This window comes from Rana temporaria, chromosome 5 (assembly GCF_905171775.1).
Source record: "Rana temporaria chromosome 5, aRanTem1.1, whole genome shotgun sequence".
NCBI classification, from domain to species: domain Eukaryota; kingdom Metazoa; phylum Chordata; class Amphibia; order Anura; family Ranidae; genus Rana; species Rana temporaria.
The window spans coordinates 144,342,250-144,414,338 of NC_053493.1; the positions used below are offsets into that span (position 1 = coordinate 144,342,250).

At 40.7% G+C, this 72,089-nt stretch overlaps 2 gene segments (V, D, J or C); both read left to right on the forward strand.

Annotated features, from left to right (window-relative positions):
- Positions 1 to 20,035: 20,035 nt before the first annotated feature.
- Positions 20,036 to 22,787, forward strand: LOC120941124. The segment is given in 2 exon segments: positions 20,036 to 20,078; positions 22,468 to 22,787. Coding segments are annotated over 2 exon segments (363 nt in total).
- On the forward strand, positions 22,472 to 49,993 carry LOC120940383. The segment is given in 4 exon segments: positions 22,472 to 22,820; positions 41,932 to 42,261; positions 46,498 to 46,539; positions 49,757 to 49,993. Coding segments are annotated over 3 exon segments (414 nt in total).
- Positions 49,994 to 72,089: the final 22,096 nt, after the last annotated feature.

Consider the following 72,089-nt stretch of genomic DNA (forward strand, 5'->3'; position numbering starts at 1 on the left):
ACGCATCCACCCCCGAAACATGTAATGTCGAGTACATCAGATGCCTGTGTATCACATGTCTTTTACTATACATGTTCCAATTGTCTACTTGTTTGTATGTTGTTTTATAATTCACCACTGTTGATGATGTCTATGCTTTCATTGCATTACTTTTATCTGAATAAACGCATCTACTTTATACTGCTACTATGTTTATTGGCCAAATGGTGTCCACCTCATTTGAAGTCCCAAAGGGCGAATCTCTTTTCTTGCTAAGATACTCACCTTCAATCCAATTATGCCCTGCACAACTTTCCTGTAAATGCTGCAGGCAAAATCCATATATGCAACTTTTGACCTTAGTTAAATATGGTAGCTGTCATGTACATCCCTTTGTGCTTGCAGTGGTATATTTTGTTAATTTTTTATGGTGTGGTGGTGGGACTCTGTCCTACCTGAAAGATGGCTGGTTTACGTCATATTTTGGAGAGAAAGACACACTAATTGCACAGCTGTGTGTTCAACTATTTAGTTCTGACCTGACATGGTTCAGGGCCCCACCCAACAGACAGGAAGTCTGTTCCTGGGAGTCAGGTGGCCTCCTATCTCTCTGAGAGGAGTCAAAGACGCTACATGGGTTCAGCTAGAGTATGCATGTCTGCAGGAGGCAGATGTAATTGCTGATTAAGCAGCAAGGCGCTGGCCAGGAGAAAGCAAGGAGTGAGCTTAACTCTAGGAAACTCTGTTTGTTCTGAGGAACAGAACTTAGGCCTAGGGTACAGACTTGAAACAGCCGGATGGCAAGAGTGAAAGTCAGGAGGCTAAAATGTTGAGTATGCAAGATACAGTAATGGTGGAAACCCCTGCGAGGGCTACTGATGTATTTGTAAACTTGTTGTGCTTTTAAATAAAAGTGGGCTACCAGGTCCTTAAAAACTCAGTTCTAGACTGGCGTACTCACTGAAAAACGCACCTACTGCTGGAGTCTGATTACCCCAATCTTAAAATGGCAACACAAAGAATAATACATACACACCTACCTATGTACCTTAACTATATGGAAATATTACACCTTAAACACACTGTTAACATAAGATTTAAAAAAAATCATCAAAACTTAACACAGTTAATTGTTCTAGTTACTTTTAAATGTAAGTTCCCGTGTGACTTTAACTGCTATAAAGGTTGTGGCTTTCAAATATTTATATGTCAGGTGTTCTGCCGAATGCCGTGTGGTTATTATTTGTGGTTTTGCTGCGTATGAAACACTTTGCAGTTCATTAGAAACACACAACTGCAAACAAGGGCTAGAGCAGTCGTTCATGCTAACAAAGAGCAACACAAATCCAGTCATTGAATTGGGTCATATATTGAAGAAGGTGTCCAACATGCTGGTTTATACCATACTTCTTTGTTTTGTCTGTATAGGTAAGTACACCAACTCTATAATAATGAATAATGGGCCAGATTCACATACATTTGCGGCGGCGTAACGTATGTCCTTTACGTTACTCCGCCACAAGTTTTCAGCGTAAGTGCTTGATTCACAAAGCACTTGCCTGTAAACTTGCGGCGGCGTAGCGTAAAGCCGTCCGGCGCAAGCCCGCCTAATTCAAATGGGGCGTGTACCATTTAAATTAGGCGCGTTCCCATGCCGAACGTACTGCGCATGCTCCGTTTTGAAATTTCCCGCCGTGCTTTGCGCGAAATGACGTCGCCCCGATGTAATGTTTTGAACGTCGACGTGCGTTACGTCCTTTCGTATTCCCGGACGACTTGCGCAAAAAAAATTGAAATTCGACGCGGGAACGACGGCCATACTTTAACATGGGCTGTCTATTTTTACACCACTTAAATAGCAGCCGTAACTTTGCGACGGGAAAAGCCGACTAGCGACGACGTAAGAGAATGGGGCGAACGCGCGTACCTTCGTGGATCACTGTAAACAGCTAATTAGCATACCCGACGCGGAAAACAACGCAAACTCCACCCAGCAGGCACCGAAGTATTGCATCCTAAGATCCGAAGGCGTATGAAGCCGTACGCCTGTCGGATCTTAGCCAAATGCCGTTGTATCTTTGTTTGAGAATTCCAAATTAAGATACGACGCGGCAAATTTGAAAGTACGCCGGAGTATCAGCAGATACTCCGGCGTACTTTTTCTGTGAATCTGGCCCAATGTTTTTTGTTACAATAAGTTATTAAATTGTGTATGTTCAGTTTCTTGCCAGGATTTGAGGTCTCTTATACGGCAATCAGGAAGGACAGCAAAGTTCAAATGTGGAGTTGATGGGGTTTATATAATAAATCAAGGTATCCACTGGTATCTTCAGGACAACAGCAAGAATATAAAATGGTTGCTGTTCTACAAGCCTGGGAAGACCGAAGCATTGGATGACTATAAGACACGACTATCCTTGGAAATAGTCTCAGACAGCTCTTGCATCTTTAGCATCACAAATATAAAGCCTTCAGATGACGGAACATACTTCTGTGCAGCATGGCACAGCAGCACTTTCCTTCAACTACATAGAGAATTCATACAATATCCTCCTAGCAAGTTTCTCTAATTTCCATTTTAAGATTATTACACCAGAATGTCTTTTTAATCAATAAAATACTTGTAAATAGTTGTTCTGTAAATTAATAGAGGTGTCTTATGAGAGCACAGCTTTTTGGGTCTCACATTGTCAATAGCTTTCCTCCTAGATTAGCTAAATGTACGGTATACATTTTTACAGCTCTTGGTTTTATTGAATGTGCATTGTAAATAGGCATTATGCATTATATACTATAATAGTATATGTAATAAAAAATCTCATAGTCAATGCATATGTAAGTATATGCTTCCACAGAGAAATGGTGTGGTGGAAAACATATAAACGAAGAGGCACAAGCCTGATCATGTGCCTGTAGCAGTCTATGGCATTGAAATTCTCAGTTGAAAGTCACGCATAAACTGGAAATATCTGAATGATATGGTTAAAAAAGTGGTTTGGCACAACACCCCCAGTAGTAACCCACCTTAATCTCTTCTACCATGAATAAAGATTACCTTGCTCCAATGCCCTGTTACTAGGGTTGTCCCGATACCGATACTAGTATCGGTATCGGGACCGATACTAAGCATTTGCGTGAGTACTTGTACTCGCGCGTAACGCTCCCGATGCTTCAGTGCCCATCAGTGTAACATATTAGTGTTGCCTATCAGTGCCACCTATCAGTGCCCACAGTGTGGCATAATAGTGCCTCTTCATAAGTGCCACCTCATCAATGCTCATCAGTGCAGCCTATCAGTGCCCATCCATGCTGCCTCATCAGTGCACATCAGTGAAGGAGAAAAATGTAATACTTTTTTTTTTCCCCAAAATGTACCGTCTTTTTTTTTTTTTTATTAAAAACCCAGCAGTGATTAAATACTACCAAAATAAAACTCTATTTGTGTGAAGAAAATGATTGATTTGTGCATGTGCAAGAAAAGAAAATTCCCAGAGAGACAAGAATATTCCCGGCCACGAAAATTATTTTCTGTAGCAACATGAAGGCTTGGTCGGCATCATCGGATCACAAAAAAAAATAAGAGAATTTGTTCGAAATTCGGCTGTGTATGGCCTGCTTAAGTGGAACCTCTCTCAGAGTGCCAGCTTCAGCCCGCCTCCATGGTAAACTTGAAACAAAAAAGAAACAAAGAAAAAGACGGCTGCACATCCAGAGGTACCGATTGTCCTTTTATTGAGTACAGGATGAATGTGTGAAAGCCATCTATGTGACTCTATGTTGGTGTCCTTGGCGTTATTATCGTGATAAATAAAAGGGCAATCGGTACCTCTGGATGTGCAGACGTTTTTTTCTCTGTTTTTTAAAGTTTACCTCTCCTGCTGCCCAACACTACCTCATTCATTTGAAAGCATTCTCTGAAGTCTGTAGGGATGGAAATCATTGTCTAGGGTGTTGATCTCCCTGGTTCCTTGCAGCTCTCACTGGTTCCACCTCTTGACCATCCCTCACTACAGTATTATATATAGACATGGGGGCAGATTCACATACAATTGCATGGGCGCCGCGTATGTGAGATACGCTACGCCGCTGTAACTTACTTTTAATAGCTTTGAATCCAGAAAGACGGCGCATAATTCAAATCGGCGAGTAGGGGACGTGTTTCATTTAAATGAAGCGTGTCCCCGCGCCGAACGAACTGCGCATGCGCCGTCCCTAAATTTCCCGCTGTGCATTACGTCCAGCCCCATTCACGGACGACTTTCGCAAACAAAAAAAAATATTTTCAAATTCGACGTGGGAACGACGGCCATACTTAACATTGCGTACGCCACCAAATAGCAGCTTTAGCTATATGCCGAAAAAAGCCGAACGGAAACAACGTAAAAGAATGAGACGGCCGCTCGTACTTTCATGGATCGTCGGAAATAGCTAATTTGCATACTCGACGCGGAATATGACGGGAACGCCACCCAGCGGACGCCGAAGAATTGCATCTAGGATCCGAAGGCGTACGAAGACGTACGCCTGTCGGATCGAACCCAGATGCCGTTGTATCTTGTTTTGAGGATTCAAAACAAAGATACGACGCAGGAAATTTGAAAGTACGCCGGCGTATCAGTAGATACGCTGGCGTACTCTCTTTGTGGATCTGCCCCATGGTGCTCAGCAGAAGGAGCCAATGAGGGATGCAGGGGACCTAGTAGATCAACACTCTCAAAAGCAGTGTTGAGTGATTCAGGCAGCAGAGGAGGTAAGTATATCATGTCTTTTTATGAGGTATTTCCTGGTTGAATACGTTTAGTACAACAACAGAGTCACTTCAAAGTTGCTCCTTGCACTGCCTTAGACTGGCAGACTGGATCGCATGCTGCTTCTCCTCCTACATTCTCAGCTCTGCTATACAGTGGACTGAAAGATTCTGATACCAAGCCAAGTTTAGGTTCACTTGCACTGCTTGTAGTAAAAAAAAGTGAGAGAGCTTCATTGGAAACATTATTAACCACTTTCCACCTGCTCACAGTAGCTTTAATGCAGGCAGGTTACAGCTACAAGTCAGACGACATACCTAAACATCACCCGGAAACCTGCACACTGGCTCGCTGCTCTCACAACTGCTGTGTCCACCACACTGCGGGTTGTGGCTCCCAATACTTGCCTCCTTTGAACGGCCAGGGTATCATGTGAAAATATGCAGAAAGTAGAAAAAAAACATTTTGTTGTTTAAATGTTTTGTTTTTTATATAGGCAAAAAACAAACAAACAGTGGTGATCAAATACTACAAAAAGAAAGCTCTATTCATGTGAAAAAAATGATATAAATTTTGTTCGCGTACAATTTTGCATGACCGGGCAATTGCCAGTCAACCGCTTAAGGACTGTCGCACAACGATATACGTTGGCAGAGTGGCACGGCTGGGCATAAGCACGTACAGGCACGTTGCCTTTAATAGCCCAGCCGTGGGTCGCGCGCGCCGCCGGCGGCACACTCGTGACCCGGTCCTGAGCTCCGTGACCGCGCCTGCGGGACACGCAGACTCATTCGCCGCCGGTGTTCCGTAATCGGGTCACAAAGCTGAAGAATGGGGAGAGGTGAGTGTAAACAAACCTTTTGCCATTCTTCCTAGTGGCAGTTTCAGTGATCGTCTGTTCCCTGTCATAGGGAACGATGATCAGTGATGTGTAATGCAAGGCCACGCCCCCTACAGTAAGAATTACACACTAGGGTACACTTAACCCCTACAGCGCCACCTAGTGGTAAACCCCTTCACTGCCAGTGTAATTTTCACAGTAATCAGTGATTATAGCTTATAGTTTATAGCACTGATCGCTGTTAAAATGACAATGGTCCCAAAAATGTGTCAAAAGTGTCCGATGTGTCCGCCATAATGTCACAGTCACAATAAAAATCGCTGATCGCCGTCATTACTAGTAAAAAAAAAATATTAATAAAAATGCCATAAAACTATCTCCTATTTTGTAGACGCTATAACTTCTGAGCAAACTGATCAATAAACGCGTATTGCAATTTTTATATATTTTTTGGGGATATTTATTATAGCAAAAAGTAAAAAATATAGAATTTTTTTCAAAATTGTCGCTTTATTTTTGTTTATAGCGCAAAAAATTAAAACCGCAGAAGTAATCAAATACCACCAAAAGAAAGCTCTATTTGTGGGAAAAAAAGGACGTCAATTTTGTTTAGGAGCCACGTCGTACGACAACGCAATTGTCAGTTAAAGCGACACAGTGCCGAATCACAAAAAGTGGCCTGGTCCTTTAGCTACAAAATGGTCCGGGCTTAAGTGGTTAAGCTAGCACAGTGCTGAATAAGAAAAAATGGAAAATTGTATCAAATACTCACCGTCATTTTCCTTTCCTGATGCCAAGACATGGCAGCATACATATGATATAGCTCCGCCCCTATATCCACCCACAGGACTCGTTTAACTCTCTATAAAAGCCTGACTGAGAGCAATCTCCTCCATTCTCCGTATAAAGCAAAAAGATCAGAGGGAGGGTTTATAGTCTGCCATGTTTTGGCATCAGGAAAGGAAATTTACGGTAAGTATTTGATACAATTTTCAATTTTCCTGATGCCAGACATGGCATTGGCAGCATGCATATGATAAATGATGAGCTTTTGAGAGGGAGGGTTTAATGCTGTAAACTTAATCTTTATTCAACAAAAAGACATAGAAGCTTGGATAGACTTCTTCCCAAACTCTACTGTAGTAAGAGCTGCTGGATCCACCCTGTAGTGTTTTAAGAACATATAATGTGATGACCAGCTAGCCTCTTTGTGGACTGTCTCCAGAGACGGGTTGCCTGTGCTGTCCAAGAAGATGACATCAACATGGTTGAGTGATGAGCTCTAACCACCTCTGAAGGATCCTTCCCGGCTCTACAAGCCCCGTGAATATTTTTACTATTCAGGCCGAGATGGTTCTGGCCGAAGCCCCTTACTCTTTAAATCTTCATGATTCTGAATGTAGAAGTAGCCTGGAGATAGGCTTTGAGGACTTTTAAAATGTCCAACTTGTGCAGATCAGCATCTGATTCTGCTGGGAAGGCTGGAAGCACCCATTCACTGGAAGGATTAATGCCACTCTTTGGAACAAAATGATCCAATGGTCTCAGCCCAACCACGTCTGGGAAAAACATTGAACAAGGTTCTGCCGCCCCAAACTTTTGAAGTCGACACACTTTTCCCTGAAATCATGGCTAATAGAAAATCCGATTTTAAGGAGATCTCCCATAAAGAACAGTCTTCTGTCAGAGTGAGGGTTTGCTAGAAAATTGAGGACTACTGCCAGGTCCCATTGAGGGAACCTATTTCTCTTGGGAGGGCATAGTCCAAGTACCTCTCTCATGAAGTGATTCTTCAGCAGGTTTGCTGCTCATTTCTTTTGGGTAAAAGCCAAGATGGCTGAAATTTGCACCTTAAGCAAACTGAATGGGGGAGGTTGCTCTCAGTCAGACTTTTATAGAGAGTTAACCGCTTCCATACAGGGCTTTTATACACACATCCATACCAGGCCTATTCTGGCACTTCTCTCCTACATGTACAAATCATAATTTTTTTGCTAGAAAATTACACAGAACCCCCAAACATTATATATGTTTTTTTAGCAGACACCCTAGGGAATAAAACGACGGTCATTGAAACGTTTTATCTTGCACGGTATTTGCGCAATAATTTTTCAAACGCCTTTTTTTTGGAAAAAATGTGTTTCATGAATTAAAAAAATAACAAAACAGTAAAGTTAGCCCAATTTTTTTGTAAAATATTAAAGATGATTTTACCCTGAGTAAATAGATACCTAACATGTCACGCTTTAAAATTGCGCACACTCATGGAATGGCGCCAAACTTTGGTACTTAAAAATCTCCATAGGCAACGCTTTGACATTTTTTACAGGTTACCAGTTTAGATTTACAGAGGAGATCTAGTGCTAGAATTGTTGCTGGCACTCTAACGCACGCGGCGATACCTCACATATGTGGTTTAAACTGCGTTTACATATGTCAGCGGGACTTGCGTGTGCGTTCGCTTCTGCGCGCGAGCTATTGGGGACAGGGGCGTTACATTTTTTTTTTTTTACATATTTATTTATTTTTTTACACTTTTTTTTTATTATCACTTTTATTCCTATTACAAGGAATGTATACATCCTATTACAAGGAATGTGTGTGACAGGTACTCTTTATGGAGAGATGCGGGGTCAATAAGACCCCACATCTCTCCTCCAGGCTGGAAAGCATGAAATCGGTGAAAAAAAATTCACCGATCTCATGATCAGTGTTGCTTAGCAGCCGCAATTGCGGCTTTGTTTACTTACAGGGACCCGGGCGTGACGTCATCACATCGCGCCCGGGTCCTCCGACGGTCATAGAGATGACTGGTGACCATCTGGTCACCAGTCATCTCTATGCTTCCTGCCAGCCCCGGACGATTCGTTCTCCGGGCCCCCGATGGCATGGGAGAGCCCGGAGAAGCACCTGATGGTGGCAGGAGGGGGGGATGTCCCCTCCTGCCGCCTGTAAGAACGATCTAGTGGCGGAACCACCGCTATGAGAATCGCCGGCAGAAGAGAAGGATATCTGAATGATGCCTCTAGCTGCAGGCATCATTCAGATATCCCCCCACAAAGCCCAGGACGTCATATGACGTCCACCCGGATCATTAGAGATCCTTTGTGGATGTCATTTTACAATGGGCTGGTATGGATGTGGTTAAACGAGTCCTGTGGGTGGATATAGGGGCGGAGCTATATCATATGTATGCTGCCATGTCTGGCATCAGGAACATGGTCTGATCATGAAGAGGGTAAAACCTTCCAGAGGTCAAGTGATAAAGTAATCTTTATTTTAATAAGTATACAGTATTTCCAGCTCAGGGCAATTTCATTAGTAACTTCCGTCTAGGTTTTTCTTTTTTCCTTTTTTTTATCATCAACACATAATAATAATAAAAAAAAAAATTGTATTATATATATTTTTCTCATATTTGTAGAAATACTTTGAAGTTGATTTACTAAATGTGTAAAGAATTTTCACTTTGCAAAGTGAATTATTACTTAATGAATTTGATGAAACTAAATGAAAGCTTTGCAAAAAATACCCAATCATGCACAAGGAAAAACAAAACAAAAAAAAAGGATTTTCCCTTACACGTGATTGCTTGATTGAGGTCAGCATAGCTTCACCTCATTCAATTAAATAAGTGGACTTTCACTTTGCAAAGTGAACATGATCTATTCCGTTAGGAAATCAAACTATGTTCTTAAACTGGTTACTACTGTATCATTTAAGATAAAGAGTTAATTGGCAATACATTCCACTAGGTGCAGTCCTCCTTCACTTACCTCATCCTTCGATTTTGCTTTTAAATGTCCTTATTTCTTCTGAGAAATGCTCACTTCCTGTTCCTCTGTCTGTAACTACACACCATAATGCAAGGCTTTCTCCCTGATGTGGAGAAAGCCTCTTGAGGGGGGAGGGGGCGAGCAGGAGGGTCAGGGCGCTCTCTACTTTGCAGATAGAAAAAGGAGTTGTGTGTTAGTGAGCGTCCTGACTATCCTGCTCGACCCCTCCCCCCTCAAGAGGCTTTCTCCACACCAGGGAGAAAGCCTCGCATTACTGTGTGTAGTTACAGACAGAAGAACAGGAAGTGAGGATTTCTCAGAAGAAATAAGGACATTTACAGTAAAAGCAAAATTGAAGAATGGGGTAAGTGAAGGAGGACTGCACTAAGGTAAAGGAAGCTATTTAGGGGAAAAAAAATACCTTTACAACCCCTTTAATTTAAGCTGGACAGATCACTGATCCAGATCTAATATTCCACTATTGGCCTATACCAATGCGATTCGCAATTTGGGCAAACAAGCTACGTGCTGACCTCTGTTTACAGGATCTGATGGGTACGTCAAATAATGGCTACTGTACTATAATATATTACACAATCATAAAACTTCTCTGAGTATTTAATTGACTGTTACATTTACACAACAAGTGTATCAAAACCCAGAAATAAAAATTTAAATTATTTCAAATTACTCGTCCTTAAATAAAGTAGCTGCATTCTTTTTTTGATCCTGCAAATAACTCATTTCCCATCCTGTCGTGTCTACACTCATTTCTCCATTGAATCTATGGAGATAGCCATGGTTGTCACACAGGCTCTATTTAAAACATGTCTGCCTTTGTTCATCTCCATTGCATGGTAAATTGATGGGAATAGTAGTTTGCACAATAAAAATAAGGTTCTTTGTGCCTCCTTTAGAGCTCACAAGAAGTGGCAAGGACACTGCATTTCTGGTAGAGTCAGCAGGTATTTTCTGTACTTGGCACAAATATTCTTAGCCTGAAAAGTGAAAATGAATGCAGCCACCATATCTACAAGTAAAGGATGGTAAGCAGCAATATATTATACTTATGTTTTAGGGTTACAGTGCATCACTAGTCAAATAAATATAATTGTACTTACGCTTACCTCTGTTTAAAAAGTGACACCTAATAAATTTAGTGTTGAAAAAAAGAGAAAAAGAGGAAAACTTCTCCTCAAGAGGAGGAATTGTCAGTTCAAATCTGTACACACGGTACGATTGTTGGCGAACCGAGCGTCTGATTTTTGTCAAAAGGGTGTCTGACAGGATCTTGTCTTGGATACTAACGGTACACAATTGTCGTGCCACAAACACGAACACAGTGACGTACTATGAGAAATTTCAGCTCTTGAGCGCCACCCTTTGTGCCCCTTCTGCTAATTTCATGTTTGGTGAGCACTGATTCCAAGCATGCGCGTTTGTACTTTCAGCTTTTGTGTGACAGGTTTGTGTACTGACCATACGAAAATCTCTCGTCAAACCATTGTCCCGGTCGAAAATTTACCAACCTTTCATCCAATATTTGTTGGCCGAAAGTTGGACAACAATTGTCAAAAGGAGCTAAAATCAAACTAACGGTAAGATTTTAACACAACAGTCTGTCAACAGACAATGCCCTGCCAACAATCGAACCATGTGTATGAGGCTTTATTCATTCCTTTTATCTTTCTAAAGATACAAAGGCAGTTCTGACAATTTTTCTAAACCTAGATATGCGCAATCAGATATTAGGTATAAATTCAAAATCCGCTTGCTGGAACTAAAATAAAGACTATCTAAATAATGATAATAACAATATAAAAGTGTTCAAAGAAATAATAAAACCATATATTCATGTTAGGAGTAAACACTGATTTCTGTAAGTATATATATGTTCCACTTCAAATAAAACCTGCACAGCATCAATCAATTGATGTGGAGGGTGAAGGGAGTGAAATATTAATAATAAAGGACTGTTAGGTAGACAAACGTGCCACCATGAGCACAGTGCTACATGGAATATATACTATAAATAGTCATACATGGATATGACCATTACAGAAAAAAATATTTTTGTAGCAATGACCATGGAATAAATAATTATACTGTTGTGAATAAACAATTGCTGAATAGTGCTACATCAATTTAAAGTGCAATGTGCAAAAAGTATTAATAATATATAATAAGTGAATAAATAATGAAATCCAGTGAGCACAGTCTAAAACAAATAAATCCGATTCAAATCATGCATCAGTGAAACAAATCCAATCCAAAAAAGAATCTGCAGTGAAAAAAGTGTCCCATACGATAAATCCCCCAAGGGATCAAAACACAATGGAGTGACAAAAAATTAAAACATGCCAAAGTGACAGGTGCACTGTTGTGCAAATTATAGCAAGTCCAAAGTTCAAAATGATATAAAAAAATATTTCTTTAAACTTCAATCGCTGATTTCCAGAGTGTTTTATGTGCTCCACCAATAATCCACAAAATGATGATTCAGTGCATCAAAATGAACATGCACACATGCTTGTAAATAAAAGAAGAGATGCCAGTCGTCTCACAGTGCAAATGTGTAATAAGCGTTTCCACCAGCCCCTTACCTTAATGAGGCTTAGTAAGAGCCTAATGTAGTGCTGTTTAGGCTGGGATATAACTCACACAGCCAGCCTACTGCTCCAATCCCGCACCTGAACGCTCACAGATCCCAGCGAAGCGAAGATGAGTCATCAGCATGTGTAGTACAAGAATGTCTCCGCTCTGCGGCAGCGAGCGGATGACGTCACCAACAGCTCTCCGGATTCCTTAAATCCGCCAATAAATACAGTATATATATATATATATATATATATATATATATATATATATATATATATATATAACATTCTTGGTTTAATACCGCATTTAAATAGAACAGGTGATTCTCCCCACTGTTAATACAGACAGCAATAAATCTATACAGGGATTTTAACACTTCTTAACTTATTTCTCTACCCACCCACATACACACACACTATGCTAGTCTGCCTTGGGAAAAACCCTATGGGAACCTATTGTACAGGCTTAAAGTGGATGTAAACCCTCTCCTATACCCAGTGAAGTGTGCAGCCCCAGGTGATACACAGAGATGAAAAAAATCTCCCTACATAAGTTTTACATGTACATCTGCTCTCTGCATCTTTATATACAGTACTGTTTAGAAAGTGCACATCATGTTAGAATCTTCTCTTCCTGTTCCAGCAGGGGGAGGGGAGTCTTGCAATACATTGCGAGACAGCTGATTGGAGGAAAGGCACACATCCCCTCTCCTCATAGGCAGAGACTTGCAGAGCTGTGCTGTGAATGGACCAGTTCTTTGCTAATCTATTTATAGCACCCACCCTGACACAAATTTCAGGCTGGTTTTATCAAAGTTGATAGAGAATTTGTCAGAAGTTATCATGCTGATAACAGAATAAAGGAGCAGGAGAAAGCAACAGAACTTAGTGCTTTAAAGAGAGATAAGAAAACACTGCAGATATATGTGCCCAGCTCAAATTTCATTAATCAGGTTTACATCCACTTTACATCCATGTCAGTCAGTTTCACCAGTATACAGTGAGTATACAGCAGAACAGGTGTAAAATAGTGTTACATTATAAGACTAATGCCGCGTACACACGATCATTTTTCGGCATTAAAAAAACGACGTTTTTAAAAACGTAATTTAAAATTATCGTGTGTGGGCTACACATAATTTTTGGGCTTCTAAAAAATGAAAAATAAAAAATTCGAACATGCTGCATTTGTTAACGTCGTTTTAAAAAATGTCGTTTTTCGGGTTGTAAAAAATGACCGTGTGTGGGCTAAAACGACGTTTTAAACCACCGCATGCTTAGAAGCGAGTTATGAGATGGTAAAACTACCGTTCATAATGGAGTAAGCACATTCATCATGCTGTAACAGACAGAAAAGCGCAAATCGTCTTTTACTAACACGGAACCAGCTAAAGCAGCCCAAAGGCGAATAGAACTTTCCCTTTAGAGTGCCGTCGTACGTGTTGTACGTCACTTTTTTTTTTTAAATGATGGTGTGTGGGCGTGAGGGAGTGAGTATTACCGCGCTACCAAGAAGTGGGGGAAGTGGGGGAAGGGGAAAAAGGAAGGGGGTACGGCTGCGGCACTGAAAGGTGTATCAGACCATAACAGATATAAAGAAAAGGGTAGTGCTGCGCTGTAAATAGGGAATGGGGTACAAGTGTAGAGGAAGTGTAGCAAATCCTTATATGTAAAAAGATACAGTCTGACTAATGATCAAAATGACAATGTGAAAAAATATTGACATCAAAATTAACGTGCTACAATGCAGCTAATCCAGGTGGCAAAAGTAGGATAATAAAACGTGACAGTGCTAGTCAGGGCTTTTTTTCAGGGGGAACTTGGGGGAACTCAGTTCCACCACCTTTGGCTCAGACCCTTTGGTGCCTACTCACCACAATCACTTGTAAACACAGATGTCTGGTTTCTGTGTTTACAAGTGACAGCTCTGCACTCTGTGTGTAACCCCCCTGAACTCTGCACTCTGTATGTAATACAATCCTGGTATTTAATGCCCCTGTGAGACCTTTCTACTGTTTGTGAAATCTGAACGGGGTCGTGGTTGAGTTCCTGTACCTATTTTCTGGAAAAAAAAGCTCTGGTGCTAGTATCATACAGTGTAATACAATAACCAATGGGGTGTACAGCGTGCATAACACAACACACAACAGTGACTGAAATAGGTGTCTCTACAGCAAAAAGTTTTTTTTGTCTAAGTTTTTTGCCATCCGTGCCCTTTTTCCCCCTTTTCTTCTTTGCCTTGCACTTATCATCACCAAGACAGAAAGAAATGGCAAATTTAAAATGTTACTGTTGTTGCTAAACAAAAGGTGAGTGGAGTACTTTAAATTGTGACGCATGTTACATTGACAACTATCTGAAGCATCATAATTCAGGGAAAAAATCATCTGATGGGTTTTAATCATTCCTTAATGTAAAATTAAAAATAAAGTGCTATAGCCACACATTGAGGTAGACGATTGGTGGGCAGAGTCACTCACTGCTGGGGGAGTGCGTGTCCAGTTTGACATTTTCCTACCATAGATTCTTGCTTTAGTTCCCCTTACCTTGAAATTGTGACTGTATCTTCACACATTGGGGTGTCAAATACCGAAATTTCAAACCACAATCCAGTAAAGAGAGTTGAACTTATTTTTATGGTTTGTGGCAGGTGTGATCTGATCCTCCACTAAGTCACAGCAATAGACAAACACAATGGGCTAGATTCACGTAGATCGGCGCATCTTTAGAGCGGCGTATCTCATCTCATATGCGCTAGGCCGACTTAACATAGAGAGGCAAGAACAGTATTCACAAAGCACTTGCTCCCTTTGTTGCGCCGGCGTAACGTAAATTGCGCGGCGTAAGCCCGCCTAATTCAAAGTAAGAAGGAAGTGGGCGTGATCTATTAAAATGAAGCGTGACCCCATGCAAATGAAGGGCCGAATGAACGGCGCATGCGCGCGCATGCTCAGAATCACGTCGCATATACTCCCTAAGATACGACGGCTCAATGCCTACGACGTGAACGTAACCTACGCCCAGCCCCATTCACGTACGACTTACGTAAACGACGTAAAATATGACGGCTGTTCTGTCGTCCATACCTTTGCATGGCTTATGCCTCCTATATGGTGGAATAACTTTACGCCGGATGTACGCCTTACGTAAATGGCGTAGATTAATGCGATGGGGGTAAGTACGTTTGGGAATCGGCGTATCTCACTCATTTACATATTTGACGCGTAAAACAATGGAAGCGCCCCTTGCGGCACCGCTATAGTTCAGAAGGCAGGCTCTGTGAAATGTGTAACACAGCAGTGTCTATCAACAAGGCATAGTGAATATGTGTCACAGAATTCCAGTAAATGTAAGTTTACAAACTTCAATATCATTTAGATTACTAGTAGTAGTCTTAAAATAATTGAAATATAATGTGGAATTTAAATTAATGCTTTAAAATTGTAACTATAAATACTCTTTAACCGCTTGCCGCCCGACACATGCAGATATACGTCTGAAGAATGGTACGGGAAGGCAGAAGGACGTATATATACGTCCTATTTAAGAAGCGGTTGTTGTGGATGTGGGCGATCTCCGTGAGCCCGACCGTGGGTCCTGCGGACTCGATCGCCCCGGGCATACCCGCGATCCTCCCACGGAGAGATAGAACGGGGAGATGTTAGTGTAAACACAACATCTCCCAGTTCTGCCAAGTGACACTGTCACTGATCATGTTCCCTGTCATCGGGTCACAGCAAGCCACATCCCCTGACAGTAAGAATCACTCCCTAGGAAACACAGTGCCACCTAGTGATTAACACCTTCACTGCCAGTGTCATTTTCACAGTAAACAGTGTATTTTTATAGCACTGATCGCTGTAAACAGGACAATAGTCTCAAAAATGTGTCAAACGTGTCCAATGTGTCCACCATAATGTCGCAGTCACAATAAAAATCGCTGATCTCTGCCATTACTAGAAAAAAATAAAATATTAATAAAAATGCTATAAGACTATCCCCTATTTTGTAGATGCTATAACTTTTGCACAAACCAATCAATAAACGCTTATTGCGATTTTTTTTACCAAAAATATGTAGAAATATACGTATCAGCCTAAACTGAGGAAAAGGCATGTTTTTTATATATTTTTGGGAATATTTATTATAGCAAAAAGTAAAAAATATTGAATTTTTTTCTAATTTTTTTTCAAAATTGTTGCTCTATTTTTGTTTATATCGCAAAAAATAAAAACCGCAGAGGTGATCAAATCCCACCAAAAGAAAGCTCTATTTGTGGGAAAAAAATTATGTACATTTTGTTTGGGAGCCACGTCGCACGGCCGCGCAATTGTCAGTTAAGTCGACGCAGTGCCGAATCGCAAAAAGTGGCCCGGTCATTTAGCAACAAAATGGTCCAGGGCATAAGTGGTTAACCAGTTGCCAACCAGCCACCGTCACTGTACTGTGGCAGGTCGGCTCATTCCCGCAAATCGTCCTCACTGTACGCCAGCTCGGGAACTCTATTTTGTGGATACACACTATTGCCAGCGGGCGAGCTAATCAGCGGGTGGTACGAACTCGATGTCTGCCAGCCACCCACGATCGTTCCCAGCAGTGACAGAACGGTGTCTCCCCTGTCTCCGTTCTGACAGGGCAGACCACACAGATCTCGTCTTTTTGCTATGCAGGAATACGGATTTGTGTGTTTTCCCAGGCAGCCCATCCCTCTGCAGGGAACACATTTAACCCCTTGATTGCCCCTGCCAGTGTCATTAGTATAGTAACAGTGCATATTTTTAGCACTGATTACTGTAATAATGTCACTGGTTCCCCAAAAAAAAGTGTAAAAAATGTCAGTTAGGTGTTCAATCTGTACGCTGCAATCTCGCAGTCCCGCTAAAAATCGCAGATCACTGCCATTACTAGGAAAAAATATAATAATAATAAAAATGCCATAAATCTATTCCCTTATTTTGTAGACGCTATAACTTTGCGCAAACCAATCAATATACGCTTATTGTGATTTTTTTTTTTTTTACCAAAAATAAGTAGAAGAATACGTATCGACCTAAACTAAAGAAGAAATTTGTTTTTGTATATATTTTTGGGGGATATTTATTATAGCAAAAAGTAAAAAATATAGCTTTTTTTCAAAATTGCCGCTCTCTTTTTTCTCAATTTTGTTTGGGTACAGCGCCACACTACCACACAATTGTCAGTTAAAGCGATGCAGTGCCGTATTGCAAAAAATGGCCTTGACATTAAGGGGGAAAATCTTCCGGTCCTAAGGTGGTTAATATAGTGGGCTGAAATAAAATGCATTGTCAACTAGTATAGCTGTGTACACCTCTTTGCTTTGCTCTGTGTAGTATAATGTACAAGGAGCCCTAAATATGTTGTTGAGGTCTATACAATACAGGATTGTTTTCTGTTTTATTCTATTTGTGGGAAAATAAGGACATCAATTTGGTTTGGGTACAGGATCGCACAACAGCAATTGTCAGTTAAAGCGACGCAGTGCCATATCACAACAAATGGCCTGGTCATTAAGGGGGTAAAAAGCTATTCTACACAATACATGACTGTCTGTCAGAACAGGAGGCCTGATTTTGCTCTGTTGCAGTAAACTAATGCAGATTTTCCTTTCCTTAGCCTATGACTGGGCAGCAAAGGAGAAGCAGAAAACTGACTGACTATCTCATCCCTCTGTCACTGCACTCCCGGGGCCAGATTCAGAAAGATTAGCGTATCTTTTTGCGGGCGTGGCGCATCTCATTAGCGCTACGCTGCCGTAACTTAGTCAATCGTGTAGTGTATTCTGAAAGATCTTACGCCCGAAGTTACGGCGGTGTAGCATATATGGGCGGGCGTAAGCCCGCCTAATTCAAATGTGAATGATGTGGGCATGTTTTATTTAAATTACTTGTGACCCCACGTAATTGACGTTTCTTAGGAACGACGCACGCGCCGTCCGTGAACGTTTCCAAGTGCGCGTGCTCCAAATTACGCCGCAAACTGTCAATGCTTTCGACGTGAATGTAAGTTACGCACAGCCCTATTCGCAAACGACTTACGCAAACGACATAATCGACGTAAAATTCGACGCTGGCCTGACGTCCATACTTAACATTGCGTACGCCTCATATAGCAGGGGTAACTTTACGCCGGAAAAAGCCTTTCGTAAACGACATAAAAAAATGCGCCGGGCATACGTACGTTTGTGAATCGGCGTATCTACCTAATTTGCATATTCCTCGCGTAAATCTACGGAAACGCCATCTAGCGGCCAGCGTAAATATGCAACTAAGATACGCAAGTCGGATCTTAGCAAAATTCCGGCGTATCTTGTTTTCTGAATACAGAAAAAAGATACGCCGGCGCATCCTAGAAGTTACGCGACGTATCAATAGATACGTCAGCGTACCTTCTTTCTGAATCTGGCCCCCTCTTTCTTTGAACATGCTCCTTGTTAGCAATTAATCACAGCAGCACAGCAGTTTTACTACTTATAGTGATAAAAACTTCATACCATGATTTCAAAAAGGCAGACTAGATAATCTTTCAAGGTATTAGCACATTTTTTTTAGAACTCAGAGCTTTTGCACTATCAGCAGAAACACATTAGGTGCATACGTAGATGCAGAAGCCAAGAAAACGACCAATTGCCCTGCAGACCTCCCACAAAATTGGTGTTGGTTTGAGCCAATGTTGGAGGCTCTCCAGACAAAGAAAGTTCCATTGCTGGAGGCTCAAAAGAAAGAAAATTACATAACGGAGCCCTGCAATTTGATTAATTGGTGCTTTATTATATGTCAAAATTGATGGCACAACCATAAGCCCATCCCCACATATCAAGGTCCTAGGAGTAGTCCTGGACTCTGAACTGTCCTTTAAGCCTCACGTTCAATCACTGTCCAAATCTTGCCGTCTCAACCTTCGCAACATCTCCAAAATTCGCCCCTTTCTAACCAATGACACCACAAAGCTCTTAATTCACTCCCTGGTCATCTCTCGCCTTGATTACTGCAACTCCCTTCTCATTGGCTTACCGCTGCATACTCTAACCCCCCTTCAATCCATCATGAATGCTGCGGCCAGACTTATCCACCTTACCAACCGCTCTGTCTCTGCTACTCCTCTCTGTCAATCCCTTCACTGGCTTCCGCTCGCCCAACTAATTAAAGTCAAAATACTAACTACGACCTACAAAGCCATCCACAATTCTGCCCCCAGCTACATCACTGACCTAGTCTCTAAATACCAACCTAATCGTTCTCTTCGTTCTTCTCAAGACTTCCTGCTCTCTAGCTCTCTCATCACCTCCTCCCATGCTCGTCTACAGGACTTTTCCAGAGCCTCTCCAAGCCTATGGAACTCCTTACCCCAAACTATCCGTCTATCTCCTTCTCTATTAGCTTTTAGAGGATCCCTGAAAACCCTTCTCTTCAGAGAAGCCTATCCTACCCACATCTAACAACTGTATTTTAATTTTGTCCATCTGATCACCCCCCACATCTACTACCCTCTGTTCCACTTGACCCTCCCTTCTAGATTGTAATCTCTAATGAGCAGGGCCCTCTGATCCTTCCTGTATTGAATTGTATTGTAACTATAATGTCTTCCCTGATGTTGTAAAGCGCTGTTGGCGCTATATAAATCCTGTATAATAATAATAATAATAATGAACTGATTTAAAAGATTGCATACAGCCTTATGTACACTTTAAAATGGCCTGCTAAAATATCTATGCAAATAGATTATTATTTCTACAGCCCTGTACTACTTTGTTTTTTAATAGATATGTTTCTTTAACATATTTTGTGGTTTGTATTACATTATAAATATAAAAAGCATTGTGCATCTGCAAAGCAGTTTCCGCTTCAGTGTAACTAAACATTTTTTTTTAACATATTTTGTGGGTTGTATTACATTGACTTCTACAATATAGAAAGCATGGTGCACCGGCAAAGCGGTTTCCTCTTCAGTGTAACTTTTCATCTTTTCATCTTTTAACCACAATGAAATCACCTCTCTAACCACAGCATCACAGGCTGTACAACATCACATTTTATGGCAACAGTGTAATCATCAAACCCATTTCTAAACTGTACAATGGCATTCTTTTATGCACAGCTCATAAGCCTTTTCTTTACATGTAAGTATATAATATAGAGTTCTGTTTTTTGTTTTTTTATTATTATTATTTTAGTTCCTACATGCGCTCCATAAAAAAAAAGGTATTTGAGAATATGCAAAACCGATGACCTATCATACTGGAAACTATAAAGGTTGCCATTGCTGACGTTGTTACCTGGCTGGAAAAGTGACCCATTGCTTTAAAAGGGTAAAGGGTTGGGTTGAGGGGGCTATGTGTTAAGTAACAAATAAAGGGTTAAGTCACTGCCCAGGACAAATATACAGATAACTTCAGTTTTTTTTCTGACTTTTCGGATTTACTTGTATGTTTTGGGTCAAATAAATGCTATAACTAGTCAGTTAGCATTTTCAGGAGGTCATCAATAGAAAGTTACTATTTTTTTTATTCATGATGATTTTTTTTTTTTTACTATGTCTCCTGACATTACTTGGTAGGTGTAATATTTGTTGTTCTAATCCTGTTTTTTGGCACATGTAGCGTACATTTCTAAAATTATATTTCAGTTTGGATTTATGATATGCAATTATCCATATTAATACCACTACTTCAGTATAATTAAAGACTTAGGTTAGTGTTAGCGTAATCTAAATTTTTTTGCACATCAAGTTTATTTTGAAGGCACAGGAATATTTAAATAATATGGCGGGAAAAGGATTATGATCCCATTACAATAACCCACAAATGATACACTTTATCCTGATTTTTGGTACATGTAGCGTACATTTCTAAAATGATATTTCAGTTTGGATTTATGATATGCAATTATCCATATAAATACCACTACATCAGTATAATTAAAGACTTAGGTTAGTGTTAGCGTAATCTAAATTTTTTTGCACATCAAGTTTATTTTGAAGGCACATGAATATTTAAATAATATGGCGAGAAAAGGTTATTAACCTCCCTGGCGGTATGATTCTGTCTGAAAAAACATGCTGAAAGCGGTACAATTATTTTGCAAGGAAATTTGGCGTTTTATACTGTAGGCCTGTAATTTTTAGAAATAACTCACTTAAATCTGACCAAGCAAGAGTCTTGTAGGCATCCCGGGTATGATTTTTTTTAAAACAAAATTATAAATTATAATATAATAAATAATTATAAATAATTATAACAAATAATAATATAATTATAATAAAAATTATTCAATAATGTAATCAACTCAAAATCACTGAAATTTGCTCAGTTGCAGAATTGTCGCTGTCATTATTTTATTTTTTTTATGACGAATTTCCCCACAAATCGCTATCGCACATTTCTGCAAGTGATTATAATTTATTATCGCTGTTTTCTAGCTGATCTAAAACCATTTTTGACATAAAGGGACACTTTTGGACAATCTACAGTTTTTAGGCAGAAATGACATTTTTTATTATATAAAAGTACATGCAGGGCACTGGGCAGACCACTAGGGACAAGGGGGGTGTGTATTTTTTACATACAGTACTGTAATCTATAAGATTACAGTATACTGTATGTAAAGTGTTTGTTTACTTTTTTTATTTGGCGCCGTTCTCCGCCCCCGTGCGTCGTAACGTCGCAGGGAACGGAGATCGGCGGCACACGGGGACACTGTGAATCGAGCGAGGTCCCGCTCGCTCACACAGCGGGGTGGCATCGCTGGATCCAGGGACAAGGTAAGTAACTTGCCTGTGGATCCAGCGAAAAGGTAAGCCGCGCCGCTGCACACTCTGCACGTCCACCCCGAGCGTGACTCGGGGATACCGATCCTATAATTGAAAACCAACCCCAAGTCACGCTCGGGTTTAGCGCCAAGGGGGTTAAAATAACCCATAAATGATACACTTTATCATTTCAGCTTTCATTTGTGAAGAGCATTCAAAAAACTGACAGGTGATTGCTGAAGAGTCACTATTGGTTACTTTGTAAATATTTTTTTTCTTACTAGTTGTAAATTCTTTCTTAGTACAGTAAAACCTTGGTTTGAGAGCGTTTTGCATGACAAGTAAAATGTTTTAATACATTTTGCCTTGATATACAAGCGATGTCTTGATATAAGAGTAGCGTCATGTCTCAACTGAGTATAAAGGAGAAGAGAGGAGCCTCTAAGTCTAGCAATATGGTTACATTTAATGATGGTACAACATTTAGCAACTTATTTCTACACTTAGAGGTGCCTCTCTTCTCTTTTATACCCTGTAAAAAAATGCTTTGATATACAAGTGCTTTGGATTACAAGCATGTTTCTGGAACGAATTATGCTCGCAAACCAAGGTGTTACTGTAGCTGGATAAATCAAACAAACGTACCTGCAATAAACCAAATTCATAGAAACACCATACAGTGTGCACTGTTTTAAGATATTTAAAATTCAGATTTTTAGTTATATTTCACTAATGGTTGCAACACCATTTATATTTTTCAGATGCATATGCAGCTATCTTAATTGACCAAGCATCCATTTCACTAACTGAACCTAAAGGAAAATCTGCTATATTGACTTGCAATACTGTAGGCGTTGACCTGGAAAAAAGACCACTTCACTGGTATCGACAGAAATCCAATGAAGGATTGGAGAATATCCTTTACATATTTGAAGGAAAAGCCACTTACAGACCAGGGTTTAGCTCTAGCAAGTATAAGGCTGGTCGTATTTCAAGTTTGACAATAGTGAATATAAATGACGAGGACAGCGCTGTGTATTACTGTGCCTGCTGGGATACAAGTCACAGTAACACAACTTAGGAAATACTTCATACAAATTTTACCATACAGAAGGTAAGGCTTTACAGCATGCATCTCAAATAAAACCTTAATATGATAAAATATATAGCTTAAGTTCAAAAGAGGGAAGCTGGGAGTACTAAATATTTTCCCAGTTCAAAATAGTTTATGTCTACTAATGCCTTGTATAGGAATTTCCTTCGGGATAAATTCCGACTGATTATTCCGACAAGCTGTCTTGCATACACACTGTCACACCAAATTCCGACCGTCAATAACGCTGTGACGTACAACACTAAGTTTAATGCTTCCGGGCATGCGTTGACTTGATTCTGAGCATGCGTGTTTTTTTCTCCGTCTTAGTTCCATACAGACGTGTTCTCTTTCTAAGTCTTGATTACCCATCAGTGCCGCGTATGAGTGCCCATCAGTGCCGCCTATAAATGCCCATCAGTGCCGCATACCAGCTCTGCCTATCAGTGCCCATCAGTGCCGCCATTAAGTGCCCATCAGTGCTGCCCATCAGTGCCACCTCATCGGTGCCCATCAGTGCCACCTCATTTGTGCCCATCAGTGCCGCCATATCAGTGCCCGTAATCGAAGAAGAAAACTTACTTATTTACAAAGTCTTTTTTAGTTGTTGCGCAAAAAATTTAAGTCGCAGAGGTGATCAAATACCACCAAAAGAAAGCTCTATTTGTGGGAACAAAATTATCAAAAAATTGTTTGGGTACAGTGTAGCATGACCCCGCAATCGTCATTCAAAATGCGACCGTGCTGAAAGCTGAAAACTGGCTTGGGCAGGAAGGTGCATAAGTGCCTGGTATTGAAGTGGTTAAAGTATATCTACTGTGAGTGGGCGGCAAGCAGTTCATCACTTGTGTGTTTTTTCTTCTGTGACTTTTGGATTCTGAATGGGGGTGACTTTTCCATTGTTAATAAACTGGTGCACTCTCATGAGGAAAGCTGTACTGCCTCCATTCCTTTAGAAGTTATTAACCCTTTAGGAGCATCTCACCAAAAAATGTTGCTTAAAATCTGACTTGTATCTTAGTGCAGACTTCTGAAAAATCAGTGAGACAATCATACAAGCAAAAAATTACATTTCTGGATGAAGCGCCTCCAGGTTGCCATATTGCATTGAATTTTACAGAAAATTACAGACTGAAAAGGGAAGGTAATTGTTAATAACTTTAATATTTTAATAACATTTTTAATAACATTAAATTACAAAATGTGTTGTGTCACAAATATACAGTATATGTTTGTAGCACTACCCCCGGAGGAGCTGCTGGTTATATTTTGGGTGGCACGTTACCTTTATATTCTCGCTGTCCAGGGTGAAAGGAGAGTCTGAGGAATTCCAATGTCCACACAATGCACTTCTTTTTCTTGGATTTATTTGCAGAACTTCAGTAGAAAAGAAGGATAAGGGGTGGAAAGGTAGGTAGGTTCAGGTGCACAGTCACAAATAAGGAAACACTCCTGTTTCCATCAAACAGTTCTCGTCGCCACTCTAGCCAGTATTGCTCACCCGGGTAGGTCCCTCTCACTGGCCTAGCAGCCGGGATGGCGCACAAAGTAAAGTACAGTCTCTGCCACAGACCTTCCTTTATTGAGGAGACACTTTGGTCCGGAATCCTCTGCCACAGGATTCAGCACCCAGATCTCTTTATCTTGGCTTCTGTAGAACTTTTAGATCCGACAGGCGACACTGTCAAGCCTTTCGGTGTACAGTGCATCCTTCGATTAAGTTTCCAGGCCTTCTCCCAAGGTACCAGCCTCTTGCATGGCCTCTCCAGGATAGGTCCTCCCCTGGCTTCCTTCATCAATTGGCAGGGGCAAGGCAGGCCCCAGCCAGACTACTGGGCCCACAAACGAAGCCACACCCCCGGGCCAACGTGGTCCCGGAACTAGGATTCAGGACACACACCTCAGGCCAGGCGGGCCACGAGGCGCGGACGGACGGACGACCCCGCACCAATGGCGTCTGCCCCTTAAGTACCCCTCCCAGCATGCACAGCGGGCAACCACTCCCACTGATTCGCTGCTGAAGGGGATACCCAATACACTGTGACCTTGCTGCTGCCACCCTTGGCCTGGGGTGGTAATGACACCCCCAGGCGAGCAATGGTGGATACTCCCAGCACAGCCATGGCTGGAACAGAGGCTAAATTGCCCTTAATCACTTGGGTCTGAGCCAAATAACAGCTCAGACCCCCACTAAATTTCAAGCAGCGCCTGTTCAACAGGAGCAGGGCGCTACATGTTATATTAATATTTTTATTATTTTATTTTATTTTTGCTATTTCTATTAATATACTGTATATAACCATTCTCTGCACTTCAGATAGTGACTACAATTTTAAGTAAAATAAAATGTGAAAAATCTCCTAAAACAAATCATTGCTGCTACTTTAACCTCTCTTTAAACAAATATCATAAAGCAGGGGTGTCCAACCTTTTGACCTTCCTGGTCTACATTGGAAGAAGAAACATTTGTCTTGGGCTACACATAAAGTGCCCTAATAATAAGGATAGTTGATGAGCAGAAAAAGTCAGGCAAATCACAAGTTAACCACCTAAGCCCCGGACCATATTGCTGGTCAAAGACCAGGCCACTTTTTGCGATTCGGCACTGCGTCGCTTTAACTGACAATTGCGCGGTCGTGCGACGTGGCTCCCAAACAAAATTGGCGTTTTTTTTTTGCCACAAATAGTGCTTTCTTTTGGTGGTATTTGATCACCTCTGCGGCTTTTAGTTTTTGCGCTATAAACAAAAATAGAGCGACAATTTTGAAAAAAATGAATATTTTTTACTTTTTGCTATAATAAATATCCCCCAAAAATATATAAAAAAAACTTTTTTTTCCTCAGTTTAGGCCGATACGTATTCTTCTACATATTTTTCGTAAAAAAAAAAACGCAATAAGCGTTTATTGATTGGTTTGCGCAAAAGTTATAGTGTGTACAAAATAGGGGATAGTTTTATGGCATTTTTATTAATATTTTTTTTTTTACTAGTAATGGCGGCGATCAGTGATTTTTATCAGTACTGCGACATTATGGTGGAAACTTCGGACACTTTTGACACATTTTTCGGACCTGACTTGGGGAAATGACTGATTGCTGTTCATACATTGTATAAACATGCGATCGGTCATTTCTCCCCCTGACAGGACCGGGAGCGATCGCGGGTGCCCGGCAGTGACGCGCGTCAGCATCAGGGGGCGCGCGCCCCTATTGGCTGCTCGGCGAGATGACGTATAGCTACGTGATCTCGCCCAGCAGAGCCAACCTGCCACCGTATAACTGTGGTGGCTGGTCGGCAAGCAGGGTCATGATCAATTATATAGATGTAGCACACCCCCTAGGGAGCCGCAGATGAAATTGGATCCTCCACCCTGCAAAGTCAGGCACACCCTGAATTTCACAGTCTCCCAGGGTCAGAAAACAGTCCAATATTTTGTTTTGTTATTTTACTGAGGGATTTAAATTTGGATGGGGAGTATGTGTATTATGGGATGCCTGCTTGACTTTAACAACTTCAGGGATAACTTCTCCTATATACAGTCTATATACACTCCTAACTTCCTCCTGCACATTTGCTTGCAGAACTCAAACTGGCACACTGTTTATAAATCTGAAAAAGCACTCACTCAGATTTTAGAACCACCAGTTGTAGGCAGGAACCCAAGGCCTCTTTAAAAATATATCAAAGAAGAAGTCAGTGTCCAGCTTTCATCCCTGTGGCTGCTGATACCAGAACCACCTCTTCAGGTGCTGCCAGCCCTCCTGGCTACTTCTTGACAGTCCTTCTCAGACTGACACTCTCTCTCTCCACAGCCCTCCCAGACTGCTCACTCACCAGCCCACCTGGCTAACTTCTCTGTGGAACATGCTGACCTGCTCCTGCTGTCCTCTCCTTGCTCCTGTGCCTCCAAGAAGGATTCCCCTATGTGTTGTAGAGGGTCCCTCTAGTACCCAAGTCCCAGGCCCGAGGTCACCCAGCCAGACTAGGGGGTGCCCTTAAGGGCCACTGACAGCCTTCTCAGCACTCCTTTTCCATCTTCCACCCAACTGCCCCCTTCTGGTCTGACTCATGAGTATTTATAAGGTGGTCTGTTCCCCGCCAGCTGATTTTGCTGGGGATTGGCTGGCAGCTCCTCCTATACTCCACCCTCTACTTCTGGAAGCTTTTCCATGGTTTTCAGAAATCAGGGGTAGTCACTATAGATGTTGCTTGCTCAGTCATCCAGCCTCCCTGAGTCATTCAGCCCTGACCCAGATTCAACCCAGGCCTGGTTCTCAGCCAGGCCAAATTTTCCTACACTACAAACGATGTACCGTACATCTAATCTAGCACACTAGAGAGTGATACATAAATAATGTACCTATGAGAATAATAAAAAGTTTTTTTTATATTTTTCATTATAAAAGTAAAAGAAGGCATGTGACATCACTGACCCAACATGCACCAGTCGGTGATGTCACAAGGGGGTGGTGCCACCAGGTGATGTTGTCAGGTGGCTCCGCCCCTTACCTATATAGGCCAGGCATTTGTCGGTTTGCCTTAGTTGTCTTTTTTTTATCCGGTGGTGGTGGCAGTGTCATCGTGATTGACACTGGATCTACATCGGGGGACATTTAAAAAAAAAATAAAGTAATTGTCAGAAACTCTCTCTGTGTTTTAATTACTTTATGACACTTTTTTGGTGCATACTCATTCATATGGGGGGGGGGGGAATCTGGGGGCATCCTTGTTAAAGGTGGCTTCCTGATTTCAATAAGCCCCCCACCCTCAGACCCCCACAACCGCCACCCAGGGTTGTTGGGAAGAGGCCCTTGTCCCCATCAACATGCTTTAGGGTGGGGGGGCAGAGCACCCCCCATGTTGAGGGAATGTGACCTGGTATGGTTCAGGAGGGGTGGTGCTCGCTTGCCCCCCCCTTTCCTGGCCTGCGGGGCTGCATGCATGGATAAGGGTCAGGTATGAATTTTAGGGGGGACCCCCACAACGTTTTTTTTTTTATTTTGGTGTGGGGGAGATGCTCCATGGCGTTTTTTTATTTTTTTCACTTTTTTATTGCCAGCAATTTTTTTTAAATTAAGCTGTCAGCAGGGAAGCCCATTGACAGCTGATGACTCATCGGTTGTTAGAGACACCGTGGCCAGCCTCCCGGCCCCCCTCCTTGACAACAAGCTATTCACTGCGCCCTGATTGGGCTTAGAATGCACTGTGCAGCATGCAGGGCATTCAGCGGGGCAAACACCCGCCCTGCAAATTTTGGTGTTTTCTGGACAGGCAAACAGGCGCTGTTCGGGCCCAACTTTTGCTCGGCCCAAATTGTTCGCCCAATTCTACATATAACAAATAAAGCTATCTGGGGCCACATGAGCACTTGGACACTCAAATCCCTAGTATTGCTGTGAAAAGCATATAAACAAATAAACAAATGATATATGTGAAAAATATATATAAAATAAAGTCCACTGTGCTCAAGTGAAATTTTTGTTTAAACAAAGCATAAGTCCCAAGTCCAGAGAATTCAGTCCCAAGAAATGTTGAAGTAATTTGACAAACACAAAGTTCCCTCCTGTGTCTTCTTTCCACTTTAAACATATATCACCAATGGTGCTTTCAGTGACTACCACCAATCACCAAAAATCCAGTGTAACTCACCAGATCATATTGCCGTTCATATTTCATATAGACAGAAGTGCTTTAGAACAGCATCTGGACCAGTTTTGTTTCTCCTCAACAAACACTTCTCCTTCTGAACTCTGAGCTTTCAGTGTTATTATAGGCTCATGACATGTAAGGAAAAAAACATGTTCAATAGTGTAATAAAATGTAATACTCTATTATTTATTCCATATACAGTACTGTAAAATGAGGCTCACCAGACTAATTCTTGAAACTTAGCAAGTCACATATAACATAATTCACATGATCGCTGTATATACAGTAAATCAGTAAACTCAGAAAGCCACCAGGCTCTCACCACCATATTCAGTCACTAGTCTGACATCACTACTGGTCACATCACTTTTGCTACGTCACTTCCTGTTCTTTGGTGGTATTTGATCACCTCTGCGGTTTTTATTTCTTGCGCTATAAACAAATTTAGAGCGACAATTTTGAAAAAAATTCAATATTTTTTACTTTTTGCTATAATAAATATCCCCCAAAAATATATAAAAAAAATGTTTTCCTCATTTTGGGCCGATACATATTCTTCTACCTATTTTTGGTTAAAAAAAATCGCAATAAGCGTTTATCAATTGGTTTGCTCAAAATGTATAGTGTTTACAAAATAGGGGATAGTTTTATTGCATTTTTATTAATTCTTTTTTTTTTACTACTAATGGCGGCGTTCAGCAATTTTTTTCGTGACTGTGACATTATGGCGGACACGTCAGACAATTTCGACAAATTTTTGGGACCATTGTAATTTTCACAGCAAAACAAGCATTAAAAATGCATTGTTTACTGTGAAAATGACAATTGCAGTTTGGGAGTCAACCATTAGGGGGCGCTGAATGGGTTAAGTGTGACCTCATCTGTGTTTCTAACTGTAGGGGGCGGGGCTGGACGTGTGACGTCATTGATCGTGTTTCCCTATATTAGGAAACACACGATCGATGACAGCGCCACAGTGAAGAACGGGGAATCTGTGTTTACACACAGCTCTCCCCGTTCTTCAGCTCCGGGGACCGATCGCGGGACTCCAGTGGTGATCGGGTCCACGGGTCCCGCGGACACGGAACTTCGGATCCACGGCTGGGCACTTAAGAGAACGTACAGGTATGTGCTTGTGCCCAAAAAAAAAAAAGACAAATTCCTTTAAATATTGTACCTGCTGGGTGTCTATAGTATGCCTGTGAAAACGTCTTTGAGAACCTGGGTCTTGCCCCAGGGAACATGTATCAATGGAAAAAAAGTTTTAAAAACGGTCGTTTTTTTCTGGAGCAGTGATTTTAATGATGCTCAAAAAAAATGAAAAATTCCTTTAAATATTGAACCTGCTGGGTGTCTATAGTATGCCTGTGAAGTGGCACGTGTTTAGAACTGTTTAGATTACTAAAAAAAAAAGTAATTTAAAACTGCTTGCGGCTTTAATGTAATGTCTGGTCCCTGCAATATTGATGAAAATCATTGAGAAAAATAGCACAGACACAGACAGTACACACACCAGGTAGCTTTAGGTGCACACTGCAGAGGACACAGGCAATACACCACGTGAGAATACTGCAGCTAGCACAATAACCTGCCTGCCAGTAAATTAGGAAGAGTTGATCTAGCTAAACTATTCAGAGTATAAATATATATATATACAACACCTGGGATGCATATATATCCTCTACACACTGTAACTTTAACTGACTAGCCTGCCTGCCTGCTCTATCTACCTGCAAAAAATGACACTCTCTCTGTCTCTCTCTGTTCTCTCTTAACCACTGCAACACACTACACAAGGCCGACCTGCAGGCGGCCTTTTATAGTGTGGGGCGTGTACTAAACCCCCTGAGCCATAATTGGCCAAAGCCACCCTGGCTTTGGCCAATTATGGCTCTCCGTTTTTTGCAAGCTGTGATTGGCCAAGCATGCGGGTCATTAATCAGCCGGCAATGCACTGCGACGCCGCAGTGAATTATGGGTTGTGAAACGTAACTCGAAAATTGGCGCGAATGGCCCAAAACGTTTGTAATTCGACGAACGATCGAACATACAATGTTTGCGTCGAACATGAGTTTGACTCGAATACGAAGCTCATCCCTACTGGACAGTACAGGTTGTTAACTTGACCGTTCTAAGCTGCTTTTAAGGTGTGTATCTTGGTTACCTTCCTGTAGGAAGAGTCAGTGAAAGAAAAACCAATAACCTTGTAATGAATCATCCATGTGCTCACACTGCTGTATTTTCTTCTACTGTCAGGCCCCGTACACACGTCCGAGAAACTCGACGAGCAAAACACATCGTTTTGCTTTTCAAGTTCCTTGTGAAGCCGCCGAGGATCTCGGTGAGCCAAGTTTCCTCATTGACTAACGAGGAAATAGAGAACATGTTCTCTATTTGGCTCGACGAGTTCCTCGTCGGTTTCCTCGGCCAAAAGTGTACACACGACCGGGTTTCTCGGCAGAATACGGCTCCGATCAAGTTTCTGGAAACTCGGTCGTGTGTACGGGGCCTCACAATGTAGCTTTCCAGGTTATGTCCAGTGGAACACATTGCTTGAGAATGAATGTGCTTGTTCATTGTTGTAGAATGACACAATGCTTTGTATTGTAAAGGATTGTAGAAAATGACTCACAAGGTAAACTATAATAGGAAACTTGTGTAAAAAGTAAAGGTGTGCTTATTTCTTACATATAGTACCAACATCCCATATTTTATGAAACTAAAATGGAAGTCATTTTTGTATATTGCATCCAAAACTGTTGGACCCTCTGTTGTGTGGATATTGTACCCTTGTTGTCTTCATGCAGTTTGGAAAAGATATTGTACCCCTCTGAATTTTTCCTCCTGTTTAATTCTTGTGGCCTCCTGCAAGACATTTGGTCCAATTGTGGATGACATGCTAGTCTTGTGAAGTTGTGAAGGCATGCATGCTTATGTGCAATTTACAATAGTCCATTGTTGACCTTTCTTTCTTAAGGACTACTGTATAATTAGTTTTAAAAACAATTATTCAATTAGTACTTATTTAATAGTTATAATACTAATATAATAATAATGTTTAGCTTCTATTTCACCAGGTTGTTTGTGTTTTTGTGTTAATTTTTACACTTAGCTTAGGGAATGAGGTAAAGCTTTTTTCACTTTAGTCATTCAATCAAGTACAAGAAAAATCCTGTCCTCTTTTTCAATGAAAAAGTGGGCATGAATTAAATGCCCACAGCATGGGATTGTGGCTGTCACGAAAAAAAAAAAAAAAAATGTGTGTGAAATTATGTGATTTTAAATTGGTTACTGTTTCTTTAAGAATGAAGTTTAGCAGTCAGGTGTATCTAGAGCGGATAAAACATGATGCTTGGGCGCAAAAAACATGTGTATCCAAGGGCAATACATGTGCCTTAGGGGCTATATAAGATCCCTGCATCATAGCTCCTGTAACAATCTTTTTTGCAGCATTAGACAAGCTCTGTAAGGGACGGCGCATTAGAGCTCGCCTCAGCATCTGCGGACATGGAGTCGCTTGTCAGAAGGGTCCTAGAGACAGCAGCGTCAGAGGGAGGAGAAGAGTGGCTACGAAGATGCCTTTCGGAAACCCAATCCTTTTCCACCCCCGAGTCCGGAATCACTCATCATCCTACCCGCTTGGAAGCTCCCAGCGGGAGTGCCGAGCTGGTTATTCCACCGACAGCACCTGACTCACCTGCTCTTGGCGCTCCATCTCGCAGGCTTCAGCGCAGCCGCCCGCCTGAATGGTCTGGGTACCCAGCAGCATCTCGCGAGGAGACGGGAGCGAGTTCACATGACACGGAGGCCGATGACGTCACGCAAAATCTTCGTAGCAGCAGCCGGTGTATTGTCACATTCTGCTGCCTATCGTAGAATGCTGCGGAAGACACGTGGCGGCCAACTGCGCATGCACGATGCGTTCCAAACGCAAATGCGATGCGTTCCAATGGATTCACGACAGTACACACCAGTGAAACCTCGGTCGGCATCCAGGCTCTTTCCTTAACATCCCCGTGGATTGGAGGATGTTAAAAAAAGAGCCAGGAGGCCGAGCGAACGTGAGGCCGACTGGCCACTTTCCTCTAAATCCACGTCGCCCTGAATGCCGGGTTCGCTGGTGTGTACTGTCGTAAATCTATTGGAACGCATCACACTTGCGTTTGGAATGCATAGCGCATGCGCAGTTGGCCGCCACGTGACTTCCGCAGCATTCTACGATAGGCAGCAGACTGTGACACTACACCGCATCCAGAAGCGTGTGAGATCTGTCTCACCAGCACCAGTTCGAGGCAGTGGTGGGCTAGGTAGGGCTCGGCAGTCCCCGCCCTCCGGCCGCAATTCTTTTTTATCATTTCAGGTACCTTTTTTCCGGTGACAACAGCGTCATTCGTGCCCAGGCTCCCTCAGCTGGACACCATGATGGCTCCTAGGTCAGAAGCGCCTGCAGGACCAGTGAAAGCTAGAAAAGATCAGCAAAGCAACACCCCTCAGGATCCCAGGTCCTCTCAGGCTGGTGAGTCAGCTCAGCAGAAATTATTGACACAATTGTTTGATACTTTTTCTAGGTTTACTGATTCATTGACTAACCAGCCGTCAGTGCCAGTTGCACCTCCTGTGAATGTATGGTCCAATGACAATATGCATTTTCCTTCACATTCTAATTCTAATCTTAATATGCCAAGCTCTCAAGAATGTCCTCATGTTTTGTCATGTGTGCCTGAAACTTGCTATAAGGATGTATTACCATGTGATATATCTCCTTAGGGTTACATTTAGCCATTTCTACAAAGGAAAGGATTTGGAAAGGGGAATTTCTTGATCTTTTGACTTTGCTTCCAAATTCAAAGAATCTTACGTTTAAAAGTGACAATAGAGCTGAGGATATGGAGGATAGGCGTCGCAATGGCTCCTAAATCATTTCACAATTGGCTTCATGCTTTTTGCATTTTTTCAGCGGTTATGGGTGAAAAATTCCCTGAAAAATGCAGCGGTCTTTTTCAACATCTTGAGCACATTTTAGAAGCCTATAAAAATGTTGGCGGTTTTGGTTGGTACAATTATGATGAATCATTCCACTCCATCATCTCCACTCCATTATCAAATAAATGCCATCAATCTGCTCCCATAATAAAAGTATTTATATGGTCTCATTTTGAATGCGAAATACAATTTTAGTCCCTCTTTATCAAATATTTGCCATAGAATGGAAACATTTTTGAGAAGGGCAATTAACCAATTCTGGACAAAGTAAGTGCCAGACTGGGCTTCGGCTAAGTGTACAGATCATATTGAGTCCATCCTACTATGGTCTTCTGCACATTCTTATGCTCCATCAGTACCCGCTACCAATTATGAGCTGCCTGGTATGTGTACAAAAATAGCTGTCGCTTCAGTGATCATAGCAGTAGCCTGCAAAGTTCTCATAGATTGAAACATATGAATTAGTTGCATTATTTGTATTATAATTCAGGAGAACAGAAAAAAATTACAACCAGCAGTTCTGAATCCCAGTAAGTTTCACACTGTGTGTAAGAAGAGGACCTATCTATCTATCTATCTATCTATCTATCTATCTATCTATCTATCTATCTATCTATCTATCTATCCACACACACACACAAAGCTGACACTATAAGTACACAGAAACAAAAACACATTACAATTAGAAACAACTCCCTAAAATGTTTAACTATTTATTTATTGTACTAAATTTTGAGAGTTCCACAGACGTGCAAATTCTGTATAATGTTCTCCTGGAAAGTTTAGGTTGTTTATGGTTGCTGGTCTTGGTTTTCTTGAAAAAGAATTTTAATGAAGACTATCCATACAAATGCAGGTGTCTTGCACTCTTTAGACTAAGAAACACTAAACTAAAATTAGGGCAAAGGATAGATGCAATAATCCTACTGTTTTTTTTTTTAAATTACGGTAAGCACAGAACTGCCTCATATAGTTGTGCCATTTATAGATATTGGTCAAATCTCATGAGCTGGACTAGTACGCATCCAAAACTTATGTATGCTAGATCTTCTATTTATAGCTAGCAATTAAGTACTAATGAATCACCAGACCTTTTTGTGTAAGCCACGAAGCATGGTGTACATGGAAGGTTTTTGGTTCAGGTACAAGACTTTTTGTAACAGGTAAGGACCGATATTTTATTTTATGTTTTATATTTTAGTCTTTATTTAGTTAATGCACATATTTCTATATGTTACCACTGTGTATTATTTATTTTTTGTATAAATTATGTTTTTGCTGTAAATTGTAAAACAATGAAACAAATGAACAAACGTATACATACAGGGGGGGGGGGGACACCATATACCTTCCTAAATAACAGTTTAGAGTAGCATACAATATCCGTTCCCCCATTATTTGCAAGACTATGTTGAAAACTAATATTCAGTGAAACTACTAAGAATTTTCTAAACTTACTAACCCACAAAAATATCAAATTCTAAAAATGAATTAGCCTAAAAAACTTTTAAGTAGTGGAGTATTGGTAAACCTTAAACAGAAATCACATATACCGTACTCCAGATTCCAAAATGTGCCAGTTTGAAGTTAAAACATTTGAATTAGTCAAATCTAAAGATAAATATAATTTATTTTATGAAAGGTTTTGTTTATCTGCTAACACCTTATCAGATGAGAATTTATCTAATAAGCTGTTTATCTAAGGATTTGTTGCTCTGGGCATTGGATCATATAGAGATACAATGAAAAATGTGCCGGTTTTGTTACTATTCTTCTTTCAGTCAGAATAAGAATAATTTGAACTCCGTAAATATTGGACAGGGTTATCAAATAATTCTGAACATAATGCTGAACATGTAAGTGGAAAAATATTGCAAAAGGATTATGATAACACTCTTTGTAATTTTAAATTCATGTTATCTTTAGAGCTAATAACAAAGATTTTAATAACCTAAATAAAAAATAAAAAATATTTGAAAGGACATTTAGTAACAAATATTTGATAATTTTCAATACATTTCTAATTTACATAAAGGTCCTTATTAAATTGGTATATGTACGAAATGTAGAATAAATGCATTGGCTTTAAAATGCCAGCAATTTTAGGCACTGCAGGTAAATAAGCAAGTGGACATTTTAATTCTAAAATCTACATTTACAATGCAATGATCTCCAGTAAACATGTGTGGTAAGATTATGGGAGTGAGCTACAGTGAACATGGCAGGTACTTCATAGGAATAAGTAGAAGACCTGCCAGTGATTTCTTGATTTTCCAACTACATTATAATGAATTGTGCTGAGTAACCTGACTGAAAATCTACATTCACCACTTTAGAATTATTGCTTAGTCGTATTGTATTGGAATTAGCTACATGGAAGCAACTTTTTCTAAAGGACCACTAAGATTGGGTTCACACTTATGCAAATTAGATGCAGGTTTCCTTGCATTTCAATTCATATGACAGGAGACTGTGACTGTCTCAATGGAGCTGGTACACACACCTCCAGGGTGGCCACGGTCCGCACTGGAACAGGGTCCTGTGCATCTTTGGCTCTGTTTCAGTTCCAAATTCTGACATGATTCACCCCTAAACAGGGAACAGAAACGCACCGACCCCCCTGCTGCGAGATGTGGCCACAGCTAGTGTGAACCCAGCCTTAATGTTGTTTTCTAATATCTATACAGTATATAGTTAATACATATATTAACACTATTAAGCATATACATTTTTACTTATCTCTCATGCCTCTATATTTTTCTATTGGAGTAACAATTATAGAAGATCAGTACTAAAGAGCCTCATGAATACTATTTTGTTTTGTTTTTTTCAGAACTTTTTAATCTAGTAGCTATGAATTTCAGATTTTTACACTATTCTATAATATCACAAATCAGCTGTGTAAAAAAAAAAGGAAAACTAACAATGAATCAAGTAGTCTGTAGGAAAACTGAGGACGCTTGAGTTCAACCGATTCTAATACCGTAAATCTGCCCCATGACCAGAAATGCTTACAATAGTCACTTTTAATTTGCGTGGTTAAAAGTCTTCAGCAAATAGTATTGTTTCTGTTTCCAGTTTAAGCTCTAGCATTCTTAGAATAGATAGGGGTTGATTTAATAAAGGCAAATAGACAGTGCACTTTGCAAGTGCAGTTGATCCAGAGCTTAGTAAATGAGGTAAAGTTTCATATTGCAAAATATACCCAATCACATGCAAGAAAAAAAAAAGAAGAAGTAAAATCATGAAAGTTAACAGAATTTCCCCTCACTTACTAAGATTTGGATCAACTGAACTTGCAAAGTGCACAGTCTAATTACCTTTAGTAGATCAACCCTATCGTTTGTCTCATTCCCCACCAATGTATATTTAGCTTAGTCTACATTTAAATGTATGGCTGCAGTAGTGATCCTTTATTATAAAAATTGTTTGGTTTAGATTCATACATGAACACATAGTACATAATGCTTTTGTACTGTTTGGGCACATCTGAGAAAGATAAAATGAGAGGGTATAGGTCCACTTTAAGGGGCAGATCCACAATAGGGTTATCAGTAGATACGCCGGCGTAATTTTAAATTTCCCGTGTCGTATCTTTGTTTGTATCCACAAAACAAGATACGACGGCATCTGGGATCGATCCGACAGGCGTACGTCTTAGTACACCGTCGGATCTAAGCTGCAATTTTTCGGCGGCCGCTCAGTGGCGTTCCCGTCGAAATACGCGTTGAGTATGCAAATTAGCTAGTTACGGCGATCCACGAACATACGTCGGCCCGGCGCATTTTTTTACGTCATTTGCGTTCAGCTTTTTCCGGCGTATAGTTAAAGCTGCTGTTCTGAGGCGTACTCAATGTTAAGTATGGCCGTCGTTCCCACGTACAATTTTGAATTTTTTACGTCATTTGCGTAAGTCGTTCGTGAATAGGGATTTGCGTAGAATGACGTCACCGTCGTAAGCATTGGCTTGTTCCGGGTTAATTTCGAGCATGCGCACTGGGATACCCCCACGGACGGCGCATGCGCAGTTAAAAAAGAACATTGTTTACGTCGGGTCACAACGTATTTACATAAAACACGCCCCCATCACTTCCATTTGAATTCCGCGCCCTTACGCCGCAATAGATACACTACGCCGCCGTAACTTACGGCGCAAATTCGTTGAGGATTCAAACAAAAAAAAGTAAGTTACAGCGGCATAGTGTATCTTAGATACGCTACACCCGGCGCATTAATGCACCGATGCACGTGGATCCGCCCCTCTGTGTTTGCTTATCACAACTTTCACTAAAGATTCACACATTTTCACATAATATTAAGTTAGAAAGCTGTTTGACTCTAGAGTAAAAGTTGTATGAATCTTCAGTAAAAGCACTTGTAAATAGACTCCTACGTATTCTAAAAATTGTACAACTATTCATATTTGATACCAATTCAAGCTGTGGGCAAGAGAGACTCCTACTGGATTGAATAGACTGCTTGCAGTTGTTTATTTGGGAGGCTGGCAAATCCCTTTTTAAGACCCATTAAGAAAGCTATTCAAGTGTGTGAAAATACCTAAAGTTTGCTTATAACCTTTCTGTTTTTTTAATATATTTAAATATATATTACACAGTTAGAATGTCATCATTTAAAAATGTTAACCAATCTAAAAGCATACTAGTTTCAACTAATACACCTTAATTACATGTTTACATTCATTGTTTCTATCCAACCCACTGATACGGAGTTTTACCCTGCAACAAATGGTTTTTGCTAAGAAAGTCAGCACTGTGCAAGGATAGCAGCATAAAAAAATTTGGAATAGGCACAAAACTTTTGGTTACTGGTAAGCATAGAGCTTGTTGGGAAGAAAAATAATGTATATTGTCGTATGAGATGTGAGTGATATTATCAAGGTAATTATGGTAACCATCACATGCAAGTTACAGCTATTTTTAATTTCTTCTAATCAGTATCAAATATACCGCTTAGATATTTACATATTGAATTTTTTAACATTTATGCTTTTGTAAAAAAGAAAATCATGATCAAATATTTTTTTTACTTAATGGAAAATAAGGTGATTTTTTATATCATCTAGACCCAATGTTGATTAACCTCTAAAATGAATTTACGCTTTTGTGACCTAATGCACAACCTCAGTGTCATAACTGTTATAGTGGGTCATGATGATAAAACTGCAGGCATGTAGCATGTTGTTCAACCAGTAATTAACTTGCACGCTTCTCTGTTAGCATATCAGCAGGTCATATTTGTCAAATTTTGAAGGACTACTATTCCGAAAAATATTGTGTTATTATGAATGTATGCAGTTAACAAATGTGATAATAGTATTCTGTAAAATAATATCTTTTTCCTAATTCACATACCTATGTTCATACTTTTTTCCACATTTACATATTAACCCCCCTGACGGTAAACCCGAGCGTGTCTCGGGGTTGGTTTTACATGTTAGGATCGGCAAACCCGAGACACGCTCGGGCTGGACGGGCTTACCTTTCGCTGGATCCACAGGCTTGGTTTACTCACCTTGTCCCTGGATCCAGCGATGCCACCCGCTGTGTGAGCGAGCGGGACCTCCTCGCTCGATTCACAGTCCCCGTGTGCCGCCGATCTCCGTTCCCTGCGACGTTACGACGCACGGGGACGGAGAACGGCGCCAAATTCAAAAAAGTAAACAAACACTTTACATACAGTATACTGTAATCTTATAGATTACAGTACTGTATGTAAAAAATACACACCCCCCTTGTCCCTAGTGGTCTGCCCAGTGTCCTACATGTACTTTTATATAATAAAAAATGTCATTTCTGCCTAAAAACTGTAGATTGTCCAAAAGTGTCCCTTTATGTCAAAAATGGTTTTAGATCAGCTAGAAAACAGCGATAATAAATTATAATCACTTGCAGAAATGTGCGATAGCGATTTGCGGGGAAATTCGTCATAAAAAAAATAAAATAATGACAGCGACAATTCTGCAACTGCAAATTTCAGTGATTTTGAGTTGATTACATTATTGAATAATTTTTATTATAATTATATTATTATTTGTTATAATTATTTATAATTATTTATTATATTATAATTTATAATTTTGTTTTAAAAAAAAAATCATACCCGGGATGCCTACAAGACTCTTGCTTGGTCAGATTTAAGTGAGTTATTTCTAAAAATTACAGGCCTACAGTATAAAACGCCAATTTCCTTGCAAAATAAATGTACCGCTTTTGGTACGTAATTCCAGACAGAATCATACCGCCAGGGAGGTTAACAAAGTTGTCCTGCAAAAGTGACAGTGGCCACTGATTGCCTATGAGTTGCACAGTATAGTGCACCGCAGCAAGTAGCACCTATTAACATAACGTGCTAGCTAATGTCGCCATTGTTTTCATAGCTTCATGTTTCTTTGGCCTGGCTACAATGAACCACAGATTTAAGGTCTCCCCAGAAAAAAACACCCAAGTGAGTAAAAAATACTTATTTGAGCTCATCTGGGTGTCCTTTTTTTTCTGAAGAGTCCTTACTGTCTATGGTTTGTTGTAGCAGGACAATAGTCCCTACAGACACATATTTGCAATTTTACATAAGCATGTGCTACTAGGTGCAGGGTTCTTCGCAGCAAGCACTGTCCACTTAGGTACTACATTCATTGCTAATGACTGAGTGAATTGTTTATATGTGTCTCTCTCATCATATTACACATAGTGAGAGAAGATTGTGATATCATATACAGTCTTTTACACAGAACACATCTTTCTGATCCACCATTGAGCTCCCCTGTGAAGTTGCTATGCAAAGTTGTTTGAGCAAATGTGACATTGACAGGTGTTCGGACAAACTGTAACACTGCCAGGGATGCTGGAGCTGTTATAGCAGTATAACAGTTTTAGTTAGGACAATTACAACCATGTCAATAAAAGATGACCACTGTAAACACACCTGTAACATTACTTAAAGGGAATGTGCCACCAAGAAAAGAGAGCTACTGATGCACTGATTATGCAAATTCCACTGGGGATTTAATAGCATGGGCAATATAAACTTGGATGGTAAAAAAAAAAAAAAAAAAAACTCCAGTGTTCCAGGCTGCTCTACAACCAGTACTCTTCCTACAACCGGTAAAGTTAATGTTAAACATTTACATCGCTAAAAATAAAAAGGTGCTTATAATGAGATTTTTTTGATTAACAGGCAATCATGGGACTAATTAAAAAAAGTGGTTCTTATGCCAGTAAAAAAACAAACAAAAAAAACCGATTTTATCAAAGGAAATAATTATGGGATGTAGCAAAAAACACTATTTCACTAAAGATTAATGCAGAATAATGTTATTAAAGATATCAAAATATATTATAGTTTGCTTCAGTCTTGATTAAATGGTAGTATATCAAGAATGCAAAATAATACACGAGACTAACCTAGACTTCAGCAATAAACTTTTATTAATTAAATGTGTACATTTTTTAAGAGACATATTTTATCCATTCTTACCTTACTGTTAATATTTGTGCATCCTAAGTTATTTTCTCATCATCTGAATTGAGACTAATTTACTAAAATAGTTGAGAATCATTAGTCAATAATTAAGCGAAGAATCACTTCAATTATCCAATCATGTAAGAAGAATGTTGTTTATTTTTTATCTACACATAACTGGGTATTAAAAGTGAACATAGCTACAATTGATTGAGTGAAGATTTTAAAAAAAATTCATAAATCAGTCTTTATCAGCATGGAGTTTATAGGGTTGATTTATTAATAAGCTGTTCATTTTGCAAAGAGAATTTTCACTTGGCTTAGTGAATAAAATAAAAAAATCACTTTGCAAAAAATACCCAATCACATGCAAGGAAACAACAAAAAAAAAATGTATTTTTTGCCATGCTTTGGGATCAACGAAAATTGGAGCTTACGTGCTTTTTAAGCTTTTTTAAAAACTTGTACATAGAATGTTACTATAAAGTCTATAAAAAAAGATACAGCATGGAATTGACTGGTTGTTGAAACTAGGTATATATTGAAAATTGTTACAAGAAACCTGTCACAAAGATGTCCTTAGACATGCAGCAAGAAAAAGCATGATTAGAAGATAACATATCTCTGCTGAATATAATTGAATCCACTCTTTGTTGAACAGTGTTAAGGGTTAGTCAGGTTCATATTGTTGTCTGTGTCTCCGTAAAGTTCAGAGAAATCTCTCCAATTGGGATATAGACAAAAATATATATATATATACGTTTTGTTCTTTTTTTTATACTGTGTTTACTGTTTTCTGTGCCTTCTCTTCACTTGTGACCCTTTTTCGCCTAATTTTTTTGGTGTCATATAAACAGTTATTGAAAACAAATCTCATGACAGACACCAAAAAAAAAATATATAAAAAAAACAAAAAAAAAACAACCCTACTACTATCTAAGACAAAAAAAAAAGAAAATATATTTTTTTGACTGGAGTTGGAATTTACTTTTCCATTAATGCTTTTTAATGTTCTTTTAGACCAACCTTTGAAGGAACCAGAAGTAGCCATCCTAAAGTCTAGCACCGAACAAGTGGCAAAAAACGGGTTTGCAATTTATATGTGCAATTTGCAAAATTTCTTCCCTGGTCTCATCAAAGTAGTCTGGTATGAAGGTAATAGCAAAGAAGAGGTGCAGTCAGAGCAAGGTGAAATTGAACACAATAACGTCACAAACACATATTCAATGAGCAGCTGGATAAAAGTGCCAAAATCTGACTTGGGAAAGATGTTTACATGCAAGTACAAACATGACACAACCAAAGAAGGCTGGAAAATGGAATATGTCTCAGGAAATGAATATAATCTAGGTATGCATACTTACTCAAAATAAGAATTACTTATAAAAGTTGAAAGTCTGTGCAGTAGAAGTAATAAGCAAATTACTATAATATAGTCTTTGTCCATGTGTAAAAATAAAATAAAATAGAATTCCCAATAATATAAAACTCAGTAATAAACATACAATGTAAATATGTGTTTATTGATTTAGCTGTTGGATACATGCTAGCCATTGCACAAAAATAAATTAAATCCAAAAGTGGACACTTTCCCATACACAACTGGGAGCCATTATACAAAAAAATTGGGGAATTGTATTTGAAGTGATTGTAACGCTTCAAATAAAAATAAATACAACAGAAAACAAACAAACAAGCATGTTACACTTCTCTGCTCTGTGCAATGGTTTTGCATAGAGCGGCCGCAAACCTCCTCTTCACGGGTCCCCCCACTAGTGCTCTCCACTCCTCCTCTTCTTGGTGCACCTCAATAGGAAGATGCTTCTTATGGGGACACACATAGGGAATTGGCGCATACACACTGAGACCGGTAAGAGCCCACAGGGCCCAATAAGATTAAAATTAGCAATGTAATGTATATAAAGTTTCATTAAAATAGTCCATAAAGTCTGTACATAGATAAACTTTGGAAGACAGCTCAGTGGAAAGCAAGAAGCAGCGCTGGAACAACAGGGGACAAAACACAAGCGCCAATCTAAGTCTAGTATGTATGGTAATTTAAGGCAGGTAAGGATACTGGTACTCACAGAGCTAAAAACATCAAGGGCATTTAGCACAATAGTGCAGGCCTGAGGCAGGAGTGCATGCTCTGCATTGTGATGTCATCATCGGCTCCCTGTGCATTCCAGGACTCCAGGAAGCGCTGAATACCACTGGCGCCGTCCTGCTGAGTGCCATACCGCAGAAGCCATCCTGATGTTTAGCTCCATGAATGTCATTGCACTATTGTGCTAAATGCTCTTAATGTTTTTAACTCTGTGAGTACCAGTATCCTTACCTGGATTAAATTGCCATACATATTAAACTTAGATTGGCTCTTGTGTTTTCTCCTCAGTCACTTCTTATGGGGGCACACCTGTGGACTCGATCCCGAGCCATGTGACTGCATCCAAAGACACAGACAGCGCGGCTTGGCCCTGCCCCCAGCTCTCTACTCACAGATTGTACTCTCTTAATTTGATTGACAGCAGCAGGAGCCAATGGCTCCTGCAGTTGCCTCTGTAAGCAGAGAGAGTAGAGAGAGTCTCTGCAGATGGGCACAGAGCTGGATCAAGATTAGTCTTAGGTAAATATAAGGGGAGGTTGATACAGATACAGGGACATTTTTACCCTAATTCAGGGGATGCATTAAAGTGGAGCTCCACCCTAAAGTGGAACTTCCACTCATCGGAACCCTTCCCCCTCCGGTGTCACATTTGGCACCTTTCAGGGGGGAGGGGGGTGCAGATACCTGTCTAATACAGGTATTTTAACCCACTTCCGGCTATACAGTCTGCGGGTAGACTGCGGGCAGAACGTCAGTTCCCCCCGTTATGTTCTGGGAAACACACAGCTCCCAGAACACAGCGGGGACCAGTGAGCATGGTGCAGCGCAACTCGCGCATGTACCATAGGGAACCGGGCAGTGAAGCCGCAATGCTTCACTTCCTGGTTCCCTCGCCGAGGATGGCGGTGGAGGCAGCAGAGTGATGAGCGATTGCTGGTCTTCTGCTCCCGATGTCGCTGGACTCCAGGACAAGTAAGTGTCCTAATATTAAAAGTCAGCAGCTGCAGTATTTGTAGCTACTGGCTTTTAATATTTTTTTTTACAGCGGAGCTCTGCTTTAAGGTAAAAAATGTTCAGCAATTAAAACCACTTTAAGCTTCAGTATGAGCAATTATTCCACTCCTTAAAGTGAAATTAAACTATAAAATAAATATTTCCTAGCAATTATCTTTTGGTAGATGAGACTTTTAAGTTTATTTTGCCAAACAATACTGCTTTATCTGTTTGCTGGCGCATTTTTTAGTGTTCACTGCCTGCGGTGCAGTGGAGTGCAGTGTACACCTCCGGGTCACTCCTGGCCAAAAGATGGTGAAAATAGAATTTGCTGGACAATGCATCTCCAGCAGGCATTCCATAAGTTACATCATGAGTGGCCACCCAAGGGGCAAAGGGAGAAGAAGCTGGATGTACTACTTCTACTACTAGATGTAGTAAACAAAAACAAGATGACAATGGTGGGCATAGTGAACAAGGGCACAGACCTCATGAAGCTGCAGGAGCGCAGACAATGGTTAAGCCTGTGCATACTTTCACATTATGGAAAATAGTCAGGGGACACACTGCATTTAGTTCCACTTTAATATTACACTGTACATACAGTGTATTTAAAGTAAAAACTTTGGGCCAGATTCACGTAGGGGAGCGGCGGCCGCAAGTTTTCATCGCAAGTGCCTGATTCACAGAGCACTTGCGATGAAAACTACGCCAAGGCGGGCCAATTTAAATGGGCTTATGCCATTTAAATTAGGCGCGCTCTCGCGCCGGACCTACTGCGCATGCTCAGTTGCGCAATTCCCATCGTGCTTTGCGCGCCGTGACGTAATTTTTTCAAACGGCGACGCGCGTAGCGTAATTCCGTATTCCCGGATGGCTTACGCAAACGACGGTCATTTTTAAATTTCGACGCGAGAACGACGGCCATACTTTAGACAGCAATACGTTTGCTGACTAAAGTTAGGGCACCTAAAACGACGACTATCTTTGCGACGGGAAACTAGACTAGCGGCGACGTAGCGAACGCGAAAATCCGTTGTGGATCCGCCGTAACTCCTAATTTGCATAACCGACGCTGGTTTATGATGCAAACTCCCCCCAGCGGCGGCCGCGGTACTGCATCCTAAGATCCGACAGTGTAAAACAATTACACCTGTCGGATCTTAGGGATATCTTTGCGTAACTGATTCTATGAATCAGTCGCATAGATAGAAACAGAGATACAACGGCGTATCAGGAGATACGCCGTCGTATCCCTTTTGTGAATCTGGCCCTTTGATTTAGTTTTGGATAGACCAGGGAATGATTAAAACCCTTGTCAGGCTTGTTTCTTTCTGTCTGTGCCCTGAGAAGATTTGACCTTTCTATTTGTCCTAGTGATCATTGTCACTGAGAAATATAAGGAAGGGAAATCTAAAACTTTAAGTTGTCGCTGACACAGGAATAAAGGGGTAATCTTGCAACGAGGACACTAGTTTTAGTGAAAACTGTTTGAAAGGGAAATTCTTCTCACTATAAAGAGATTTCCTCTCAATTCCTGTTCTATCTAAAGATCAGAAAGTGCCCAAAAACCTAAGGCCTCGTACACACGACCGAACATGTCCACTGAAACTGGTCCGCGGACCAGTTTCTGCGGACATGTTCGGTCGTGTGTAGGGCCGACCGGACAATTTTCCGGCCTAGCGGACAGGTTTCCAGCGGACAAAAGTTTCTTAGCATGCTAAGAAACTTGTCCGCTGGAAGCCTGTCCGTCGGACATGTCCGATGGTCAGTACGACTCATCGGACATGTCCGCTGGCCCGAGAACCCGCGCATGGCATCGAAGTGAATCGACGCATGCGTGGAAGCATTGAACTTCCGGGTTTGCGGACGTGGCAGCGTCCACGTCACCGCGCTGTCTGTCTGCGGGTATTTTGGTTTGATGGTGTGTACCAATGCGGACCGTTTTCATCGGACATGTTCGCTCGTCTGTACAAGGACTAACAGTGGTTTAACTTTTTTTTTACTGTATTCAAAACAAAAAAAAATGTGGGCTTTAGAAATATTTTAAAGCACAATCTAACCTTTAGCAAGGCAGATTTAACACCCCCCCCCCAGACACACACACACACACACACACACTGAGTCCACCCCAACAGCTAATGTACTTATGTACTTACAGTGATACAGTGCAAGTTGTAAAAAAAAATGGAAAAACTGCAAACTGCTTTAAATGTTTAAATCCTCATTATGCCATGAAAATAATAAGAGGCAGTATTTGCACATCATTAGCATGCCCAGTCATCTCATTTTAGATGGTAACGGATAAAGAAATCTGTAGCATATGTTTATAAAGTCTCTGCTAATTGACCATATTTGTGAAATTATTATTAAAAAGTACAACCCAATAAATACAAGAGGCATTCAATGTGATTTTCATGCAATTAAATTAGCTTTCAGCTTTAAAAATGTAGCAGATATTGCTAATAACTATAACTATTTTACAGAGATTTTTAAGGAAGAGTCCATTTACAAGGCATGCAATCAAGGTATTTATTTATTTTACATTTATTTTGGATAATTCTTATAACGCAGAAGTCTGCTGAAATATCCTGTAGTTTGTGCTTTATATTGTTTTCCCTTGTATAAATGCAATTAACTATTTTTGTAGATGTATCTATTAAGTATATAAGTGTGCTGGAGGATTGTCAAAACAATATCAGATGGGTGATCTGACAAGCATTTTCTTCATTTGTAGATAAACAGAGCATTTCTAGCCCCTAGCTCAGACTAGAAATCAGTAGAAATAACCTCGAGCATAGGAGAAAATCATCAATTTACTTTAAATACAGTGGGCCGGATTCAGATACCTGAGCGTATCTGTCCGGCCCGCGTAACGTATCTCCGATACGTCACGCAGCTCTAACTTTGGGCGCAAGTTCTTTATTCAGAAAGAACTTGCGCCCTTAGTTACGGCGGCGTAACGTATGTGTTGCGGCGTAAGGCTGCGTAATTCAAATGGAGATGTAGGGGGCGTGTTTTATTTAAATTTGTGTTGACCCCGTGTTTTTTTTACGTTTTATTTGAACGGCGCATGCGCCGTCCGTAAAATATCCCAGTGTGCATTGCTCTAAATGACGTTGCAGGGACGTCATTGGTTTCGACGTGAACGTAAATTACGTCCAGCCGTATTCGCGAACGACTTACGCAAACAACGTAAAAAATTCAAAACTCGGCGCGGGAACGACGGCCATACTTAACATTAGCTACCCCTCATATAGCAGGGGTAACTAGCAAAAAAAAAAAGCAAAAAAAAAAGACGTATATTATGCGATCTGAAACTAGCATTAACAATTCAGCAGCCATGTTAGGCCTCTTGCACATGGACACCTAAAATAATTCAGGCTTTTTTACTGAACTAAATGCAGCCCATTGTTTTTTATGCACACAGACAGACAGTTCAGTAAAACACTACATTGCTGGACAGTATTTTTCATGCATATGAAATAACACAACCCAAGAAAATAAAAGAAGTTTAATTTAATGTACATGCTAAACACAAAACAAAACAAAAAAGTTGTGTTAAGTAACAGAATTCATCATGTATTTCATTTTTACTTTAATTTTAGTAACCAAACACAGGCTTATTTTCAAATGATTCACTGCAAAATCAATGAAAAGTGATTTTAACTGAACAGACAATAACTAAGTAAAGTTTGAGATATTTTATGTGCCAATTTATTTTTTATTTGTTCTGTTCTGTTTAACTTTAAACAGTAACACATATTTTAAACTAGACTGTTCTACGCATTTCTCAAAAATATTGTCCACAGTCAATGGCCCAGATTCAAGAAGCACTTGCGCCCGCGCAACCATAGGTTGCGCGGCGCAAGGGCTTACTTGCTCCGGTGTAACGAGTGCTCCTGATTCAGGAACCTCGTTACACCGACTGCAGCCTAGGATGTGACAGACATAAGCCTCCTTATGCCTTCACATCCCAGGCTGCATTCTTGCGTTGGCCGCTAGGGGGCGCGGCCATTGTGATCGGCGTATAGTATGCAAATTGCATACTACCACCGATTCACAAAAGTTGCGCGGGCCCTTCTCACGCAAGGTACGGAGTTTCCGTACGGCGCCTTTAGCATAAGGCTGCTCCTGCTATAGCAGGCGCAGCCAATGCTAAAGTATAGCTGCGCCTCCCGCTCGCGACGTTCAAATTTCACGTCGTTTACGTAAGTAAACCGTGAATGGCGCTGGACGCCATTCACGTTCACTTACAAGCAAATGACGTCCTTGCGACGTCATTTGCCGCAATGCAGGTCGGGAAAGTTTCCCGACGGAGCATGCGCTGTTCGCTCGGCGCGGGAGCGCGCCTAATTTAAATGATTCCCGCCCCCGGCGGGATCATTTACATTAGGCAGCCTTGCGCCCGGCTGCTTAGCATATTGCCCGCGCAATTTACGGAGCAACTGCTCCGTGAATCGCGGGCAAAGCGCAATATTTGCGTGGGCGCAGAGAAAAAAATTTGCTCTTTGCCCACGCAAATATTGCGCGATTCTACTTGAATCTGGGCCAGTGATTTTTTATATGTTGGAAAATTATTTTAATCCATATTTTCTGATTATATCAGCCACTGATTGTTTGGTACCCCCAGTCTAAAGAATTCAATTAAATTAAATGTCCAGTTTTCTTTTTTAATTTAAAAGAGTACATATTTCAATTTATAATGTGCAATGTACGCAGTTTCCTCAGCACATGATTTTGCATAATATAGTTTTCATCTTATTTTTCATCAGCTAAGATACTATTTGCTATTGGTTACTACACATTTCATCACTTGACATATATCAGTTAAGTTTGCAATGCATGAACTGACAAATAGAGCATTGTTGTTAAAATATTTTCCCAACATCTTGCTAAAATATTTTATTGTCAATTATCAAATAATGTCCTGGCTCTGGCTGGTAGGATGTCAGTTTCACATATGCTTTTGGCAGAGTCTGGAATCATAAATAATAAAAATAATTATCAGAAATGTTAAAAAGTCACACTGTATTGTATTGATTTTCCTATCATCACCATTTTCATATGACAAAGATAATTATTCTGTCTAAAAATGTAAGCAATTAAACTGTGTTGCTCTATCACTTCTTAAATGCATGCTGTCATTGTGAGTAGCATTGAGCAAATTGATTATAAAGTAAAATAAATGGGCAAATTGGTGTACTTTAGATTTTTAATTTGCATGCCCCTTTGGATTTATGGATTATTTCTTTCTCCGCTGTTCTGATATACCACAAACATATTCAGGAGAATTAAAAATGTACAAATAACAAAAAGGATCGTTTCAGTCATGTCTGTTAGCAATCAGCATTTGAAAATCAGTAGCTTTAAACAGGTACTTTTAATTTAAATCACTGACACACCTGCAAGTGACTGGGTAGAGTCAACAATCATATTCCTTTTAAATTTCCATGAACTGGATTTGATATTTGACGTGAGCACAAGCCAGTGTAAAAATAATATGTGTGGTCGATTTTATTGCAAAATTTTGTTGCAAAATCTTCTATCAATCCTCTTTAAAATGTGCCATAATTTCTAATTTTCCATTGCAGTTTATTGGGTAATGGCAGAATGAATTTAAAAACAATTTCTGGTAAAGGCTGCACTGTGCAACCATTGTCTGCTATCATATGTAACAGATTAGCTTTGCAAAGTAACCCTCATTGTAATATGACAGTTTTCCTGTTTGTTTAATTCCTCCAGGTTTGCCGAGTTTTAATCGCATGATGTACCGAGCAGCACAAGTTACCTATGCTATGCTAATCTTGAAGAGCTTAATATATTCACCGATTTTGATTTTCATTAGGTACAAAACCAACCCATAAATTTCTCAAAGCAGACAAAGGTTTTTGGGAAACAATTATGCAGAAAAACATGCTTAATTTGTTTTTACTTTTAAGTTTATTGTGATTTACTTTTTTTACTGACACATTTACTATTTCTGTGTGTATTTTAATTTGTAATATAAATTTAACATGTATTCAAACCCCCAAAAAATGAAATGTAATGTAGTGGTTGCATCATTTTATTTTTTTTCAACTTGTGATCCTGTCAGTAACACACTTCCTGTCCTAAGGTAACAATGTACACTCACTGTACCATATCTCCAGAGAACATGTCACCTTGGGACAGGAAATACGTTAGGATTAAAAAAAAACTGCTTTATCATATTAACTCTATAGGGAAAAGTTTATTAGTCAACAGAGAAGACTTAGAACAATGCTAACTGGTAAAAGTGCAGCAGAGAGCACAGAAAGATATTGGGGTTCATTTAGTAAAACTGGAGAGTGCAAAATCTGGTGTAGCTGTGCATGGTAGCCAATCAGCTTCCAACTTCAGCTTGTTCAATTAAGCTTTCACAAAAAACTTGGAAACTGATTGGTTTCTATGCAGAGCTGCGCCAGATTTTGCACTCTCCAGTTTTAGTAAATTATTCCCATTGTCTCATTCATTTTCTGGCAAGATCAACAACTATTTTGCACTGATCGAACAGTTAAACAAAATGCTATTAATGGCATATGTAACAGACCAAACATTAGAAAATAAGAGAAGGTAATTGTCATAGTCCACATATACTTTTACACGTTAAAACAATGTGATGAAAAAAAATGTAATCAATGGTATCAATGGTATACAGGCATACCCTACTTGTAAGTACACAATGGGGTTTATTTATTAAAGCTGGAAAGCGCAAAATCAGGCTCACTTCTGCATAGAAACCAATGAGCTTCTAACCCCAGCTTGTTCAATTAAGCTTTGGTAATAAAACCTGGAATCTTCCAGCTTTAGTGAATAAACCCTATTGTGTACTTAAACGTGGGGTATGCCTGTAGTGCTATAAGTCATAGTGGAATTTTAGATTTACTTTAAAATTTCTAAATCTTCTAAATCTAGATTAGTCAAAGTCACTAACTTACTAAAGCAGTAGAGAACATTCACCTAGAAAAAAGAGCACTGATTAAGCAAAGTGGATGCTAATTTAGCTTAGTGCTTAATTATTGAAGTGAGCCGAACTTCTATTTAGTCACTTTATATCTCTTTCAGTTTATCAACCCCACTGAATCAGCATTTCTTAGACTTAAATATTACTTTCTTTCTTTTAGATTAATTAAAATGTATGCTTAATTTGCTGGTAAATGCAATAGTCATAATAGTTAAAAAAAAATATAGATTAATGCAATATAATGCATTAATCTATTAATCTATTCTAAGGGTAGATTTAGACAAAAATACTCTCTCAAATCTCTCTTGCCTCGAAGCCTGATCCTTATTCGGATTGTGCTCCAGACTCTACTAACAGTTGGTGAGGTAGCGATGTACATCTCCTCGCCACCTGCCATTCAATTTTTGCCTAAAGGTCCTAATTCATCTGCCATAAAAAGGAAAAAAACAAAATTACCTAGCTGTCAAACAGAAGTTTATTGTCATTGTTATATACCGTATATACTCGAGTATAAGCCAAGTTTTTCAGCACATTTTTTTGTCCTGAAAATGCCCCCCTTGGATTATACTCGAGTCACCTTTTTGCGCCTGATCTCCCGGACTTTGGGGACCCAGTACTGGCCAGCCTTAGGTCCCCTAGACCCCAACCTTGGCGCACATGTAGGCCCACTCTTCCTCTACAAATGTGCAAAGGTTGTTGTCCGGGAGACCTACGGCCAGGGAGCACCAATTTTTCAAACCTGGGCACCCCTTCCATAGACTCCTATGTTAAATGGTAATTTCTCCAGTGACTTTGGGTCCCGTGGAGTCGAAACTTGGCACACATGTAGCCCTATTTCTCCTCTAAAAGTGTGCAAAGTTTGTTAAACATTAGTCTAGTCATGGACACAGTGAGACATGGGCATAGTGAGGCATGGGCACAGTGAGGCATGGGCACAGTGAGGCATGGACACAGGTAGGCATGGGCACAGGTAGGCATGGGCACAGTGAGGCATTGACACAGTGAGGCATGGACACAGTGAGGCATGCACATGGACACAGTGAGGCAAAGTGAGGCACAGTGAGGCATGCAGATGGACATCCTAGGCTTATACTCGAGGCAATAGGTTTTCCCATTTTTTTGTGGTAAAATTAGGTGCTTCGGCTTATATTCGGGTTGGCTTATACTCAAGTATATACAGTATATCATTGGAAAGACCACATCTTGAACATGGGGTGCCATTTTTGGCATCAGACTATAAAAGGACACATTGTTTGAGAATACCTATGTAGGGTTGGCAAGGGCACTTGGATGGTTAGAAATGAATATCATTTAAATACAAAAGTGCATGTTTTTATTGGAGTGTTCTTTATTTATCTTATACATTTGGTTATTCATTATTATGTTTTTGCTTGGCTAAATATTCATATGCATAATCTTGTATTTCATTTGTATATAGGATGCTTTTGTTAATTTCGTTTTTGGTACTTGGTTAATAAATGTCTGCATTAAAATGATGATATATGTAATATTGTGTCTGTAATATTTTGAAGAAATTAATTGCAAAATCACTCAAGTATCAAGTTTATTTATATAACAACATTTTTTCCACTACGATTTAATGAGAGCTTGGTACAATAACATCCTATGTTGCTACGCCACTTATTTACACATACAGCACACAGCAAAGTCAATTTGAACTTTTTTTTAGTGTTAGGAAGGGAAGGACTAAAACCCCTTTCTGTTTTTAAAGCTGTCTGGGGCTCTGTTAGCAATATTTATCCTTACTTCCTGTCCCAGTGATAACAGTTTTGCCAGGCAGAAAGTGAGGGAAATTTGGAAAAGGGGCACCAACATTTTGCCTGTGTTGCTTTTGGAAAGTTCCCCTCATCTTTCTTAAAATTAGCCTGTTAAAGCATTTACACATTCTGAACAAGCAGTAAAATCTATTTAAAAAAAAGTCCTGATTAACCCATAAGCATTGTGGAGAAATGCATCTTTACATTTTATAATACAGACAATGAAATCTGAGCTCATATAACTTTTATCTTTTATGGAGAGCAGAATCCGGTAGTGTGCCTTATGTAGAAACTGTTAGAAAAAAGCTGTTAGAAACAGAATGAAACTTAACTCTAGTGTCTTTGTTGTGATGTTTTGGAATATTTGAGAATTAATTACTTCACAGTACAAGCAGCTACATAGATGAGTGAGGTAAAAAACAATGGGAACGGGGCGGAGCCAACGGCCGACATGTGAGCATGTGGTCCGGAGCTCCGTGCAGGGCAGACGAATCCTGACTTAATCCTGGGCGACAGAGCAGCCGAACACCGCAGGCAGAGACATCCCCCGACTCCGGATCCTGTGCTGCCCATGTAGGGATGGTCAAATACGGCCGTGCACCGATGGCAACTCCGGAACAGCGCCCGGTCCACTTTGCCTGGAAGTCCCAAGATGGCGGCCACCATGAGGCAGTGGGACAGGGCCCCAGCGCGGAAAGGCCTCCGGAGGACGAATGGCCCTCACTGTCAGACATCCAGGTGAGCCAGCTACCTCCCAGAACTAAGGGGCCGAAGCGGGGCACAAAGCAGGCCGGATCACAACCACAGGAGGGGGGTGATGAGGCTTCTGAAGCAGGGGGAGGGGAGCCCTCCCTGAAGCAGATTATGGAGGCCATATACACGTGCCAGACTACCCTCACTGACCACATTGATGGTATCAGGACTGAACTGTCGTTCCTTAAACATGACGTGCAAACCATCAGGGAGAGAGCTGGGGAAGCTGAGCAAAGAATTAGTGACCTGGAAGATGTGGTGCGCCCTTTGGAGAATAAACTGCAGAACGTTCACTGTGAGTTGGGGGCTCATACAGATAAGTTATGGGACATGGAAGACCGCCAGAGGAGGAATAACATACGTTTGGTAGGCTTCCCTGAGAAGGCAGAGGGCAAACAGCCGGAGGACTTCCTTGAGCTCTGGCTAAAAGATACCCTGGCTGACACTACTTTTTCCCGTCTGTTTGCTATTGAGAGGGCACACCGCATTCCGTCTAAACCCCCTCCACCAGGTGCCCATCCGCGTCCTATGATTGCACGTATCCTACACTTTAGAGATCGTGAAAATATTCTGAGGGCTGCTCGCACTGTAGGAGATCTCCAATTCAATGGGAATAGGATCTCTATTTATCCTGATTTCTCTGCAGCTACGCAGAAACAGAGAGCCAGTTTCCTGCATGTGAAAAAGAGACTGAGAGATATGCATATGGCGTACAGTATGATGTACCCTGCGAAGCTCAGAGTGGTCGACGAGGGCAAAGTGTTCTTCTTCAATTCCCCTACAGAGGCTTCAAGATGGTTGGATACTAGGGGGAGACCCAGTCCAGGAAATGACCACTAACAATATTACATAGGCTGGGCTCTTATTCTGGGCCGTTTGTTTCTGCCTGCGCTCTGTTTGATACTGGGACGGGTGTGGTCAATCCCACTGCAACTGTTTGGCTCTGACACCTCGGTTTTCCTGAACCGAGCCCTGCCCAGATTCACCAGCACACTCTCTTTATTGTTTTTTTTTTGTGTGGATTGGGGGTATTTTCCTCCCCCCTTTTTCTCCTTTTTTTGCTGTTTTTTTTTTTTCTACGGAACTTTGACTTACTGAGTCCGTGTCAACGGCTATGTTAACATAGACTCCCTGGAGGGAGTAGGTGGTTGGGGGGTGAGACTGATATAATCCCCTGACAATTTGTTTGCTGAAGTTATGGGATACAGGCACTCGGCAGGTTGGGGCTGTGTGCAGGGTGGGGGGAGGGGTTCTATTTCTCTCTGTGAACTGGGGTCGTGTGTCGTTGTCTCTCTTTTGTTAAATCTCCACAGGTTGCTATGGTGGACCGCACCGGAGGGGTCCGGAGAAGCCCTGGGTATGCACCTGCGATCCGTTACTTTACAGGATGACGGGTAAGATAAATGTGTTGTCCTGGAATGTCCGGGGTATGAACTCAAGGATTAAGCGTTCCCTTGTCTTTGACTTCATAAAGAGGTATAAACCTCATATTATCATGCTGCAGGAGACACATCTCCAAGGTTCTAAGGTATTGGCGTTGAAAAAGGCTAATGTGATGAGGGTAATACATGCTGAGTACTCTACGTACTCTAGAGGAGTGGCCATCCTAGTCACTAAGAAGGCGGCTGCACATATTTTACAGGTTAAGAGCGACCCGAAGGGGAGGTATGCCGTTCTTGTCTGTCAAATATTCGGGATCTGCATGACGCTAGTGTGTGTATATGTCCCTCCCCCTTTTTCCTTCCAAGTACTTGAAGAAATCCTTACAGCTGCAATACAGGTGGCCCAGGGTCCACTACTAATGTTAGGAGATTTTAATGTGGTGTCGGATGGGTCACTCGATAGGCATGGGAGTGTGACTGGTCCACGCCATACTCTTTCCACCTGGTTGGACAGCTACGCCCTCACTGATGTGTGGCGGTGTCGCAACCATGGGGTCAGAGAATACTCATGTCACTCGGGGACACATAGGACACTATCCAGAATTGATATGGTGCTGTCCTCTGTGGATGCATTACCTCTGGTTTCAGGGGTTAGATACCTCCCCAGAGCTCTCTCAGATCACTCTCCTATGGAGGTCACGCTGACTTTAGGTGTACCTACTGGGAGACGACTGTGGCATATGAAAACGCAGTGGTTGGAGGAGGAATATGTGAAGATCAAATGTAAGACGGCTATTGATCTGTATTGGAGGGAGAATAGCTCCGGCACCTCGGTACCGATTCAGTGGGACGCTTTTAAAGCAACTTTGAGGGGGGTGTTTGCCAAAGAAACTAGGGACTTTGCAAGGGCCTTAAATTTAGATGTGAAGCAGGCTGAACAGGCTACTGTAACTGCAGAACGACAGTATATTCAGACCCCATCCCCGGATACCTATAGCTCATGGCAGGACTTAACAAGACAATATAAAATACTACTGACGGATCAGACTATGAAACTGCAACTGAAACAGGCTAGGTCCATTTTTGAGTTTGGGGACAAAAGCGGCCGTCTGCTGGCATTTTTGGCAAAACCCCTATATGCCCCTACATCGATATTGCAGATTAAACGCCCGACTGGGGAATTAGTGAGCGACTCTCAAGATATCCTGTCCACGTTCCGAGACTTTTATAATACACTATACCAGTCCCAATCTAGCTCTACAGTTCAGGACGTCTCTTCCTATCTAGACGATATGACTCTCCCATCCCTGACGCAGGATGAAAGTGCTGTTCTTGACCAACCCATAACATCAGAAGAGGTGGCTGGGGCCATTGCTTCTTTTAAACCGGGAAAGTCGCCAGGTTTGGATGGCCTCCCGGCCGAATGGTATCAGTTGCATAAAGAGAGCTTAATCCCACGCCTCCAGACGGTGTTTAGTGACGCAGAAAGGGAGGGCATATTACCAGAGTCGATGCGTGAAGCACTGATTGTGGTGATTCCGAAGCCGGGTAAGGACCCACTGGAGTGCGAGTCTTATCGGCCGATTTCTCTGATCAACACCGACGTTAAGGTGTTGGCAAAGATCTTGGCGGGTAGACTGCAGTCGGTAATACTGAAATTAATCCACTCAGACCAAACCGGCTTTATACCGGGGAGGTGCACTCAGATGAATCTGAGGAGGTTATATGTTAATTTGCAAGTGTCCCATGCTAATTCTGGTCGGAGGGTGGTGGCATCACTGGACACAAAAAAGGCATTCGACTCTGTGGAGTGGACCTACCTTTTTCCCCTACTTCTAAAACTGGGCCTGGGACCGAGGTTTGTGAACTGGGTCAGGTTGCTCTATGCGGAGCCGAAGGCTAGTGTCAGGGTCAATGGCCTCGTTTCGGACTCGTTTCCGATCAGGCGGGGAACTAGGCAGGGTTGCCCCCTGTCACCACTTTTATTCGCACTAGCCATAGAACCCCTGGCGACTAGGCTCAGGGATCGGGCTGACATTGCTGGGCTGCTGGTCGGGGACCTGGAGGAACGTGTGTCACTATACGCGGACGATATGCTCCTATACTTGGGCGATCCCGAGGACTCCCTTACAACCGCGTTTTCCTTGATCCGAGAGTTCGGTGATTTCTCCGGATTCCGGATCAATTGGTCTAAGTCGGCGCTCTTTCCTCTGGATCCACAGCCAGATTTAGTTCTCCCTGCTCAGTTCCCCCTACAGGTGACAGACCGCTTTAAATACTTAGGAATAACCGTAGAATTGCCTATAGAGAAATTTTCGAAGACAAACTTATGGCCAGTCATACGAGACTTCGAGGACAGGGTGAAAAAATGGAAGGACCTCCCGCTTACAATGCTGGGGAGAGCCAACCTGTTTAAAATGATCTTCCTCCCAAAATTCCTGTACATTCTCTCTAACGCCCCCGTAGGCATCCCCAGGAAGACCTTTAGATATATCGACTCCCTGCTGACCTCCTTTCTGTGGGGTGGTGGGGCAGTTCGGGTGGCGCTGGCTGTGCTACAGTTGCCGGTGGGGAGGGGAGGTCTGGCGGTCCCTGACCTCCGTCTATACTACCTGGCATCGCAGCTGGTTCATGCCCACTGGCGTATGTTCCCCCAGCTGAACAATGCCGCTGTAGCGGTGGAGGCGGCTGTGGCAACCTCATATGAGACATTGCTGAACTTTTTTCACAGGGGGGAGGTCCCGACAACAGATGGAATGGTGATCCTTAGATCAGCCAAAGCGGTGCTTGAGATATGTAGGAGACACACTTTGGACACCCCCCTGCACTTGTCCCCTAATGCTCCGCTGTGGTTTAACCCCAGATTAACGGACATCTTTCTACTGGAAGATGGACATAGGTGGGCCAAATTTGGCCTGGTTTACTTACATCAACTGTTTGACAGAGGGGAGTTGAAAACGTTTGCACACCTGAAAAGGGAATTGGGGGTACCCGAAACTTGGAGATTTCAGTACACAAGATTGAGACATGCAACTCAGGCGCAGCTTGGCACAGGGGTAGTGGTGTTAGAAAACACTAAGTTAGAATCATTATTGTTGAATCCTGAACATACCAAGTTAGTCTCTACCTACCATAATATGCTCATGAGTAAGATACGACCGAGAGAGGAAAAGACGAGACTTAAGTGGACTATGATAATACCAGAACTGACGGAACCCCAGTGGGAGGAAGTCCTAGTGTCATATCTCCCTACTGTGATCTCGGCAAGGGACAAACTGATACAGCTGCGATACCTGCATCAAATGTATTACACACCACACAGATTATATAGAATGGGCAGAAGAGAGAACCCTGTTTGTCATAAGTGCTTGGTGGCAGAGGGCACCTTTATGCATATGGTGTGGGACTGTAATAGGATTCGACCGTTCTGGTCGCAGGTTACACAATTTATTGCAGACACTTTTGATCTCCCGAATATATGCAGCCCACTTCTGTGTCTCTTAGGTATTATAGAGGATGATATCATGAGTAACAATATGCGAATCTTCCTGAGACTGCTCTTCTACTATGCCAGGAAGCTCATTGTCTTGAACTGGATAAAGAGGGATTTCCTCACTATATCTGCCTGGAAGGGGTTAATCAATGCTAATATTACAATGTACAAAATGACCTATGAAGCAAGGGGAAGCAAGAAAAAATTTCATAAAGTGTGGGGTAGCTGGGTAGACTCCAGGGACACTAACTCTGGAGAGGTGTAAGGGAATATGTTTTCTTGTCCTCTATATACAATGTATGAGACGTATTGTGCAGCTCTGGTGCGGGCGGATCTGGGGAGATGGGGAGGCAACGACACACGACACTTGGGAGAGAGGGTTTTCTTTTTTTTCTATATGTTTGTTTATATGCCCTAGTTTTGTGGTTTATTATTTTACTTACTGATGGGCATGGTGCTCTGAACTTAAGATATATGATATAATCTAGCTACACTGTTCCTTTTGATCGGGAGCCCGAAGTTTGAATAATTAGTTCTCTGTTTACAATATAAAAGGCTATATGCACTTTAGAAGAACCCATGTTAGGAATACTCCCTACTACTGTTAAGGGCATGGAAATGTATGACGGGGGAAACCTTGTTCCTTTAATCTTTTTCCTCCATATTTTCTACTTTTGACTGTCCTACATAAGTACTTGTCATTTGTATGCAATGCTACTTCCTGTAACTGTGTATATGGCTAATAATAAAAACCTTTTTAAAAAAAAAAAAAAAAAAAACAATGGGAACAAAGTGTCTCACTAAGCTGGAAGAAGAAGAGTCAATGAAAGGGGAAAAAAACAATGCAAAGGGCTATGATAAGTCCAATAATATTCAGTCTTTGATATCAAGGCTCTACAGAACTCATCCTGGGGCTACACCGTGGCTGCCACCTTGTGAGGATAAAATCAGCTCTGTAAAAAATCAAGGGGAGAAAAGCAGCGCCTGCTAAGTGTAGTATGTAAGTACAAATATGTTTATTCTGAAGGTAAACAACTCACATGTTAAAGTGATATCAAAGTCTTGTTTTTGTTGTTTACAAATAACAAACATGTTATACTTACCTGCTCTATGCAGTGGTTTTGTACAGAGCAGCCCCACCCCCACTCTTCCCTCCATCCTGCGAAGTGCCCCCACAGCAATGAGCTTGCTATTGCAACACCCGAGCTGAGCCGCTGCTCTATGTGTCCATTCAGACATGGAGCCACGGCTCGGCCCTGCCCCCTGTCTCTCCTTATTGCCTCACTGACTATGATTGACAGCAATTGGGAGACATTGGCACCCGACTGCTGTGTCAGCCAATGAGAAGAGAGAGTCCCAGCCAGCCAAGACTCTCCTGCAACATCCCTGGATCAAGATGGGGCTCAGGTAAGTATTAGGGGGGCTACTGCACACAGAAGGTGTTATTATCTTATTGCATAGAAAACATTAAGATAAATCACCTTATGACTTTAGAAACACTTCAAGGATCTTGAACATAGCATGTCATAATGCTATCCAACTGTGTCCCTGGTCAGTCCTGATGAGTCCTTGGGTAAGCCTCAGGCAAGCCGGCAAAGAGCCGTGCCTGTGGTTCCCAGCATTCCCTGGCTTAGTAGACAGCCAGACACTGACACTCCAGTGACAGCTCGGACATGGAGCAGGAAGTGACATCAGGGCTTGTTTTAAAGTTATTTTTCTAATTGTTAAGAAAATTTAAATATTTCAATGTCCATAGACTGGGCTCAGATGCAGTTTAAAGTGTTTGCAAACCTTGGTCATGAAATCTAAACAATGCACATATATCTGAAGTGAATAATCTCCAAAGCACTAAATGTTGCTTTTTCTGGCGCTTCGTTCCTCAATTATCAGCATGTGTCACCTCATACAAATTTTCCAGACACATGAGATAAATTTGTGACGAGGAAGGGAGCTCAGCATGCAGCTTGCTATTCAGGACACAGCTCTGTATCCTTCCCTCAGTCCTGTGCCGTCTGAAGGGGGGTGTATCACTTTCCTCAATTCAGCTCTCACACACTTTAACTGCAGCTCTCCACCCCTCCTCTGTGATACTGACGGATGAAGAAGGATTTTATCACAATTCTGCACTTTGAATGGCTGTAGAGAGGAGAAGAATGCAGATAAAAAAGTAAAGCTATGTAAGAGGATTTGTTTAATCTCTGTGTATCAATCAAAGCTATTCACTTCACTGGTTATATGAGAGGGTTTACAACAACTTTAACCACTTCCTGCTGGCCTGACTACTTTCTACGCCCGTAGTGTGGATCCCAATTGCCGGGAGGCCGTCTATATACGGCCTCCGGCCTCCAGCCACTGGGGGGCGCGCTCCCCTACAGTTAGAACACTCACTAGGCTACACATTTAACCCCTTCCTCATCCCCTAGTGTTAACCCCTTCCCTGTAAGTCACATTTATACAGTAATTAGTACATATTTATAGAACTGATCGCTGTATAAATGTGAATGGTGCCAAAAATGTGTCAAAAGTGTCCGATGTGTCCGCCATAATGTCGCAGATCGCCGCCATTACTAGTAAAAAATAAAATAATAATTCTGTTCCCTATTTTGTAGGCACTATAACTTTTGCGCAAACCAGACACTTATTGCGATTTTCTTTTTTTTTTTACCTAAAATATGTAGAGGAATACGTATCGGCCTAAACTGAGAAAAAAACATGTTTTTTTTTAAAAGAAAAACTTGGGATATTTATTATAGCAACAAGTAAAAAATATTACATTTTTTTTCAAAATTGACGCTATTTTTTTGTTTATAGCGCAAAAAATTAAAACCGCAGAGGTGATCAAATACCGCCAAAAGAAAGTTATATTTGTGGGGAAAAAAGGACGTCAATTTTGTTTGGGAGCCACGTTGCATGACTGCGCAATTGTCAGTTAAAGCGACGCAGTGCTGGAAGCTGAAATTTCGCCTGGGCAGGAGGGGGTATATGTGCCCAGTAAGCAAGTGGTTAAGTAAGATGATCACATGTTTACGTATTTTGGTAGGTTGGAGCCTGAACATACTAGCTATGGCACACTGACTTTTTCATGTGTTACAGCCTGGAAAGTTGCTAATACACAGGTGTCTCAAAGTTGTGTTCCCTGATATTTATGATTTAGTAAGAGAATAATCCTTGGTGTACAGCATTTTATTACAGACATTTTCCCTAGTGCTTGTTTCTGTGACCCAATACGTTATCATTTAATAAAAGCATAGTACAAAATATTAAAATATACACATGGTATCTTTAAGAAACAGATTGCAGAGAGGATTTTTCTAATGGAAACGCAAAGTGCTTTTACTGGAAATATAAATTCAAAAGACAGTTTGACCACAAAATTATGCTGCTAATACTGTAAAACCATATATCTAGATGTGACATTAAAAGTTGATATTTATCAACAAACAGGAAGCAACAACCCAATGGCAACCCAATGGCAACATTTGCTCATCCACACATAGTAATTTACTGCAACCACAAACAGTAGTTTTCCTTGAAATTAAAAGCTTCAAAGGTAGAAGTGTCAGCCAGATGCTCTTAACTAGATATTTGAAGGAAACTGCATTTCTAAAAAGAGGGCTGATTTTAAATGATATCTATCTGTCAAAGTAAAGATAATTCTTTTTGCTAAAGCTTAAGATTTACTTAAAATGGACCTTACGGATGATTCAGAAGTCTACATGAATAAACTTTCTGACATTTTAGAACATAAAACATCATAATTTTTTGTTCAAAAACTGAACTTTTTATCACTAAAAATAAGTAATTGAGTGATAATCAAGTGACTGTGCTTTTGTCTGAGAATGATTCCCTAGTTTCACGTCCTCATGTGATCACTCATTTGAGCTGTTCATGGTAACTTTCTGGCGCCTCACAAGGTGAGAGGCAGCATGTATGATAAACTAAAGAGTGAAGTACAGCAAAGTGATGTAAAATGCAGTGAGTGAAGTGAAATTGATCCTAATTTACTAAAGCAAAATATTAGGTGAACTGAATTTGTGTTCATATCGGATACCTGATCATTAAATAAATGCACCCTGCCTCTGTACATTTAATGCTTTGTTAGGAGGGTACTTGGAAAGCGGTAATACCATGGAAAATTTGTAACAACATATGTTTTTCGACTGCTGCCCTAGAGATGGTTATTGATGGCAAGATACCGCCCGATCCCGTGTCTGTGTTGGAGATATCCTAGTTTGCACTGCAACTTCAACACAGCCAAAGCACATCCACCTCCTGCACTATACCACTATACAATACAACCCATTTATTCACTGCTACTGTCTATGCTAGCAACTACAGGCCTGCTAGCCAATCTTTCCAAACAGTGACATTCATCATCCTCTCAGCATCTTTTCAGGTAACTTTTGGGCAACTATCCCTCCACTCCTAACACATGGTGTAGGATGAGCATACCACCTACTAGCCCTACTGTGCTCTAACCCACCCCTTTTGCTTTAACTGCCCAATTTTGACATGAAAAATAAACTGCACATTGGGCAACCAATTATGTACTTTTTAGCTAGAAAGAAATCGGATGTTTTGCAGACACCGTATATTTTTAATGTAAATTAGGGACATGTTAAAGCATGGTATGACAGTAGTAGCTGTCAGAATGGACAGAAAGCCACAGCCCAGCAGAATGGAGGATCAGAATAAGCTTTATGAACAAGCATACAATGAATTTGTCTCTGTATAAAGTTTATCATACTCATCTGCGCTATAAGTGAGATGTACACCCCAGCACACACCTTACTTTTCAAGATTGAAAAAGCATGTGACCTGGTAGGTATGGAACGGGGAGCTTGACCTTCTTGACCTCCTTTTTCCTGGTCACCTGGTCTTTCCCCCTCTGCTTTTACCTGGTGATCAGGTCAGTAACACACATGTATTAAAGTGCCTCCACCCTGAATGAATGAGCACAGGGGCACCTTTGGACACCTGGGAGGCAAAAGGGGAAACTGCCCTGGCCCCCTGACAGAAGAGCCCCCCCCCCTCTATACAAAAATGTATTAAAACAATAACAAATGGCGCTGGATGGTTGACATACTAGTAATACCTTTACCACAAATACCCATTCTCACATCTAACAAGAAGCAGTGAAGAAGTGGTATAAGAAGAATAGCAACAAATAGCAGGAAATAATAGCAGTAACCAGAACACCTAACAAACACCATTTAAGGTACAGAGCAAACCTATAAATGAATAACATGAAACAACCATATAAAAGTAATTCAATATGTCAGAAAAAACAAATATAGCTACTGTATAGTCACTGAAATACTTGCGCATGTTAGGGGTAATTTTACTGTTTCTGAATATATAATTGCCAGTAGACATGGAAACATTAGTACACAATGATAAAAACTATTTATAATAAGCCACTTACAAAGAAATTAAGGGTCTATAATTTTTATCATAGGTGTTTTTTTAATGACAGAGACAGAATAGCAACCAAAAATCCAGAAAAAACCCCCCACATAAAACAAATGTTATAACCTCTGGATATGACACTGAGCACATGCTTCACAAACCTCTTTGGTCGACCATGTTCTGAGTAGAACCTGTCCTGTTAAACCGCTGTATGGTCTTGGCCACCATGCTGCAGCTCAATTACAGGGGCAATCTTCTTATAGCCTAGGCCATCTTCGTGTAGATCAACAATTCTTTTTTTAACCAGTATGAGGGAGTGAGAGCGAAAACACCAAATTTAACACACCTGCTCCCCATTCACACCTGAGACCTTGTAACACTAACGAGTCACATGACACCGGTGAGGGAAAATGGCTAATTGGGACCAATTTGGACATTTTTATATAGGGGTGTACTCACTTTTGTTGCCAGCGGTTTAGCCATTAATGGCTGTGTGTTGTTATTTTGAGGGGACAGCAAATTTACAATATACAAGCTGTACACACACTACAAAGTGTCATTTCTTCAGTGTATGTGAAAAGGATAATGCGCTAAATCAACTGATTAAATAAGGTGTCAACACATCAAAATTACTGGAGGAAAAAGACAAATTGATACAAAGAATAAAGTTCCAAATTCTATGTGTAAAACGTCCCTTGTTGCTGTAATCCTGAAGGCAACTCAGAAACACTTTGCCAGACCACACACGCACAGTGTGTGAGATATCACCAGCTTGATGATGTAATGATCAAACTTGTCAGGTCAGAAAGTGCTTTCCACCAGGTATTCACATGCTCAGATATGCAAAGAAAGGGAGACAGAGAAAAGACCGATAGCGTGATACCGTAAATGAAACACTAGCGTCTCACAACACTCAGAACATCACTCACGAATCCCCGATAGTAATTAGGCTTCAGCGTATGTGCATGTAAGCTGCTCAGCTTGTCAGGCTCCTCATCCGGCACCTCCGTGCGTCCCGTCACTCAAGCTCCTCCGCCACGCGTATCGTCACTAGACACGTGACTTAATCATGGGTCAATGTGTGACTGAGGCTTACTAAGGCTATAAATAGCCAATCACACACTCGCATCGGCGCGAACGGACCAATGGGGAGGCACCAATGACTACATCATTGCAGATACACCACAACATTTCAGCCATTGCGGTTTATAAAAATTGTGTATTGACAAGTTTTAATATGATACAAATTAAGACAAAATAACTTTAAAAACACTGTCTTGACAAAACAATTGTAGTCTATCTCAGATTCTGCTACAGGCGAATCCGTACAACTCAGACTAATCAATTTGAACAAATGCAGACAGCATCCCATGGTTTTCATATAGTATTACTACCACATAAGCCAAAAATTAAAAATTGATATGTATATAAATATAAATAAGATATATAATCTATACCCATATGATCAAACTAGATCTACAAGAAGTGAGGCAAATGAGCCAAGGACCCCTAAGCCTTGGCGGAAAAATAATAAGAAATCTCCAAGGCATCCAGCCTGGAAAAATAAGAACACCCAGCAGGTGTATTACCCCCCTAATCAAATAGGGAATCAAGGGGGATATATGCAAGGTCCCCAACATAATACCAACCACTATAATCAGGATCCTCGAGATGTGAGAGATGCATACCAGTATCAAAATCAGGGCCCATATTCCAATTCACAAGGTGTACCGTTAAATCGCGATTACCTTCAACAGGAGTATAGGAAAAGTCCGGTTCATACACAAAACAAATATGAACCCTTAGCCAACTATATTGAAGAAACACATTCTAGGTCTTTTTTAGATCATCGCCGGAACGACAGGTCACCACCTCGGGGAGCAGAATCAATGTATGCTCGCAGTCCAGACGAAAGAGAGGATGCAGGGGGGGACAAGGGTCCAAAAAGAAGAAAGGTCAAATAGGGCAAGGAATCATTAATCTGAGCGGGGTTGAGCTCACTATTCCGGAGCTAACCCTATTAGATAAGGGCTTGAAATTTGCACCCAAGAAAAATCTGAATAAATTCGATGTGTACGTCGATATTCAGAAATATACAAGAAAATTAAACATCAAAAAGTACATGCTTAATCAACCCATAAAAGGTGAAACTGTTGGAAATCTGCCGGGTAGAATTCAACATAGTTCCTTAAGAAATAAATCTTTGTTTAACCCTCAAGTACACAACAACCAGCACGTAGAAGTATTCAATAAAATGGTGCTAAAAGATCTGGAAAAATTAAAAATAAGGAGGTTACCAGATCCCAAAATTATTCAAAAGGGCATCAAAGAATTGGAGAAGAACAAGAAAGTAATAATACGACCGGCAGATAAGGGAGGAGCAATAGTATTACTGTCAAAAGATTATTACTATGAGGAATTGAACAATCAACTCCAAGATCAGAATACGTACATTAAGCTCACAGGTAATCCTACTGGGGAGTATAAGGAAGAATTGGCTGTGCTCATACAAAAGGGCAAAGACAAAGGTATTTTATCCAAAAGAGAAAGTAAATACCTGAATCCAGATATGTGTCGAGTTCCTATTATATACACGGTGCCGAAGGTACATAAGGATCCATTAAAACCCCCTGGGAGACCAATTATCAACGGTATTCAGTCAATCAATTCACGTTTAGGAGAATATGTTGACAAGTTTATCCAGCCCTTGGTACCCAACACCAAGGCTTACCTCAGAGATACAAAACACCTTATCCAGTTACTGGAGACTGTAGTAATCTCCCCACAGCACAAGTTCCTGATAGCAACAGCTGATGTAGCCTCGCTCTACACTAATATTAATCATGAGGAAGCGATTAATGCAACCAAGTGGGCGATGAATCATTTTAGCCAACTCATCCCGAAGCAGAAAAAGTTTGTTTTGCGATGTTTAGCTTATGGTTTACAGCATAATTATTTTTGGCATCAATCTCAGTTCTACAGGCAACTCAATGGCATCGGAATGGGAGCTAAATATGCACCCAGCGTGGCAAACGTATTCATGTCAGAATGGGAGGAGGGGGCAATTTACAACGATATGCCTAGCCAGCTGATTTTATACAAAAGATTCATAGATGACTGTATTGTCATCTGGGATGGTGATGAACAATCCTTAATCACATTCTTTGAGAAATTGAATCTAAACCAACAAAATATTTCCTTAACGTATACTATCAGCAATCAGACTATACAGTTTCTGGATTTGGAAATCACGCTGGAGGAAAACTCAATATCAACTAAAACATATTTTAAGCCAGTGGAACGGAACAGTTATATCCCGGTGGATAGCTGTAATTTCGAGCCCTGGCTTATAAACATCCCTAAAGGACAGCTGTTACGCATCCGTAGAAATTGCACTGACCAAAAAGTATATTTGGAGCAAGCTAACTTTATAGGAACAAAGTTTGTGAATAAAGGGTACAATGAGGATTTTATCCAGGAACAAATCCGTAAAGTATATGATACACCTAGAATTGCCCTTATTCAGGATAAAGTGAAACCTGATCTAATGGATAATAATCCCCCGATTATCCTGAACTACACTGTCCAACATAGACAGCTGGAAGCTATTTTTAAAAAGCACTGGCCTATCTTAAGAGCTGACCAGCAGCTACAGGGCATTCTACCTACTAACCCCAGGGTGGTATATCGCAGAGCTCCCACCCTGAGGGATCTAGTAGCTAAAAATGTTCCTGATCCTCCAATAAAGAAAAATGTACTTACCTTTTTTCAGGGTAAGGGATTCTTCCCATGCAAGAGGTGTTTTGCATGTAAGAACACAAATTTTAATGGTCAAAAATGTACTAAGTACACTTCAAATGTCACCAAGAAGGAGTACAACATTGATGACCTTATTACCTGCAGAACTGAGGGTGTTCTGTATGTCCTTGAGTGCCCACGCTCCTTACAATACATAGGCCGCACTAAACGACCCTTATGGAAAAGATTAAGAGAGCATGTACAGAATATTCTAAATGCATACCCGAAACATAATGTCTCCCGTCATTTTGAGCTATGTCATCAAGGGAACCCAAAGGGTTTGAAATTTTGGGGCATACAAAAATATAGTCCCCACTGGAGAGGAAGCCATAGGGTGAGAGAGATCAGTAAAGCAGAATCCAGATGGATTCATGAGATGGGATCTCTCTCTCCGAATGGTTTAAATATTGACTTTGATCTTAACTGTTTTATATCTGATTTTTAATCTCTGATTTTATATATTTTATAATAATTTTTTATTCATATATATTTACACATCTCCCACATCTCCTAATTGCTATCCCATTGTGAGCATGTGCCCACTTGTTGGCTAGTGGTGCAGTGCTCCTGTATTTAGTATCTGTTGTAGATATTGGAATGTATTTCATGTTTGTGATGCTATTTATCCTTTAGTGTAGATTGGGATATGTGGCCGACAGCTTGTTTTGATCTATGTATTGTATATATGTATTTTAGTATTTTATATATCTTATTTATATTTATATACATATCAATTTTTAATTTTTAATTTTTGGCTTATGTGGTAGTAATACTATATGAAAACCATGGGATGCTGTCTGCATTTGTTCAAATTGATTAGTCTGAGTTGTACGGATTCGCCTGTAGCAGAATCTGAGATAGACTACAATTGTTTTGTCAAGACAGTGTTTTTAAAGTTATTTTGTCTTAATTTGTATCATATTAAAACTTGTCAATACACAATTTTTATAAACCGCAATGGCTGAAATGTTGTGGTGTATCTGCAATGATGTAGTCATTGGTGCCTCCCCATTGGTCCGTTCGCGCCGATGCGAGTGTGTGATTGGCTATTTATAGCCTTAGTAAGCCTCAGTCACACATTGACCCATGATTAAGTCACGTGTCTAGTGACGATACGCGTGGGGGAGGAGCTTGAGTGATGGGACGCACGGAGGTGCCGGATGAGGAGCCTGACAAGCTGAGCAGCTTACATGCACATACGCTGAAGCCTAATTACTATCGGGGATTCGTGAGTGATGTTCTGAGTGTTGTGAGACGCTAGTGTTTCATTTACGGTATCACGCTATCGGTCTTTTCTCTGTCTCCCTTTCTTTGCATATCTGAGCATGTGAATACCTGGTGGAAAGCACTTTCTGACCTGACAAGTTTGATCATTACATCATCAAGCTGGTGATATCTCACACACTGTGCGTGTGTGGTCTGGCAAAGTGTTTCTGAGTTGCCTTCAGGATTACAGCAACAAGGGACGTTTTACACATAGAATTTGGAACTTTATTCTTTGTATCAATTTGTCTTTTTCCTCCAGTAATTTTGATGTGTTGACACCTTATTTAATCAGTTGATTTAGCGCATTATCCTTTTCACATATCTTGCTTGGTTTAGTTCACCGTTATAATTGCTGCTTTTTCATTTATTTATTGATTAAGTGATATAATTATTTTTTCACCTTAGTAGCGCTGTAGACCTTTCACATGTCATTTCTTCAGTGTCGTCACATGAAAAGATATAACAAAATATTTACAAAAATGTGAGGGGTGTAATCACTTTTGTGAGATACTGTATATGCACACTAGCATTTGTATTGAAAGCACTCCTCTTAGTGTGCTCCAAGTAGAGAGACTGAGCGGTCACCGCCAACTCTGTATATAGTACTAATTTATCAGAACTAGAGTGGACATATTCTGGAGCAGTGGTTGGTTGCTATGCGCAGTGGCTCCACATTCGGTCTGCTCCACTTTTGAGTTAAGCTATAAATAAACACAGTTAAGTGTGAAACACGTCAGCTCGTGTGTCCCATCTTCTGCTGCCTAATTTCCAAAGTGCGGCTGTCCAGAACCTTTCCTTACTTCATTTGCTACATACTTAGCCTGCACCTGGTACTTCAACTCTGAGCATAGTCCAATTTCCATATATCCACCTGGATCGGTGATCCCTTCCCCCTGCTCCACTTTTGATAAGGCCCATTGCAAATGGGGAGGACTCTGCCAGGAGTCCGCCTGCTCAGCGGGGAATCTGTCTGCTGATCCCCGCTGAGCAGGCGGATGGCTTTTCTATGGCCACTCCACTTATGCAGAACATGTATTGCATGCAGTTGCGGCATGGTGGTATGAGCCATACAGAATTAAAACAAGTGGTGGGGAAGTGACATTTTGCATCCTACCTGACTGTCAAACACACTATTAAAAGTGAGCAACGGCTGCCACAATTTTAAACGAGCCCCCCTCCCCAAATTAATAAATAATAATAATGAAAATAAAATAGGTACATTTGGGCCTGATCTAGATTAGTGTTAGTGCCAGGGTCAAAGATCAGGGTCCGAAGTCAGGATCAGATAAAAACATAAGGGTCAGTATGTTTCGGGGAGGATTACAAATCACTTTTACTTTGGAGGTCTATTTATAAAGCAACAGTTTTGGTCATAATTTCTGTAGTAGATGAATTCCTATAAGCTCCATCTAGTGGCTACAATGCTGTATATTCTCTCACTGAGGTATTTCAGAAAACGTTGCCACATTTTGGCTTCTAGATAGAGCTGATGATCATAGAAATTATTCTGTTACAAACATTAGACCCAAAGTTTGTGCAGCCTGCAAGAATGTGTGACATTCGTCCATTTAATATTTTCTAAATACATTTTTTTTAGCTCTAAATAAAGGAAAAAAAAACACTATTGTTTCCTGGGCCTACTACAGGATAGGTTTTTTTTATCCTTTTTTTTTTTCTTTTAGTATTTTAATCACAGTCAAATAACCTGTTCCGGCCCAAAAAAAATATACAAAAATACTTTATTTTCCAGTTTTAAGAAAACCCCAACCCTAACCCTACCCCCCCCCCATCCTACCCACTCTCTTCTCTCCGACCAACCATCTTGTGTCATGTCTCCCTTTGCCTATCGCACTTTCTGCTCTATACCATCCTTTTTGCAAATCTCTGTGTCTGCTTATATTTTAACCAGTCTTGCCATTTTAGTTTGAACCCCCCTTCTCCTTCCTCCCCCATAAACCTTAGCTGTTCTGTATAATAAATATCATTTACTTTACATAGCCAGTTCCTCACTGTAGGGATCTTAGGATCCTTCCACTGTCTAGGAATCAAACTTTTTGCTGCGTTTAGGAAATGTTTAGGAATTTTATCCTACCTAATAAAAATGTCAATGAATCTAAGGGTATTACAGTTAAACATATTCTGGATAGCTCTGGTAGATCAGGTATTTGATTATATTCTGACAAACTCTTAAATTAGGACACCCTATACATTTTTACTTTAAATATTTGAATTCAAATGGAATCAGTGAGAAACTTGGTGTTGACATGATTTTACATGATTTTTATTACTACATTGGTTCTTTTCTTCTTAGTATTCCAGTTTGAAGCTTTCACCAATTTTAAACTGAGACTTGTTTCCTAGTTCTCGATGGACTCATTTTGTATGAACAGCCATACAGCTTTTCTGTTGTTTTGTGAATGCCATCTAGTGGTTGTAATATATACATTTCACCTTTTCATTTTAGTTTTTTATCTATGACCTCAGCGCCCTCATGTGACTGATCATGCTATGGCCCATTACTTGCTCAATTTTCTTGTTCAATATTTTTATTGATTTTTACAATAAGAAAAAAAAAGATATAATAAACAACATATTATAGGATACATATATACTTAATAAAGACGTATCTATGTTAGCATAACTCTAACCAAACTAACAGGAGAGTAAAGAAAAATTCATAAATATCACATAGGTGAATAATGAATGTGAGCACCCAATTAAGGGTTCGAAAATGTTAAGGGTAAAGTTCCGTAAAGCATGCCTCCTGACCACCCATCCACCCCAAATGTGCTCAATGTGTGGATGAGTGGGGGCACAGTCAGTAAATGTTGGAGTTATTTAAAGTAATTGATAAGTAAATGATATGATATATAAAAAGTGGCATAAAAAGAGGGATACATGAGTAACCCTATATTATAAATATCATGCAGGGAGAACAAAATAGAGGGAAAAAAAAGAAAACAAGATTAAATGTCTGACATGTCGCAATATAACATGCCAGCCTAATGAAAGAGAAAACTTAAAAGCAAACAGAAAATGACAAAGGGGAAAACTAAGGGTAGGAGAAGGAATTTCCCAAGGTGGTGGCCTGTCTCACGATAGAGAGAGCAGTGGTGGTGCATCTATAGAGGGCATTGCATGAATCTATGTTATTGTTTCCAGCTGCCGCCCACTATTCAAATGGTCGGATGCTGAGTGTCGGCCACCTGAATAA